General features: G+C 44.3%; 1 protein-coding gene across 1 annotated transcript; it reads left to right on the top strand.

Moving 5' to 3' along the window:
• Positions 1–13,717: 13,717 nt before the first annotated feature.
• PMP22 (peripheral myelin protein 22) lies at positions 13,718–48,485 on the top strand. Its single transcript, XM_006877271.1, has 4 exons — positions 13,718–13,795; positions 15,333–15,432; positions 38,182–38,322; positions 48,322–48,485. The coding sequence occupies exons 1-4, from the start codon at positions 13,718–13,720 to the stop codon at positions 48,483–48,485; spliced, it is 483 nt and encodes a 160-aa protein (XP_006877333.1).
• Positions 48,486–54,203: the final 5,718 nt, after the last annotated feature.

Here is a 54,203-nt window from a genome sequence, read left to right as displayed (position 1 = left end):
CCAATAACTGTCCATTTCTGTTCATCAATACCTAGGCTATGTGACTCATTTCATTTTTTGCTATTTCCAATTTTCCCAGATTCATACTTCAGACAGTCCACTTTCAAATTACTAATGCATGTTTGCAGTTGTTTCTTCTTAGTTTGCATTGCACCCCATCTATAAATGAAAGTCTCAAAATCTTTGCTCTATCCATGTCACTTCGGTCAACTCTATTTGAGGAGGTAATTCTTCTCCAGTCATATTTTGAGTGCCTTCAAACTTGAGGGGCTCATCTTCTGGCACTGAATCTGGCAATATTTCATTGCTATTCTAAAAGTTTTCAGTGGCTAACCAGTCAGATGTAGTCCACCTCTCCTTCTTTCTAGTCTGTCTTAGTCTGTGGGCTCTGCTGAAAACCTGTCCACCACAGCTGACTGCAGTGCAGTGAATTAATCTGTCTCTTCTAGCTATGTCTTTAGGGACTCCTCAGAGTATAATGGAAGGTGAGCGGGGCTGCTAACCGCACGGTGATCAGTTGTTTAAATCTATCAGTTAGTCTGTGCGGGAAAAATGATGCTTTCTGCTCCCATAAAAATGTACAGCCTCAGAAACCCTATACAGGGTCACTAAGTCAGAACTGACCCAGCGGTACTCAACCACGACCACCAGCCATGTCTTTATAATTTTCCCACCAAAACACTTTTACCTGATGGATCTGGGAAGATGCCATGGTTCTATGGTTCAGTTGTGAGTGATTGTTAACAAGTCTCATTGTGATTGTAAAAACTGGGCACTCTGATCTGTACAAAATGGGCTGTTGCAGAAGCAAAAGGGGACATCTCACTATCATCAAGCAGAAAGAGCCAGGAGTGGAATGTGTCTTTTGGACACAGAGATCACTGTGCACTGAATCTCTGTGACCCAGAGACAGAAAACTCTGACATAAGAGGAGTGTCCGAGGAGCAGCTGTATCAGAACCAAGAGCCAGAGCAGTGGACCCCCCCTCCCCCCAGTCCACAGAGCACGGATAGCTAAGTGACTTTAGGCAGGAGACTTGCTTGCATAGTGGGGTGCCTTCAGGCACCTAATTGCAGGCATGAGGTTTGCTCATCCATGGATTAGAGCTGAGTGCTTTCAGGCTGAGACTTTTGGTTGAGTGACGTGCCCTGTGGGCAGTTATCAGCAGTGCTAAAATAGCGTTGTTACATTGCTGGAGCAGGACAGAAGCCAGGACAAGGGGCCAAGGGCCAGAGAGAGGCCTGCATGTGGGCATGGCAGGGGAGAGGTGGTCCTGACTGGAGGAACAGTGCCCTGAACATTTCTGACCCTGTTAACTTCCCTAAGAAGCCCCATCGCTAGGAGAAAGGTGTTTGAATTCTGTGTGACCACTCTAACAAATTATTGAACCCAGCTGAGAAAAGCCGAGTGCTGTAGGAGGGATTGTTGTTGTTGTTAAGTGCCCTCGAGTTGGTTCCGACCCATAGCAACCCTGAACAGGGTTTCCGAGGCTATAAATCTTTACGGGAGCAGAAAACCTCATTTTCTCCTGTGGTACAGCTGACCTTGCGGTTCACAGCCCGATTTGTAACCACTACGCTACCAGAGCTCCTTGTAGGAGGGATGGCGGGTGCCATTTTTTGCAGTGACCCTGCTGGTGTTTAAAATACTGCTGTCATAACTTCCAGCATCAAAGCAAGATAGAAACTACCACACTACAACAAGCTGATGCCATGCAGTGGACAACCGGCATAGGAGTCAGGAATTTAACACATTTTGGGTCCCGATTCAACCCATCACACTTCACCCTTTGCTCCTGACAAAACTCATGTCCTTGCCACAGGCAAAACATATTCACCCCATCACATTATCCCCAAAGTCTTAAATCAACTCCAAGATTTTGTCTCATTTTCTGAATCATTGAAATCAAATATGGGAAAGACTCTAGGTGTATTCCATCCTGAGATAAAATGCCTCCTCATCTGTGAACCTGTGATATCTAGATTACAAATTATCTGCTTCCAAAGTATAATAGTGGAATAGACACAAAGGAGGTATTTCCATTACAAATGGGAGACACTGGAGGGAAAGAAGGAGTAACAAACACCAAGCAAGTCCCAATCCCAGCAGAACAATTTACATTAGTTCTTGATGCTTGCAATGAATTCCCTGTTTTCTGAGACCACTTAGGCAATGGCTCCAGCCTCCAGACTCTGGATGTTGGTCATGCTCTCTGGATTCTACGTGGAGGCTCCTCAGCCCCGAGCTGCAGCTCCACCTTTCAGATCCATTGGGACAGCAACTCTGATTGGTTCTTCTGAGGAGGACATTCACAGTGTCATTGTTCATACTACAGACCTGTCTACTCTTTGGCTGAAAGTCTATCTCTGGGGGGTGGCTTCAGTTTCATATTTGAAGGGTGTTTAAGAGCCATAATCTTGGGTGTTACATGTATTCCCACCAGACGAATAAGTCTGATCTGTTTTGTGGTTTTTAATCTTGTTCTATATTTTTCTCTCACTTTGTCCAGGACCTTGTACTGTGATCCTGATCAGAATGGTTGGTATTGGTAACTGGGCACCATCTACTTCCTCTCGTCTCAGGCTAATAGAAGCTGTGGCTAACATGGTCCATTAGTCCTTCGAAATGATTGTTTCCTTAAGTCTTTGGTTTACTTCATTTTTCACTGATCTGAACAGGAAGAGACCAACATTTGCAACCCAGATGGCTGCTTGCAAGCTTTTAAGTCCCCAATCACTTACACAGTTCTTTTTTAAGCCCATCTGTTTCCTCTCACATTTTGTAATAAGTGGCAAGGGGAAGCTATGTGGCTCCTTTAAGACCTTCCTTAGAAATCTCCTGATCCAGATTACCAAATTCGTCATTGCAAGTTCTGTCTTCCACCAAACATTTAGACTTAATTTGAACCGATTCCTTGCCACTGCATCAAAAGCATCGTCTGCCCTCCACTGTGCAATCACATGACCACAATTTTCTTTCACAACCTCACCAGAAACACATTTAATGTCCACATTTCTAGCAATATTCTGTTGCTGATGCCAAAGTTATTCTCTATGACCATAGAGAATTTCTCTATAATTTTCTTCACTTCCTTCTGAGTCTTCAACAGAGTCACCTTTGACCAAACATCTCTTCTAAGAGATCTAGGATCTTACTATTAGGCACGTTAAAACTCTTCTTCCCATTGTTGTTGTTGGGTGCCATCAAGTTGGTACCAACTCATAGCGACCTTACGCACAGCAGAATGAAACACTGCCCGATCCTGGGCCAACCTCACTACTGCTGCCACACTTGAGTCCACCGATGCTGCCACTTGGCCAATCCATCTTGTTGGAGGTCTTCCTCTTTTTCTCTGACCCTCCACCTTACCAAACGTTATACCCTTCTCCAGCGATGGGTCCCTCCTGACAATATGTCCGAAGTATGATAGACGAAGTTTGGCCATCTTGGCCTCCAAGGGGCCACTCTCATATTGTAGCTATTTGTCAGAGCAGCTTCCGTACCAAATTCTACCTAGGTTCTCTAGAGTTGGCATAACAGCAATACCACTAGTGGATGGCTTTAACAACTAGAACTTTCCTCTCTCCCCATTCGAGCTAGAAATCTGGATTCACAGCACTGGCTCTCGGGCATGGTTTTCTCTCTCTGTTGTCTCTGGAGGAAGCATTTGGTCTCTTCAGTTTCTGTTTCCTGGTTCCTTGGCGATTTCCATGGGGCTTGACATTTGTTTTCTCCCATCTTTTCTGTTTGTTTGTCTGTTGCTGTTAAATGCCTTGGAGTCCGGTCTTACTCATAGTGAGTGACTGTGTATAGGATGTCTGAGGACTCTGTATAGGTCTTACTCATAGTGAGTGACTGTGTATAGGATGTCTGAGGACTCTGTATAGGATGTCTGGGTTGAAACCTCTGACCTTGTGGTTAGCAGTCCAGTGCTTATCCCACACTAGGACTCCTCTGTCATACACTAATACACTAATCCTGTATCATCAACATAACAAAGACAATTCATTCCCAGGTGGGATTCTAACTACAAGCCTGTTGTTAAATGCCTTTGAGTAGGTTCCCATTCAAGGTGGTAGTGGTTATATGCCATGGAGTCGGTTCCAACTCACAGCGACCCTGTACAGGGTTTCCGAGGCTGTAAATCTTTACAGGAACAGAAAGCCTCATCTTTTTCCCATAGAGCAGCTGGTAGTTTCGAACCGCTGACGATGAGATTAGCAGTCTGACTCATAACCACTATGCTACCCGAGATCCTCTGTATAGGGCTTTTGAGGAGAAGCTTGTGGATTTGAACTGCTGATCTGGCTTATCCTACAGCACTACACCAGGACTCCAACTACAGGGATAGTGGCAGGTGATAGTTGTGTGCCAACGAGCCAGTTCCAACTCAAAGCAACCTGTAAAGGATTTCCAAGAGTGTAAATATTTATGGGAGCAGAGCGCCTCATCTTTCTCCTGAGGAGTAGATTTTAACTGCTGACCCAGCAGGGCATAATCTACTATCATAACCTACGACACTACCAGGGCTCCTTATCTACAAGCATTTTATTATTCATTATTTAGTGACATTGAGTCAGTTCTGACTCATAGCAACCCTGACTCATAATAACTCAGTTCTGACTCATAGCAACTCCAAGGAGTAGCTGGTGGGTTTGAACCTCCAACCCTGTGGTTAGCAGTCCAAAGCTGACCCTACAGTGCCACTCCAGGACTCCAAACTTTTTGAGGTCACTAGTCAACTAATATTAATGATACTGTTGTTAAGTGCCTTCAAGTCGGTTCCGACTCATAGCGACCCTGTATAGGGTTTCCAAGGAGCATCTGGTGGGTTTGAACTGTCAACCTTGTAGGTTTGTGATTGTTGTTAAGTGTCATTGAGTCGGTTTTGACTCATAATGACCCTGGATAGGGTTTCTGAAGCTCATAAATCTTTGTAGGAGTAGAAAACCTTGTCTTTCTCCCATAGGATGGCTTGTAGGCTTGAACCGCTGACCTTGTGGTTCACAGTCCAGGGCTTATCCTATAATGATTTCTTCAATCTTCTCCTTGGCAAGCAGTCCTTCCTTCCTTTGCAAGAGCATGTCAATGTGGAGCAATAGAGCATTTCCAAAATCTTCTGAAGACTTAAAATAGTCATAGACAATCTTCAGGAAGTAAAACCTCACAGATTCCTTCGTGGGCTACATGCCCACTGCTCTGTCTTGTGCTCCGGTTCTTGATTTTGCTGTTGTTGCTCCTCTGTCACTCCTCTGTGTCACAGCTTCCTGTCCCTGGGCCAGGAGGTTCAAGATGCAGGATCTCAGGGTCCAAAGGGCGTGGTCCACTACTGGCTCCTATTTGATGATAGTGAGATTCCCCCGGCTCCTATTTCTAAGATGGTTAGCAGTCCAATTTTGTCTCTCATACTTTGGACATATTGTCAGGAGGGACCAGTCGCTGGAGAAGGATATCATGTTTGATAAGGTGGCAGGTCAGAGAAAAAGAGGAAGTCCCCCAGAGAGATTGATTGGCAAAGTGGCAGCATCAATGGATTCAAGTGTGACAACAGTTGTGAGGTAGGCCCAACACCGGGTAGTGTTTCGTTCTGTTGTGCATAGGGTTGCTATGCGTTGCTACAGACTCCATGGCACCTAACAACAACTTATTCTATAGTGCCACTCCAGTAACTCATGTGTACCTATGTGCCAGGCATAGTCCTAAACCTTGTGCATGGCTTTATTTATGTGGGCGCTGTAGGTTAATGTGCTGAACTGCAACGTCTGTTTGAACTGTGATGTTGGAGGTTCAAGTTCACTAACCACTCCCAGGAAACTCTATACAGGGTTGCTATGAGTCGGAACCGACTCAACAGCACTTAATAACAACATGCACTCATACATACTCTTGTTCGGCTTGGTGAGACTGAGAACTGCACACACTCTTAGTACTACAGCACACAGCCTGGCTTCCACTAGAGACTGAAGGAAATGGGGATGATCTGACTCCCCACGTTGAGCCTGGCTGGCAGAACACTAGGGGAACTTCAAAATTCATGCTCTCCTGAGACCCCTCTCAGACCCACCGAGGCAGTCTTTATGGGCAGAGCTTTGACTTAGGAAAACTTATCAGGTTCTAAGGAGTAGTCAGAACTGACTCCATGGCACTTAATAACTCTGCTAGGGAGTCAAGAAGGGAGATGTCTTCTGACAACTTAAACAAAGGCAGAGAGGTTAAATTTCTTCTTTGGGCCTGAAAAGGTGCAAGCAGACAGGGAAAGGGAACAAACAGGAGCCATCCTGACCAGAGGGTATAACAATAGCAGGTTTCCAAGGCCTGAAGGGACTTCCTCCAAACACTATTAGTTGCTCCAGGCTGGGAACTCCTGGCATAGAAGATGGGAATGTGCCAGGACAGTAGAAAATGCTTTCAGTGAAACCAAGTCATTTTGCCTTGCAGTTTATACCCAGGAACACTTGTTAAAGACGGGGAGCTTCCCAAGAACTCAAAGGGCTACAACCTGCCCAGAACCTGAGGAATAATTCCATGCCCTTCATTCTCAGAAAAGCCCTGATAACACAGTGGCTAAGGGATCAGCTGCTAACACAAAGTTTGGCAGATCAAACCCACTGTGGTTCTGTGGGAGGAAGATGTGACAGTTTGCTTTTGTAAAAATCACAGCCTTGGAAACCCTCTGGGGCAATTCCACTCTGCTGTCATGTCAGAATGGACTTGAAGGCAGTGGTTGCATTTGTCTACCTCTTTAGAACCTTCCAAAGTTTCTTCCAGTGCATCCTGCCCAACAAGTTAGCAAGTCTTCAATAGAGGTATGTTTACCTGAACTGAATTATCTCATGAAAGTCAACATTTAATAATAGACTTAACTGTTGTTATTGCTAAGTGCCCTTGAGTTGGTTCTGACTCATTGCGACCCTGTATAAGGTTTCTGAGGAGCAGCTGGTGGATTTGAACTGCGGACCTTGTGGTTCCCAGACCAGCACTGATCCTAGGGAACCACATCAGGAGTCCATAGACTTAATTGGTAGCACATTAAAGGCAGTGCTGGAAGAACCCACTTCCTACCATTCCTTCTAATACACCACCAGTGTGGAAAGTTGGGGGGAAGGGGAGGGACACTCAACAGGCTTGGTAGGTACTGGTCGCTGTTGTTAAGTGCTGTTATGTCAGTTCCAACTCATAGTGGCCCTGTATAGGGTTTCTGAGGAGCAGCTGGTGAATTCGAACTGCTAACCTTGCAGTTCAAACCGACCTTGCAAGTCTAGTGTATTATCCCAGTGCCACAAAGGAGCTAGTAGAGACCCTTTCCAATCATGATGTAGAACACTACGAATTTGATCGTGCGACTATATGATAGATTTGACTTCCGGAGTGAGACTGTGATAAATGATCTGAGCTGGACTAGAGCTTTTTAAACTAATGTTGTTGGTAAAGAAACATGATCTATTTGCACATCTATAACACTAGATCCACAGACTTCTCCCACTGTCGATTTCATCTTTGCAGAATTCACTGGGAGCTGAGGGAGGGGCCTCTTTGATACTCACAGGCTGGCACTTCCAGAACAGCTTTGGCATCAAGTCTATGACATACTGAAAACTCCTCTGCCTGTGGATTCGAGGTTCTCCATGCCCAGCAGAGTCTTTGGGGATCTCTGTAGTCTGGAAAGCACACAAAGCTAGACACTGTCTCTTTAAATAATAGAGGCTGGGTGCTCTCAGGCCACCATGACATATCCCAGCATTGGACCAGCCCCTGAATAAACTGGAAAGTCGCCCAACCAGAACTCAGTAACGGGGAACACCATCAGGGGAAAATCTCGGGGAGTCTTGTTGGAAGCAGCAGGGCTCAGAGACCTGCCAGCTGCAGGTCACAGCTGTGGGGTACCTTCTACTAGACTGCAAAGAAATCACGGTGAAGAAAGGTTCATCGCTTGCTGTTTTGCCTGGTGAGTTTTATTGGCAATCTGGACCTCCGGGTAGGGTGGTGTGTGCTTTTGAGTTACAGAGCATTAACTGATCCCCGCCCCTGCAAACTGATTGGGCTGCAGTGGGAATGATTTGTTCAGCTGAAATTGACTGAAGAGTCTGAGGATTCCACATCCATTTTTGAGAAACCCTTGGTTAAGAACTGAGGATTCCTGGTGTGGCGCTGTAGGATCAGCCCTGGACTGCGAACCACAAGGTTGGCAGTTCAAACCCACCAGCTGCTCCTTGGAAATCCTATATAGGGTCGCTATGAGTCAGAACTGACTCCATGGCACTTAATAACTCTGCTGGGGAGTCAAGAAGGGAGATGTCTTCTGAGAACTTCTAGAAAACCGGACACCTCCAGATTTAAAGGGAGTAAGGAGACCCAGAAACTTCCTCAGGCACGTCACAGAGCTCTGTGCACAGTGGGTGCTCTCTCCCTGGGAGGTAGGTTGGGAGAAGCCCCACCTGTAGCGCATGCCCAGCAGAGCCCTGGGTGTGGCAGCACTGTTCTTAGCAGCATTCTGTCTTTGTCCACTAGGGTCAAGGATGTGATGCGGGAGACAGTGAGGGGATGGATGGTTCACATGTCCAACAGCTTAAAGTGCAGCTGTGCCCTGGGTGGTCACTAATCAAAGTTTGGAGTTTAAGGAAGAAACAAGCCGTGTTTTTTGATCTTTGCAATTTTTCTGTTTATATGTCAACTTCATTAAAAGAAGTTTACTTGGGGGAAAAAAACAAAGAAAGAGGAAGAAGGAAGAGAAGATTCTGAGTTAAATATGCTAATATTTGTAAAGCTCTTAGTATCTGGTACGCAGTCATCACATAAATGCTGCCTAAATAAATAAGTAAAGCTGAATGGCATAAAACAAGGCAATAATTCTTCGGGTAGATAAGACGTATAAAATGACGAGGGCAGAAGAGAAAACACTGCCTTTTCTTCATTTAGTCATTTTACATGTGTATAGACTTTTAACCTATTGGAAGGACATGCTGATATTTTATATTTTAGTACAAGGGTGGTGCAGCTCGTCTTGAAGGTTCAATGTGATGATGACAGTAATAAGGCAGCAAGGTCCCTAGATGCTTAGATCGTATGATGTCCCAGACACCGTCCTTTGTTGTTTTTGTTGTTAAATGACTTCCAATCAGTTCCAACACATAACAACCCAGTATAGCAGGGGTGGGAAATCTTTTCTGCCTAGGGCCATTTGGATATTATATAACATCATTTGCAGGCCATGCAAAAAATTATCAACTTAAAAATTAGTCTGCTATATGTGGTCAAACAATTAACTCACCCCTCTGGTAGCGTAGTGGTTACGGATCGGGCTGCGAACCTCAGGGTCAGCAGTTCGAAACTATCAGCTGTTCCGCAGGAGAAAGATGAGACTTTCTGCTCCCGTAAAGATTTCCAGCCTCGGAAACCCTGTACAGGGTTGCTATGAGTCGGAACTGACTCCACGGCACATAACAACAACAACAACAACAACAATGCTCTGGTAGTGTAGTGGTTACGAATCGGGCTGCAAACCACAAGATCAGCAGTTTGAAACTACCAGCTGCTCTGCGGGAGAAAGAGGAGGCTTTCTGCTCCCATAAAGATTTACAGTCTTGGAAACCCTGTTCAGGGTCGCCATGGGTCGGAACCGACTCGATGGCACTTAACAACAACAACAACAATGTGATGATTAGGAGTCCTGGTGTGGCGCTGTGGGCTAATGAGTCAGACTGCAAAGCCATTTGAACTGCAAAGTTGGTGGTTCAAACTCACCAGCTACTCCTCAGAAACCCTATACAGGGTCGCTATGGGTTGGAATCGACTCGACGGTACTCAACAACGTGATGGCTAAGGAGTCCTGGTGTGGTGCTTTGGGTTGATGCGCTGGACTGCGAAGTTGGTTTGAACCATGAGGTCGGTGGTTCAAGCTCACCAGCCACTCCTCAGAAACCCTATACAGGGTCACTATGAGTTGGAACTGACTTGACGGCACTTAACAACAACATAGTGATTATGAACCGGGATGCTAGCCTCAAGGTCAGCAGTTCAAAACTACCAGCCGTTCCGCAGGAGGAAGATAAGGCTTTCTGCTCCTGTAAAGATTTACAGCTTCAGAAAGCCTATGTAGGGTCACTATGAGTCGGAACCGGCTGCACAGCACACCACCACCACCACCACCACCAATGCGATGGCTAGAACTGTGGTTGTCTTGGCATGACAGACCAAATGATTTAGCTAGTCTCATACTGCCGGATGTTCCCCCACCCCTGCTGGTGTGTTTGAACCGCTGGCTTTGTGGTTAGCAGTCCAGTGTTTATCCTACAGCGCTACACCAGAACTCCAGACACTGTGTTAACAAATGCTAATTTCACATATTTTGTCTCCTGTCCCAGTTACCATGATCCTTAACATAGGCATTATCTGTCCCATTTATGAATGAGAAAACTGAGGCACGGTGAATTTTAAAAACGTATCCACCTTCAAGGGGATCATGGTGGTTTCAAAGTTAAGCACTGGACTGGGAGCCACAAGATCGGTTGTTCAAGTCCACCAGCTGCTTCGTGGTAGAAAGATGAGCCTTTCTGCTCCCACAAAAGGTTTAAAGCCTTGGAAACCCTATACAGGGTCGCTGTGAGTCGAATCTGACTCCAAAGCACTTAACAACAACACCCACATTCACAAAACTCCTAAACAGCACAATTACATTTGTCTTAGTCTAGACACAGTGCCTACCCACTGTAACGTACTGCCTCTCACAGACCTTCGTGTGCAAAGTACCACGTGCAGCCCCCCAGCATATAATGGAGATTTAATAAAAATTTGTGCAGTTTTCTTTTTAACCTGATCATTTAAGAGTAAGTATGACGATTGGTTAAAATAGCTGGTACTTCGAAACTGTAATTATTGGAATCATTTAGAAGGATCTGGTTTTATGATCCACAATATACAATATACCGGTGTAGAAGGGAAAGTGCGGGAGAGGTATTTTTATAAGCAGAGACAGCTAACACTCACACTGTTCAGCGTTACCAACACCTCACTAGGAAGGGCTAGCCTCTTTCCTCATAACCCTGGGTGGACCAACTGATTTTCCTGGCTGCTCTCCCTCTACCTCAAATGGCCAAACCTCCATCCCGTGGCCAAAGAGGCTAGCCACGCCTGGGAGTCAGGCCAGGCACCAGCAGGCAAACTCGCCCGAGAGAATAGCCGGCTGCAGTGTGGTTTCCTCCTGGCTGCGAGGCCCCAGACTCCAGGTTACCAGGTCTCTGAGTCGCCGGACTCCCCCTCCTAACCCAAACCCTCTTACCAATGAAGGTTGTGCTAGGTAGTCCCCATCCACACCCTGGTACACACAGTTCTAGGCAGACACTGATAGCACCGGCGGGCGTGACGCAGAGATGTGCGCCCTAGTAAGAACGCAAGGGCAGACCAGGGCCCCAAGGGAGAGGGATTGGAGACCTTGGGGTCTAGGTAGAGCAGGGTGGAGGGACACTGCCTCCAGAATTTAAGTGTCTGCTTCCCTGAAACGGGGGTAGCAGAAATCCTTTCTCAGTTCCCGGCGTGGGCGCCGTCTGAGCTCTAGTGCCCTAAAACACAGCTCCAGGCACCCGAGGGGGCGACAACTGGCAGGCTTTTCCCACGTGGGTTGAAGGGGGGGGGGGGGGGGTGCGCGAAGGGACCAGTTCATTGGTCAGCATTTGGCTTCAGCGACTTTGGCGGAGCAAGAAGAGGTGGGAAGTGAGAAAGTTCAGCTGCCTTCCTTTGGAGTAAGAGTCGCTGCGGTTTTGCTGTGATCGACTTTTTTTCCTGAGGCACATTTCAGACAGAGTTAACAGTCTCCAGCCCTTCCTCCCTCCTTCCTTCATTGCTCTAGGAGTCCCGCCCTCCAGCACACGCTGACCCAGGGACACACCCTACTGCAGCGACGCAAACAGGGCGTTGTTCCCGTTAAAGGGGAACGCCAGTAGCCTCCCCTCGCCCCTCGCTTCACGCGCGCGCATCCCACAGCGCAACTGTTTTTGGGGACGCTAGCAGTGAGAGAACGCACCCGAGTTTGAGAGGCCACTCTGCGGATCGGGGACAGCTATTTCTTTGGACTGTAAGTGTTTTGGTGGAGGGAGTGGAGAAGTTGGAGGAAAAACGTGGGCGCCTTCCGTCCATGGTACCAGACGGCACGGAGCGGGCGCCTAGTCCTGAGCATTCTGTGAGGACCCGGCGGGGCTCCCCATCTCTCTCTTACTTTTCAACAGCAAGCAGTGCCTTTGCGGTCTATAGACCGTTTAGGGTACGGGTGGCGTGGTGGCAGTGGCGGTGGTGTTGGAACAGAGGGTGGGAAAGGCGCATTTCTCAACTCGCTTGAGAGCCACAGGTTTAAAGATACATTGGCAAGAAACTGCTTACAGTGGACCACCTGGTTGGGGGGACTAGACCCCTATCGACTCCTCGTTTCTAGCCACCTGCCGCAGAGCCCTTCTCTTGCCCCTCCCCGGCACTAGGAGTCATCTGATATAAATTAAACTGAGAGAGAGACCAGAAAACCTTGCTTATTTCATCCTGTACATTCCAGGGTTTCTTGGAATGGGGTGCGTGTATGTGTGTGTGTAAAGGAATGATCTGGGATTGAGTACTTTTAAAAGTGATTCTTTGCAATGCTGTCTCTTTGGTTCTAAGATTCTGACCTAGTTGTTGTTAAGTGTCTTAAGTCGGTTCCGACTCACAGGGATCCTGTCAAGAGCGGTCCATAAAGACGCAATTGGCCAATCACTGTCGTATAAAGCCTCTTAGAGTCACCCTGACTTCAGTGTCTACCACCTCCCCCAGCCCCCACCCACCCAGAGAGCGTAAAATTAGGGGCTAGGGCCAGAAGGTTTCCGATAGAAGACTTCCTGCGGGTTCTGGCCAGCTGCAATTCTGATGGGTCTCAACTTTTCACCCTCCGCCTACCCGCGCGGCTGAAGAGTATTTGCTCCCCTCCGCCCAGCCCGGAGCCCAGGCAGGTCCGGGACCGGGCTCTCAGTGCCAGGGAGCAGCCGGGTCCGGGGAGGAACGCACGAGACTTGCGGGGGAAGCGGAATGGCCCTTCCCCAAGCGCTGCTGGTAGTCGCGGGAGCGGTGGGCGGGGAGCGCCAGGCCAGGCCGCCCTCCCGGGCAGTTCCTTCCTCTCCACACTCCCCCGACTCCTCACCATCTCCCTGAAGTCGGAGCCCACGAGGCTAGGGCAGTTCCCCTCCGCTGGCAGAACTGGGTGGAAATTTGGAGAGTAACGGAACGTGAAGCGCGCTGGGGATTGGGAAACCATCCTTGCAAACAGTGCTCTTTCAATAGTGCGCCACTGCTGTCCCCCATCCTGTTCCACTCCCCACCTCCCAGGCATCCCAGACAAGTGGGCCCCTGACCCCAGACTCGGAGAACGTGTGCCCTCTTCCTGCTATTCCCTTCCCAAATCGAGTTGCCCACCGAGGTGTCCAGGACCTTTTCTTGTCTTTCTGGAAAGCCCCCCTACTCCTGGAGTGACTTAGACATGCGCGTACAGCTTTTTTTGTCCCCAAAGCAAAGACTTTTAGTCGCTGGTCGGGCGGGTCTGGCCAGGCGGGTCCAGCCGGCGGCTGGGCGGGCTCCTGCAATCAGCTGCTGCCCCCTCTCGGCCGCTGGGATTGGGTAGGTGCGCAGGCGGCAGGCTCTGGGCCTCACAATCGTTTTCCCTCTCTCGTCGCAGCACATCCTCCGCTGAACAGAACTTTCCGCCAGAATGCTTCTCCTGTTGTTGGGCATCATCATCCTCCACGTTGCCGTATTGGTACTCTTGTTTGTCTCCACGATCGTCAGCGTGAGTGCTCAGTGGGTAATGGGGCTGGCAGTGGGGCGGGTGGGGCAGGCATCCCCACGTCCAGCCTGGGTGAGGCGTAGCCGGCCCCTGAAAGACCTTCCCTCCCCTCGGGGTCTTTGCCTGCGCTTCCCTTGGTTTGGAATTGTGTTGTTTTGAGCCCATAAATATGAATCTCCAGCGTCCCAGGATACTTTTGCAGTTTCTGGCAAGCTGCCCCTTTTAGTTGTTTTGAGAAAATCAGAGTAATTCATAGGCGGGGAGGAAGCAAGTGCTAGGCTAGGCGACATTTGAAGGCCTGTGTTCAAACTGGATTGCAGCGCATCTCCAGGGCGCTGGACTTCATTGGACAAGATTGTTGAGCATCTTCTCGATGCAAGTTTATCGAGGAAGGAAATGAAGTATTTATAAAGGCTTGTTTTTATTTTCCTCAAATGTCAAAGGCCAGCCAGTGGCTTGGTTATAAAACATCCGATAGAACCTGAACCCGGAAAATGAAAATTGGTTCTTCAAAAAAGAATACAGGGTACCCCTTCTGTTTTGTGGACACAGCGATTTGTTAATAAAGCCTCCACTGATATGAACCAGGTAGCCAGAAGAACTTTTAATACAAAACTATCAGATGTCAAACATTCCATTTTAAACTACTTCCTGGGTGATAGAACGAAGCATAGATACCTTTGGCAGTGGTGTTGCAGTGGCTTTAGCGTCTTAGCTCCAGGCCAGTTCCCAAGCCAGGAATTACATTCTTGTCCTTTTAAAAGGTTGAGAGATAATTTTGTCAGAGTGAGAAACAATTATGTTAGGGGTTTATGAATTGCTTTGCATTCACAAGCCTCTTCACAACATCTTAATTGTTCCTGGTGCTAATAGGTGTTTTGATTCATACACATTGTTGTTGTTGTGTGCCGTGGAGTCTGTTCTGACCCATAGCGACTCTGTACAGGGTTTCTGAGGCTGTACATTTTTATAGGAGCAGAAAGCCTCATCTTTCTCCCGCGGAACAGCTGGTAGTTTCGAACTGCTGACTTTGCAGTTCGCAGCCTGATTCGTAACCACTACGCTACCAGAGCTCCTTTCATACACATTATAAGTAAGGAAATGACCTCTGAGAAGTGGTGGTTTGGGGAATGAATCCTTGGGAATAATAAAAGGAAAGGTGACTTGGATTCAGGGGTCCTAAGTTCAGACCACTGTTTCTTCAGGTACCATAGTACCTACCTCTTGCACACAGTAGCTAGGTGTGTGTGTTGGGGAGGGCAGAGGGTGGAGTACTTGTCCATTTACAAACTGCTTGACACAAAGTGTCAGCTCTAGCATGTCTGAGTCAAGCTGCATCTTTCTTGATCTGACTGGGGCTTAACCAGGAAATGACCTCTGTCCTTCCAGCCCTGGGCAGGGGCAGACCAGGTTGATCTGTGGATTAAAGTGTCCTTTGCTTTCTTTTAGGATTCTCTCCTCTTCTCCCCAGCCCTATTCCCTGTGCATCCCTTTCCTGTTCAGTCCCTCCGCTGATTCTAGATGTCTGATTCTTTTTTAGCAATGGCTCGTGGGCCATGGATATGCGACTGATCTCTGGCAGAACTGTAGTGTTTCCACCACGAGCAACGTCCACCACTGTTTCTTTTCATCGGCAAATGGTGAGACTGGCTTTTTCCTCCATGACTTTGTCCTTATATGTCTGTAGCGTGTTCTTAGCACAGGACTGAAAGCACCTATTCTTGGAAGACACCAGCTAGAAAGTTGTTGCTGGGTTGGGGTGGACTGTGGCGGGGAGCCATGAACCCACGAACCCAAGTCTCACTGAGGAAACCAACAGCCTAGGTGCTATTTATTATGCTGTCTCCCACCTAGAGAAATGCTCTGTGCTCCTTCCTGATTTTTCAGTGTAATGTTGTTATTGAGTAAAGAAATCTGACCAAGGACAAACAGTAAAATGGTGGTGTGGGGCTAAACCTTAGGCAGGTCCCACTGGGATTTCTGATCTAACCATTCTCGTGGGTTGGTGCCTATCTCTGCTTTTCAAAAAGCCCTTCCTCTTCCTGCTACAGTGAACTGAGACTGTCCAGAACATGGCTGGGTTTGGAGTGCTATTTAGCAGAAACGGCTATGTGACTTCTTAATGCAAAATATAGAGCCTTGGAGCTAGTTGTAAACTTTCAATCTATGCCTGGGAGCTCCTGGGTGGTACAAGTTTGGAGGTTTTTTTGAGTCTACTGAGGAGCACCTCAGAAGAAAGACCTGGTGATCCACTTCTGAGAAATCAGCCAGTGGAAACCTCTATGGAGCCCAGTGCCGCTCTAGTATACACGATTGATGTTGAGAACACAGTGGACCTGTCTCAGCATGGTCTTGTGTTCCAAAGGATGTGTGGTCAGTTGGGAGAGGAAGGTAGCTGTAGATATGGTGGATCTTGGCATCTTGGGTTTAGAAGGTCATAAAGCACAGCTGTAGATGTTGCTGTCGCTTCTCAGGAGCAGCGTAGTGGATTACGAGCTGAGCTGCTAACAGCAAGGTCAGTAGTTTGGATCTGTCCGTCACTCCTAGGCAGAAAGATGAGGCTTTCTGCTCCCGTAAAGATTTACAGCCTTGGAAACCCAGTACAAGGTCACTGTAACCACCACTACCACTGTAGCTGCTCAGAGACCCAGCCGGTATCTCTATGGAAGACACTCTACCCCATGAAAGAAACCGGTTTAGCTCCAGCGCAATAAAGTGAAGTCACCCTTAGATTCAAGCTTTGCACAATTCAGTCTTTTTGCTGGATTTTTCTTCCTGCAAGCCCTAGACCCAAACATGTCTCTGAAGCATTGTAAACGAAACATCCGGAACCTCCTTAAAAAGAGAAACGGCTAAAATAGCCATTTGTCAGTGTATGTGGGGAGGATAGTCAAGAAATACTTTTTCCCTTTCCTCAGTGGAGTAGAAAGCCCTGCTTTATGCTTTCACTTTCCAGGGGGGGAAAAAGAGAGAGAGAGATTCCCCCCACCCTTCCCCTACCCTTACTGATGTGAACAGCCCTTATCTTTTCTCTGAGTATGTGGAGAGTGTTGAATTAAAACCACCCTTCGGTTGCTTTGGTGAGATGGCAACAAAGTTAATCAAATACTCATGAGTGCCTGAGATGTGACCATCACTTTGCTTCTCTCCCAAGGCACAGCATCCGGTTTCTCCCCCCACAAGGTCTGATTGAGGTTCCCTGGAGTCTGAATGGGCCGCTTCTTACTCACTACTGCCACCTGGTGGTCACAGGTGGGGATGCAGCCCGAAATAGGCCTGCTTTCCCTAAGTCAGGTGATGTCTTCAAGGGATGTTTCCAAGTGGCATTTGGCCCACTTGGGGATGGCCAAGAATCCTGGACTCACAGGCCCGGAAGGGAGCAACTTTGCCAGGCACATTGAAACTCGGCTGTGTTTCAGCAGAAGCAAGGTGGCAGAGGAACAGCTATCTTAAGTTGGGCTCAAATTCCTGTAGAAAACAAAGTGTTATTTGCCTCCTGGTCTGTTGTTGGCCAGCATTCTGCATCTTCTGGGGTGTGGATAGCTGCTATTCTGACCTAGAAGCAGGCCTAAAGGAGACATTAAAGGCCCCTACATTCAAAAATAAAAGGAAAAAAAGAAAAGCCAGCTGCTGTGGCGTAGACGCTGACTCACGATGATCTCATGTATGCCGGAGTAGAACGGTGTTTATAGTTTTCAGTGACTGATTTTTTCAGAAACAGATTTCTAAGCCTTTCTTCCAAGGTACTTCTGGGTAGATTTGAACTGCCTATCTTTGGATTAGCAACTGAACCCATTAATCATCGCACTTCCCAGGGACTCCAAGAGGCACTAAAATAAATTTAAAAACCCAAACAACAAACCAAAAAGCTCCACAGAAGAACGCATTGTAGTGGAGTTAGTTCCAACCCATGGTTACCTACGTGTTGTGACGTAGACTGTGCTCCATAGGATTTTATTGGCTGTAATCTTTGTGCGGTGCTTTGGGTTAATGCATTGGCTTACAAAGTTGGTTTGAACTGCAAGGTTAGTGGTTCAAGCTCACCAGCCGCTCCTTGGAAACCTTATACAGGGTTGGTATGGGCCGGAACTAATTCAACGGCACTTAAAAACAACAATGATCTTTATGAAAATACTTTTTCAGACCTTTTTTGTTTTTCCCAAGCAGAGCTGTTAGATGGCTTCAAAACGCCCTGCTTTCGATTAGTAGCCAATCACAAATGTTTGTGACACCCAGAAACCTTAAAGAGGGTATACTTCTTGTTGTGTGCCATCAAGTTGCTTTTAACTCTTAACAACCCAGTGGAACAGAGTGGAACTGCCCTATAATGCCTGGTGTGGCACCATAGGATAAGCATTGGACTGCAAACCATAAGGTGGCTGTTCAAACCCACCAGCTGCACCTTGGAACTCCTACATAGGGTCTCTATGAGTCATAATAGACTCGACAGCACTTAATCTTTATGAGAAAAGGAGTCCTGGTGGCGCTGTGGGTTAGGCATTGGCCTGCTAACCTCAAGATCAGCGGTTCAAACACACTAGCAACTATGTAGGAGAAAGATGAGACTGTCTGCTCCCATGAAGATTTACAGCCTCAGAAACCTTATGTGGGGTTGCTAGGAGTCCTGGTGTGGCGCTTGGGTCAATGCACTGGGCTGCAAAGTCCGTTTGAACCACAAGGTTGGCGGTTCAAGTTTACCAGCTCCTCCTCAGAAACCCTATACAGGGCCACTATGGGTTGAAACCGACTTGATGGCACTTAACAACAGCAACAACAATGAGTTGACTCGATGGAAGTAGGTTTGGTGTTACCGGGTTTTGAAACTTTCATGGAAGCAAATTGCTTGGTCTTTTCTCCATCAGAGCTGCTGGTGGACTCTATGTGTTGACCTTCGGTTAGCAGCTTAGTCAAGGGTCTTTATATTTGGTTTCAAATCTCACGGCGTTGTTTTCTGTGGGGATTTCAGTGTGTACCTTTGTCTCTAACACCTGTCTTCTCAATACCGACATTTTAAATCAATCTGGACATGCCTTTAAACACTTGGGCTTTGTTTCAACTCAGGCTTGTAAATTAGAAGTTTCCATTTAAGCCTTCCCAGTAGTAATTTCCATGTGTTACTGTAAAGTTCAGCTCTGAGGTACTGGCTCCTCCTAATGATTCCTTGGTTGGGTTTGGGGTTAGCAATTGCTGCGACAAACAATAAGGTGGTGAAAATATATGAAAAGAGATAATGCCTTTATAAATGGACTCTACCAGTTGTAAACCTTTACTTTGTTATTTGCTAGTGGAATATATGATGGTGATGGTGGTGGTGATGTGCTGTGGAGTTGGTTCTGACTCATAGCGACCCTGTACAGGGTTTCCAAGGCTGTAAATCTTTATGGGAGCAGAAAGCCTCATCTTTCTCCTGCGGACCAGCTGGTAGTTTCGAACTGCTGATATTGCAGTTCGCAGCCTGATTCGTAACCACTACGCTACCAGAGCACCTTAGAATTTATGATTATTGTTGCTATTGTTAATAGCCGTCGAGTCGGTTCTGACACATAGTGACCCTGTATAGGGTTTCTGAGGAGCAGCTGGTGGGCTTGAACCGCCGACCTTGCCGTTCAAATGGCTTTGCAGTCTGGCGCACTAACCCACAGCAGCACACTAGGACCATTAGTCAGTATCAGCAATGAATTACTTCTGATTTCTTAAATTAAAAGTATGTATCATATATTATATATTATGATACATACTTTTAATTTAAGAAATCAGAAGTAATTCATTGCTGATACTGACTAATGAAGAGCATGTTGCAAGTGTATTATGTGAAATATACATTGGTTTAGATCACTTTCTATTATTTCTGAAGGGACTAGTTTTTATGTGTGTGGGGATCATGGCACTGTCCCCTCCAGGGGGACTTCACATTATTCTCCATAAGAATGATGCCTCTTGGTGTTGCGCAGTATATTAGTCAGTCAAGGAACTTCAAGTGTCTATGTTATATAGTTTAAAGGAGGCATATCAGATCTTGATACTAGAAGTAGCTGTAGTTTTCTTACTCATTATCTTCAACTCTGCCTGCCTTCTCATTGTTTCATTTCTGGTCCCCTTCCTGTCTGTCTGTGAACTGAGGTGGGGCATAGTCATCATGAGCTTTTATTGAATGCCTCTGGGGCCCTGAGAATACAACAAGGACCTGCAAAGCATTAGACCTTGACCTTGCTGGTCCTAAGTTTTGTTGAGGAGTCAGGAGATGAGTGTGGTGGAGTGAATCAAGTGAAGGCAGCCTAAGCCGGGTGCCCAAGGAGTAGGGTAGGCAGACAGCCAGCGTGCCAGAGGCCAGGGGAGGAAGCGCAATGGGAGTTTTGTGTGGGAGGTGGAATTTGACCCATCCTCCAGAGGATAGGCAGGAATTACATATATACGTTCAGGGGACGGATGCTCTGTCAAGGCAATGATGTAATGCAAAGCAGAAGGGAAGCGCAGGGACATGTAGACCAGCCAACTGCTGTCCAGTCAGGATTAAGACAACACACTGACTTAAATAAAGAGGCCCGGGAGAAAGCAACCTAGGGTAGGCATCTGGTCCTATGAAACTGACAGAACCCCAGACCTTTTCAAATATTTTTTTTTACTTTTCTTCCCTCCATCACTTGGGGTTGACCCTCTTCCTCATGGAACAAAAGGCTCCTAGAGCTCCAGTCATCTCATCCACATTCCAATAAGACCTCCCTAGATGGACCAGGCACTTCTGCTTCGTTCTCTCAGCTAGACCTTAGTCACCTGGCCACACCTGGCTTCAACGAGGCTGAGAAATGTTGTTGTTTGGCCTCACTGAACGCATGTTTTCCTCACCTCCACTTTTACAGCAGTCCCTCTGTGTCCTGTGCACTGTCCTCCCAGTGACCCATACCAGAAACTGCAGAGTCATCCTAGACTTCTTTCTCTCTCTATTTCCCTCCCTTCCTGGTTAAAAGAAAAGGAATCAAAAACAAGTGTGTGCAGCATAGAACCATTGCCTTGGGTTTTCAAGAGTATATGATCGCTGGAAGCAGATGGCTGACCCTTTCTTCTGTGATAGCATTGGGTTTGTTCAAGCCACCAATGTTTAGAGTTAATTGAGTATAAACCATTTATGCCACACAAGGACCTCTCCCCTCCACCCCCTGCTATTAATGGCGTCTTGCTGATTATTAGTTCACAGTGCCCCTTGAATCTTTGATTTCTTCCATTCCTGACCTCTCGTCTGCATCTCTGACCCATCTATTCAGTTGCCTTATAGATAGTTCTGTTAGAACATCTCAGAGATGTTGTCCAAACTTGGTCTTCATCCTTCCCTACCACATCTCTCCTGCGTCAATAAATGGTTCATCACTGGCCAGCCAGCCAAGTGGTTGGGCTCGGACTTGATGTGTTTTCATCTCTCGTCCTTCTTGAACTCCCTGTCCACCCAGTGATGTGATTTCCTGTGTCCTTCCTTGCTGGCTCTCTTGTTACCCATTTTTATTTGGAATTTAGTATGATGTCAAAAACAAACAAACAAACAAACAAACAAACAAACAAACCTGACCATTTCACTCTCCAATTTAACCCCTTTCAGAGGTTTCTCATGGGTCTCAGTCTTTAGGTAGAAATCTAGAAGAAGGCCCATTGGGGTCTACCTGCATACTCCATTCCTGCACCCTTTTTAAATGTCATCTGCAAGATCACCACCAGGGAGTAAAGGAGGCTGGCCATTTCAGGGACAGAGGACAAGACTGGATCAAGCAGATAGAGTGAGCAGGGGGGAGTAGGAGAGCTGTTGGGCCTGTCACGAGCCTAGTAAGGAGTCTGGAACATGTTGATGCATTTCCAGTTTTTATGTTTCACTCTGATTTTCTCTGTCATCTATGTGTCTCAGCTGTCTATTTTGCTGAAGTTAAAGCAACAGCCAAGAGCACACACAAGGCAGAATAATTTAGAAATCTTACCAAGACATTTCCATTAATTAACCTACATGATGGGATTCTTGTCACATTTGTTGCTCTCGGTTTCTTTTGCTGCCTTACAGAGTCTCCTCATTGAGAGCTTTTATTCTCATAATTGTGGTGGTGGTTATGTGCTGCGGAGTTGGTTCTGACTCGTGGAGACCCTGTGTAGGGTTTCTGAGGCTGTAAATCTTTATGGGAGCAGAAAGCCTCATCTTTCTCCCATGGAATAAATAGATGGTAGTTTTGAACAGTTGACCTTGAGGTTAGCAGCCTGACTCATAACCACCTTGCTACCAGAGCTCCTTAATTAGAGAATAACCATCGATATTATGTCATGATAGAAAATCAGTGTTTCTGTACCGGTGTGACACTTCAGATTAATGCACTGGACTGCAATGTCGGTTTAAACAGCAAGCTTGGTGGTTCAAGCTCACTAGCCTCTCCTCGGAAACCTATACAGGTTGCTATGAGTCAGAATCAACTTAACAACAACCATGATAAATATAGTGGAATACCAAGACATGACTGATCGTGTCAAAGGACATGTTGTTGTCATTGTTAAGTGTCCTCAGAAGTACACTGGGTCTTATATGAGGTTCCTGGAGCTGCGGCGTTCGAGCCAACGCCATCTGAGCAGCTCTGGTTATGAACTGAAGTGAGGTGGGTCAGGGTGCCAAGGCTCCTCATCAAGTCCCATAGGTGCCCGCATTCTGGATCACTCCTTCTGCCCCCTCACCCCCATAAATGGAGTGAGTTAAGCATCTAGTAGTGACTCAGAGCATTCAAGCATAGCATGTGTCTTGAAATCGAGTGAATGAGTGGTTTTTGCTCGGAGTCCTCCCAATGACTGAAATAGTGATTCCAAGTTCATATGCCTAAGACCTCTTCCTTTCTGCCTTGGCTCTGTGTGGCCCTGGGCCCCTTCAGAATGGGTCAGATGACCAGAGTCCACACAGGTCCGGGGCACCCAGATGCTATAGACAGGCATGGTGTTGGTCTCCCCCCGCGCCTCCGCCTGATCTTTATACGCTTCAGAGAATCAAGCTGAGATTAGGCCCAGTCAGATGTCCCTTCCTCCTAGCGCCATGCCCCCTGTTACAGAACCCTCGCTTGTCTCAGAAGAAAGAGAGCTGATAAGCTTTTTCACACTGAGGTCCTGAGATGCTAGGCCTGTAATATGTGTCCATTCTGTAAGCATTTCCATTTTAAAAGAGACGAGAACATGGAAGAAACACATGCACTTCACATCCACACACGCATGCACTCACCAGTGTGTGCTTTACCAGTGTCTCCAGGCAAGCATGCTTTGGCCACAGAGTGTGGGGCTTGGGCAGGACCAGAACCAAGAACATGAGTGCCCCTTGCCTCTCTTTTTCATTCTAAACAAAAACAGACTCATGCCAGTTAGTAGATTTTAGGCAGCATTGGACCCTTCCTTTGGACTGAAAATTAAAAAAACAGCTTGCCAGTCTCAGAGGCCTAACACATGAGCCCACATGTTGTATCTGTCTTTAAAATGACTCCAGATAAAACCTGTTTCTCCATTGGGCGACATTGTCATTTCTGCAAGAGCGTTAAGGCCATTTCCTCATCTGCGGCTGACCTTTTGGACATATTATAGAGAATATAGGGAGCCCTCTGTATTTGTGGTTTTGTGTTTTGCAACTTCACAGCTTTTCGGCTCCCTAGAACAAACCCACAATAGCTACCCAAGGAAAGATTTTTGATTCTACAGGCCCTGTGGGAGGCTGGGATCCTGCAGGACCAGGGAGGTTCAAGCAATGGCTTGTGGTGTCTCCACACTGATGTTTCAAACCTTAAGAATGTTTCTCATCAAATGCCAGTATCCTGGAATTAATATAGAATGCTTGTTCTAACCTGGGTCTGAACCATATGTCCCTTGAAGCTCTCAGTCTTTGCTTCTTAGACAATTTAAATAGCATCTCCAGGATTTTACCAGAATGTGTTTCATGAATAGGGATTGGCCTGTGGTGAGGCCTGCGGTTATGGGTTTTGGTTTTCAATATCTGGGAGTAAACTTGCCTAGTGTGCAGTCCTCAGCCCGCTCGTAGACTCCTAGTGTTGTCAGGAAGGAGTCAAGAAGACCCTCAATCCACTTCCCCACCCGGTCTGAAGCTTCAGGCTTTTTACAATCTACCCTCCAGTGACCCAGAACTTACCACCTTTCAAGAGAGCCCCTCCGTTTTCCCTAAAGCCAATGTGATTCATTCTTGTATTCTCCAGTTATATTGAGCACATTCAATGCATTGGGCACTGCCCCAGAAACTGGGTACCTAAGAGGTGAACAAGAAAAACAAAGGTCCTCCCTCTAAGTTGATTAGTGCTCACCAATGTGTAGTAGCGTAGTGGTTATGAATTAGGCTGCTAACCTCAAGGTCAGCAGTTCGAAACTACCAGCCATTCCGCGGGAGAAAGATGAGGCTTTCTGCTCCCATAAAGATTTACAGTCTCGGAAACCCTGTGACGGGTTACTATGAGTCGGAACTGACTCCACAGTTCATAACAACAACAATGTGTAGTAGGTTACGTGTTGGGCTGCTAACCTCAAGGTCAGCAGTTCAAATCCACCAGCTACTCCGTGGAAAAAAGATGAGGCTTTCTGTTCCTATAAAGACTTTACAGCCTCAGAAACCCTTTACAGGGTCACTGTAAGCCGGAACAGACTCGGTGGCACAAAACCACTAACACCAAGAGCAGAAGAATGAAGAAAGGGCATTGTTTAGGAAGCAGTGAATTTCTGCTTATGGTGATAGGAAATTTGGCAAAGGTTTCTAGTGACGGATACACAATGCAATTAATGTCACTGACATCACTGAATTACACATGTGGAAAACGTTGAGTTGGCCAGTGTGCTATAGATATCTTTGTTGTTGTTAAGTGCCTTTGAATCGTTTCTGGCTCATAGTGATCCTATGTAGGTTTCTGAGTCTGTAAATAGTTATGGGAGCAGAAAGCCTCATCTTTCTCTTGTAGAGTGGCTGGTGGGTATGAACCATTGTCCTTGTGGTTCACAGTCCATTGCTTATCGTACAGTGTCATGGCTGTACAATATACAGTTTTATGATAATAAAAAGGGAAAAGAAAAAGAAAAAAACCAACAAGATTTCTGGAGGAAACACTGTAAATAATATACAGTTGTACATAGCGGAATAGTGCTTTATAGTCCAGGAAATAAATGGAGTGATGAAATAGGAAGTCATCCAGCAGAGGAAATGGTTGTCGTCACACAAGGCGTTTTTGAGAGCTGATGTGGATTGAGACTTAAAAAGCAGGGAGGAACTTGTTAGTCATGTGGAGACCCAGAGGAAGAGAAATCTAGGACTTGATTAAATATTAGCACACTTCACTAAGAACTGAAAAGTTGGAGGTTTGAGTTCACCCAGGAGATCTACTTCTAAAGAATCAGCCACTGGACATTCTGGAGCACAGTTCTACTCTGACATACATGGGGTTGGCAGGACTTAACGTAGATGCTGGCTTTTAGCTAATGGCAAAGACCAAGGTTTTGAGGCAGGGAAAATTGGTATGTATGGCCAGCATTGAGGAGGCTTGGTGGCTCAGTGTGTTAAGTATTGGGAAGTTCAAGGTTGGCAGTTCGAACCCACCAGCTGTTTCATGGGAGAACTATGAGGCAGTCTGTTTCCATAAAGATTAAATGTGGGAAACCCTCAAAAGTAGTTCTTCTCTGTCCCATAAAAGTCGCTGAAGTCAGAATTGGACTCAGAGGCAGTGGGTTTGGGGTGAGTCCAGAAATGGTGGGGATCATGTGGTGGGTGAGTATGCTGGCCACAGGAAGGACAACAAGATAAGGCAGGAAATGGGTAGGGCCTCACAGACCAAGGTACCGAGACTGGCATCTGGGAAACCCTTGAGGGGTTCAAGCAGACCAGGGGCAGGATTTAATTTGTGTTTTGAAGACCATTCTGGCTGTTATGTTGAGAACGTATTTTGGGGTATGGCAAGATTGTCACGTGGGAACAGTGAGCAGGCCGTGTTGACAGTCTAGGTGGGACGAAATGGTGACTGTAGCTCACGTGGTTGCAGATCTTCTCTTCAAAGCTGGGCATTTCACTCCTCACCAGACCCATAGGAGGAGGTTGGGGAACAGGACGAGTGCAGGATTCACTGCTGGGTTGGATATGGGTGGAGGCGGGGAGTTGCAGAAAGAATCATTAAAGATAACTGGGACATGAATGACTTACGGCTGGTTTTTTGTTTTTTTGTTTTTATCAAGATGGGGGGACTGGGGAGGAAGAGAGTTTTGAGGGTGAGGGTTGTTGTTGTTATGTGTCGTGGAGTCGGTTCCGACTCATAGCGACCCTGTACAGGGTTTCCAAGGCTGTAAATCTTTACAGGAGCAGAAAGCGTCCTCTTTCTCCTGTGGAACAGCTGGTAGTTTCCAACTGCTGACCTTCTGGTTCGCAGCCTGATTTGTAACCACTATGCTACCAGAGCTAGAAATGAGTAATTATGTGTGAACCATCAGAGGTGATAAAAGGTCAGCAAAGAAGTCCAGAGCTTGGGGCAGGGGTTTGGCCAGGATACTAGGGAGTCAGGAGTCTATAATGTACTTATGCACTGAATGCCATGGTTCTGAATAAAATTACTTGGACCCAGATGAGAGGAGGGGCAGAAGGGAGTGAATGAGGCCCAGAGCAGAATTGGGTGCTCATTGTGGATTCAGGAAGTACTTAGCAAAAGAAACTGGGAAGAAGTAGCCAGTGATGTTGGAGGAATTCCATGAGATATTGTCTAAATAAGTTACTGCCTTCAACCCAAATCTGCCCCCTCTTTTGTGTAGTCATTTCTGGCTTTTCTCATTAGTGCCTGGCTGGCAGCATTCTGTGTTCAGCTCGGGTTTTACCAAGTTGCAGAGCTTGCCTTCAAGGAGTTTAAGCCCTGAATGGCGCTACTAGAGCATACTGACTGCAGTTTCTTTTCTACATGTGGGCCCTTCAGAAGCTTGAAGGCCGCGTTCTAGCTCTCCTGGTTCTTCTCTTCCCCAGCAGATGCTTCCTTCTTTCAGCAGCTTCTCTAGAGGCCCAGCTGTGTGAATACTCCCTTCAGGGTCTCTGCTTGTCTCTCTGAGGTTGGGTGAGTTATTGGCCGGGTAGGAGTTAGTGAGTAGAGAATAAAGGGAATGTCTCTGTCTTTTTTGGAGTCTCTGAGTGGTACAAGTGATTAAGTGTGTTCAGCTGTGAACTGAAAGGTTGGAGGTTCAAATCTATGTACAGGTACCTCAAAAGGAAGGCCCGGTGATGTAATTCTGAAAAAGCAGCCATTGAAAAGTCTGTGGGTCATAGTTGTACTCTGACTCACATGGGGTCGCATGAGTAAGAGTCACCTCAACAAGGCTGGGTCTTTTTTTTTTTTTTTTTCCTTTTTTTGGTCCCTCTTCTTTCCCCTTGGGCATACCATTCTCTTATCACCCTCTTGGTCCTCTGTGGATGCTAAATCCCAGGAATGGCAGGAGGACGACTTACTAGATTTCAGACATATTAGTGAAATTCTCAGTACCTCCAGCGGGGTGTCATGGGAAGTGAAGTGGTAAAACACATAGAGCGGGCAGTGGGAATCCTTGTTTTTCTGTACTGGGTCCGCCTTAAGACAGGTGTGGCTGCGGGGAGGTCCCTGGCCTCCTGACGGCAGAGTGAGCACTGGGGTGGACCCTGAGGTCAGTGTGTACCACATGCAAGAATCTCAGGGCATCTGTTTACTTTCAGGATCTCTTTGTGAAAGGAAGTAGCCTTTGAGCTGAACCTTGGAAATTTACCAATTTCATTAGCTAAAGGGAGCAGGGGAGGGCTGAGTGCTTAGAAAGGGCAGGGAATTTACAATAGTTCATGGCTGTGGGGGTCTGAGAGGCAGTGTTTTCTAGCATTGTTTTTACCATTATGCCTTCCTGCAAATTTTAGGATAAAAAAATGAGGGGACTCTGATTTTTTTTTTTTTTTAATGGAAATTTCCTTTTAAATCCAGAGATCTTATGGGCATGTCAATCGTCTGCTACCCCTTAATTAGCATAGCTCATGAAGGAGCTTTGGTAGCCCAGTGCTTATGAATCGGGCTGCGAACCGCAACGTCAGCAGTTCACAACCACCAGCTGTTCCGTGGGAGAAAGATGAGGCTTTCTGCTCCTGTAAAGATTTACAGCCTCGAAAACCCTGTACAGGGTTGCTATGAGTTGGAACCGACTGCACGGCACATAACCAACCAACCAAAAACAATCAAGCTATTAAACCTGTCTCACCCCTCCATTGTCACTTGCTATGAACAAACCCTGTTTCTGAAGGTGTTATTTGGAACAATGGTTTTCAGCGTTGTTCTTAAGAAAACATTGTTCCCTGACGAAGTCAATTTGGAAAACATTCATTTAAAAGTTCAACAGGCATTGTTTTTTAAATTGCAGGATTTCTCATATTGTTTGGTTGTGACTCAGAGTTACCCTGTATTGGGTTTCCTGAGGAGCTCCTGGTGAGTTTGAACCTCTGACCTTGTGATTCAAACGACCCTGCAGTCCCGTGTTTATCCTACAGCGCCACACCAGGACTACATGAATTCTTATAGCCTTTAATATTTCACTGTACATTGTGAATGTCCAAGGAGGGAGGTTAATATACATCTCCGTGGAACCTTTTATTATTGTTACTATTTTTGTATCCATTGAGGGATTAAGTCTTACAATTCCAAGAACAGTTCTTTGGGAAACTCCCCATCAGACTGTGTTTTTGGTTTTTCAGCAAGTGAAGAAACAAAGCTGCAAATAACTTAATCTTGTCAGTGACGGTGATATAGTTCAAGTGTAAGGACTCACTGGTTAGTAAATGAAGACTGTAGTATCTGAACCACATTTATAAACTGGTGTTGTTGTTGGGTACTGTTGAGTCCGTTCTGGCTCATAGCAGCCCTGTATAGGGTTTTCAAGGAGTAACTGGTGGATTTGAATCACCAGCCTTGTAGTTAGCAGTCCAGTGCTTATCCTATAGTGCCTCACCAGGACTCTGTATATAAACTAGACTTTGAAAAACTGGTTTCTCTTCCTGGCGCCAAAATCAGTTGCTGTTGAGTCGAGTCTGACATGTGGCAACTCTGTGTGTGTCAAAGTAGAACTATGCTCCATGGGGTTCTCAGTGGCTGATTTTTCCTAAGAATATCACAAGATGTTTCTTCTAAGGTTCCCCTTGATGGGCTGGAACCTCTAACCTTTCTGTTAGGAGCCAAGTCCATTAATACTTTGTACCACTCTTGGAATGTGGTTAATTGAGTATCATTTCATCAGGCTTATCTTGGGACACCTTGATAGTCGTATTCACTGGTTGCCAACCCTAGATTTTGTTCTAATTAAAATGCCTGCTGTGATTATGTATTTTAAATGCTTCACATGTGATCTCTGTTGTCCTCGGGAGCTTCAGGCAATGCGTTGTAAACCCACGCTTGGCTTTCCCTCCTGGCTTGCTTTCTGCATGGGTCCTAGGCAGGGTCAGCCAGAGACTTGACAAGCCCCCTGTCACGGCCACCAGCTGGTCTGGATGAGGAAGAGGTCGAAGCCATGTGATTTCTGATGTGCTTGTTCCAGCTGGTGGGCGAGGCACAAGGGCAAAGGCCACATTGTTTGGGATGGGGGCCTGCTGGAAATTCAGTTATTTCTGGAATGACATTCATCAGGAGAAATAAGGAAAATGGCAAATTGTGTGGTGGCAGTGGGTTGGGAGTTTTGGGGATGGGGCTCTTGTCTTGGTGGTCATGTGGTTTTGAAAACAGCCCAGTGCTGCAAATACATGAAGTCATAACTATTTCTGCTGTGATCCACCCCTCAGATGGCTTCCTTTCTGTCTCATGCCCTCCTTAAATATGTTCTAAGTCTTGCAAGAGCTTCCATGCCCTTTAACAGAACCTGTTCTCTTTAGTCAGATGTTGCTGTTCTTGTTATATGCTGTTGAGTTGTTTCCAACTCAGAGTGACCCTGTATAGAGTTTCCAAGGAGCAGCTGGTAGGTTTGAACTACTGACCTTGTGGTTCAAACCGACTTTGTAGTCCAGTGCTTACACTACAGAGCCATATAACTTGTGTTAATTCCCCAGAGTGGGACTGGGTTGAGGCAGGGCTCCAGGCTGGCAGTGAAAGATCCAGAGGATATAGAAGAGCTCTGCGTGTCGCAGTGTGTCATCTTTTCTGAGCCCTAAACTCAAAGGCGTGTAAGCGCCAGGCTAAGAATACAGCTGAGGGGGTGGATGTATTTCCTTCATTGCTTAGCACCAAGACACGAGTCTGACCTTGAAGTGGGCTTTGATCGTCATGCAGTTCAAACTTCTAGTGACTTAGTGGGGAGCTGGAATGGTTGCTAGTCACTATCCTTGTCAGAAAGCTGTCAGCTGCTCATGTACCCACTCTCTTATTAGAACAATAGGTCTGCACAGAGTTTCAGAACTTTCAGTTCTAGTGTCCCCACCGACGTTGGAGACCGACTGAAACACTATGACTGGGAATTCCAGAAATACTTAGCAAGGAAATTCTTGGGGCCATGCTCTGAGCTAGGTTTGCTGAAGGACAGTGGTTGTAGACATAACATTCTGCTGGTGATTGTGAACTTGTGATTTATGAAAAAGAAACCAGGGACTGATAGTTGAGTTACAGAATTCAGATCTTCCATGTGGGAGATGGGTGTTTGATTGACAACCAATGTACCTCCTGCGTAGGCATCCTCTGTCTACCAGTGAAAGCTTGTGTTGTTATAATGCTAAACAGGTGTGGCACTGTGGGTTAATGCGCCAGACTGCAAAGCCGATTAAACTGCAAGGTTGGCAGTTCAAGCTCACCAGCTGCTCCTTGGAAACCCTATACAGTGTCGCTATGGGTCGGAACTGACTCGACGGCACTTCACAACAACAGCTCGATGAAGAAGAACTAAGAAGAAAGGTCTGGAAATGCCCCCTTTGAAAATCAGCCAATGAATACCCCATGAATCACAGTGGTCCAATCCATAATGCATCGTAGAAATGGCACAGGACGGGGCAGTGTTTCCTTCTATTGTGCACGGGGATGCCATGAGTCAGAGGCCAACTCAATGGCAGCTGACAACCGTAACCGATTTGCCAGTTGAAATATTGGCCTTATATTAGATGCTTGTCTTTATTAAACATAGTTCACTCAACCCTAAGTATTTCCTGAAAAACTGATTTGCGTTGCTATAGTAGATGTCGGAAGACAATAGCCTGCAGACTAAATCTGGTCCACTGCCTGATTTTATAAATAAAGTTTTATTGGAAGAGAGCCACGCTTATTCATTGACTTAACATTTTTACTATGGCTCTGGCTGCTTGAGTTGAGTAGTTTGGACCAAGACCATATGATCTTCAAAGTATAAATTATTTATGATCTGATCCTTAATGGATGAAACTTGCTGACCACTATGCTAAGGAATAGATACGTATTGATATCAAAATTGTATCAAAGTATGTTTGGATACAAAAAAACAAAAAAGAAAAAGTAGTATAGCTCTGGTATCATTGTTGTTGTTGCTAAGTGCTGCAGAAGTGGAGTTGATTCCAACTCATAGCGACCCTGTATAGGGTTTCCAAGGAGTGGCTGGTGGGTCTGAACCACTAACCTGGTGGTTCAAACCAACCTTGTGGTCCAGAGCATATCCTTCAGCACTACACCAGGACGCCATGTAGATCTACCTTGGCCATTCTCTGCATCCTGGTTCCAGTTCCCAGGGTAATGATTTGGTACATCTCCATTGGATCTCTTTACTTCTGAATACACACACTCATGCATGCATACTTGCAGTGCTGTGGCATGTGTATGTTTAACGATATCATGTGTACACTGCTATATACCTTATTCTCTTGAAGATCTTGTAAACATTTTATTTCCTAATTAAGGATTTTTTTTCTTTCACTGCTGCAGAATATCCCATTTTAGGGATGTGCTCTAATTTATTTTCACTCATAGGAATGATGTGGAAATGAACATCATTATTCATTTCTCTCTGAATATATGCTCAAGTATTTTTCTGGGATATAGGGCTCGGATTGTTTAGCCATTATGTATGGTCATTAAAAATTTAAATATTCTTTGCCAAATTGCCAGCCATGGAAGGATTTTTATAGTGTTAATTCCTGCCGACAGCACATACAGGTCAGTTACATGTTTACTCACCAGCTGCTCCTTGGAAACCCTGTACAGGGCCCCTAGGAGTCTCAACCGACTCAAAAGCACTTAACAGCAGCAATGACAACTATGCTGATATTACTGAGCTTCTTGATTTTTGCCAGTCTTATGGATTAAAAATGATACCACATTCCTTATTGATTTTACGTGTATTTCCATGGTGATGAATGAGGTTGGACACCTTTTAAAATTGGCTCTGCCCATTTCTCCTTTGTGGATCGCTTGTTCATCTGGCTTCCTATCTTACAGTTAGCTGTTTAGCCACCTGAGATTTAATTTTGTGAGTGATGTGAACTGGGAGTTGGTGGTTATGTGCTGTGGAATCGATTCTGGCTCATAGCGACCCTGTATAGGGCTTCCGAGGCTGTAAATCTTTACGGGAGCAGAAAGCCTCATCTTTCTCCTGCGGAACAGCTGGTAGTTTCGAACTGCTGACTTTGAGGGACACAGCCTGATTTGTAACAACTACGCTACCAGAGCTCCTTGTGAGCTAGAGATATCTCTCTCTTTTTTTTTCCTCCCAAATGGTTAACAATACCAGTTGTTAACATGTTTAATTCTCTCGGATTTAGGATGCCTTGTTTACTGTTACAAAATTTGCATGTGTACGTCCAGAATCTTAACCCTACCTCACTGTTTTAGTTGTCTTTCGTGGCTAATACCATGTTGTTTGAGTTACTATCACTTTGTAATATAATCATAGTGTTGTTGCTAAATGCCTTCGAGTCAATTCTGGCTCATAGCAATCTTCTGCAGGGTTTCCTAGGAGCAGCTGGTGGGTTTGAACTGCCGACCTTTTGGTTTGCAGTCTAATGCTGATCCTACAGCATGACACCAGGAGTCCAAAACACAGTGTTTTTGTTGTTGTTGTTGTTGAGTGCCATCGAGTCTGTAATGACCCCATAGTGACTCTGTATAGGGTTTCCCAGGAGAGGCTGGTGAGCTTGTGGTTCAAACCGACTTTGCAGTCCAGCTCATTAACCTAGAGTGCCACACCAGGACTCCAAAATACAGTGTAAGCATTGTATATTTACATAGATATGAGGGTTAGTCAAAAAGTATTACTATTAGAATTGCAGTTCATACGTTCATGGATTTGTTCCACGCAAAATACGTGTAAACATGTCTCTGTGATCAGTGGATGCCTACAGACAAGTTGTCTCAGTAACACACTTAGTCTCATTAGGGCGCCTTCAAAAAAAGCCAATCAAAACAGTAGCTTCCGCAGGGGATCTGCTGGTCAGTTAAATTCAAGGCACAGAGGTCAGCTCAGAAGGTTATGACAACTGTTTTTTGTGATTCCAAAAGGGTCATCTTGGAATAGATTTTCTCAAAGGATAATCATAGGAGCTTATTAGTAAGAAGGCTTAAGAAAATTGAAAAACTGCCTTTGTGAGAAAAAGGCCAGGAAAGTTTGTCGAGGAATTTTTTTTTTTTCCATCATGACAATGCACTTGTCCATTCTTCAAGGATAGCAGGGGCTGTTCTACTATAATTTTGTTGTGCAACTTTATTCCTTCCACTCTGCATCCTTGATCTTGCCCCTTTAGTCTTCTTTTTCTTCCCCAAACTTAAAGAACATTTAAAAGGAACAGAATTTATGTCCTTTAAGGATGCCAAAACTGCCATTGGATATGGTGTGAATCAAAGTGTAGAATTCTTCGGGGTAGAGTTAGAAAATGGGAACATCTTAAAAAGTGTACAAACCTAGATGGATGGAGCGTATGTCAGGAAACAATAGCTTCACATTTTGATGTTTGTGTTTAATAAAGGCTTTTGTGATTTTGTAGCAGTAATTTTTGACTTACCATCAGATTTTGACATCGGTCTTGTTTTCTTGTGTTATTTAGATGACTTTTAGAATTAGTTTGCTAAATTCTATAAACATGCCCTGTCGGGGTACTTTTTGGGGAGAATTGGCACCTTTATGATTATGAGTCTTACTATTCAGGAACATCCAAGGGGGTGGCCAAAGTTCATGGAAAATTTCCATTACCTTTCATTCCATTTTTCCATGAACTTTTTAAAGTACGCTGATAGTGCACGTCAGTTTCTTTAACCCTTCTTGTATGTTCTTCAATAAAGTGTATGTACTTTTTTTGTGTTTTCTTCTTTCTCTCAAGAATAACTTTATTTTTAGCATTTAAAAATATTTTACTAATTACTGTACTTATCTGTATTAATTCAATTAATTTTGAAATTTACTTCATTTCTCCCCTGGAGTCTTGAGTTGACAGCTTAGTTCATTGCTTTGCAATATTTTTCTAATTAATGTAGTTATGCTGTCCATTCTCCTCTGTGTATGGTTTTGACCACATCCTTGAGGTTTGAAATAGATTTTTCTCCATTTCATTCCTTGCTGAAAAGACTCTTACTTTTTATTTCAATGTCTTTATCCAAGGGTTTATGTGAAATACAATTTTTAACTTTCCAAATGTATTTCTCACTCCTATTTGCCTTTAGTTGTACCTATATAATTTCTGTATTCTTTGAGATTTGTTGAGATTTTGTTGTTTTTGTGTAATACATGGCCAGTTTGTAAAACTATCCTGTGTAAGTTTGAAAATAATTTATTGTCTCTCTTAAATTAGATACAAATATCCTATTGCATCTACTAGATCCAATTTGTTAAATTCCATTATGTAAAATAGCTTTATCTTTCCTCATCTACTTGATTGATCTAGTTGAGAGAGATATTCTAAAATACTTTAGTATAGTATGGTTTTATCAATTTCTTCTCATATTTCAAATTTTTTCCCTTTATACTTTCTTAAGCCTATGTCCATATATGAATAATAATGACTGGTTACATCTTCATGGTAAACTGGATCCTTCATCACTATTTCACTTTGATCTTTCTCAGTGTAAATTCAGTTTTGTTTGATGCTGTTATTACGATGTTTGCTTTCTTTTCATTGTTTCTAAAAAAAATCTTATTATTTTCAGCATGTTTATTGTATCTCATGTATCTTGATATAGCCAGAATGACTTAATTCCAAGATGAAATCCCATGGCTTGTAGTGAATAGCCTTAACTATTTCACATCTATGGGGATTGAGGACACAATTAGACTTATTATTCTAATGTCTGTGCTCTAGTTAATTGCACTTATGGTCGGAACCTTTCTTCATGTCTGTATCCATGGAACCAAGCAGAAGTCTTGGCTCCCAACAGTAGGCGTTTAACAAATCCTTACGGAATATAAACTTATTTGATCCCCTAATTCCGATCTGTCCAGCTCCCATATGATTTAGGATCCCCTAATTCTGATCTAATTTAAGAAACAACCTGTGGCAACAGAGCTCGGTTGTAATGGGATTAGAACAAAAGTTCAAATTTTTGGTGACAGAAATTACAAGAAGGATTTAATTACATTATCATTCATGTAGATTTCGCATGTCATATTTTGAGTTTTCTGTAAACAGGAGGTCTGGTTCCTGCTGATACTGAAGGTGCTGGAGCTATGGACAGAGTAAGGTGATACCAGACAGGGAGAGTCAAATCAATGCTGTCTTCTCTGCTAGCCACACCCTTTGTAGCTGTGCGCACTGAGACAGATTTTCTGGGGGAAAAAACAACAACAAAAAAAGTGGTATCAGCTGTTTTAGCTGCGTCTCATATTTCTTTGTATATTGGAGTGATGGATAATTGGTTGATTAAAAAAATAATATGATGACATTCGTTTTATTGAAGATGGCTCTTCTGAAAGAGCCGCTGTATTGGATAAAGACAAACAGATTTAATTAAGGCTATAGAAAATGAAATCAGGATGCCTCACAACTCACTAGACATCCTTTTCATAACTGAATGGTACTAGAGGACTAGGTTAGAAATCAAGGGCCTCGGAGACTTGGCTATGCCACTTGTTATTGTTGTTGTTGTTGTGAAGTGCCGTTGAGTCGATTCCGACCCATAGCGACCCTGTGTAGGATTTCCAAGGAGCAGCTGGTGAGCTTGAACCACTGACCTTGCATTTCAAACGACTTTGCAGTCTGGCACATTAGCCCACAGCGTCACACCAGGATCAAAATGTCTCTGGAAATCTTAGTACAAAGGAGCTAGATTAGTTGAGCTCACAGGTTTCTTATGACCCTAAAATGCTTCCAGCCTGTTTTCTGGGAAATCTCTCTGAAACTCCAATAATAGTTGGCCTAACCACTACCTATAAAATTCTGCCATGAGCTACTTTACAGCTCAGACTAGGTTCATCGTATCCAGTTACTGAGTACTATCAACTTTCTAGATTTCATAGATTTGCATACTGTTTGCAGCATGCTGAATTTTTTTAAGGCACAATACATTAGCCAGACATTGAGCTAAGAGGACAGAATCTTTTAAGTTCTCCAGTTATGTTTCCCATTTAGGGAAATGCTTAGCTTAGTGATTGCTTGGGTACTTGGAAGAAAGGAAGCAGGTGTCAGGGTTGTTGTTGTGAAGTGTTGTCGAGTCGGTTCTGACCCGCAGCAACTCTGTATAGGGTTTCCGAGGAGCAGCTGGTGAGCTTGAACTGCCGACCTTGCAGTTCAAACGGCTTTGCAGTCTGGCGCATTAACCCACAGCACCATACAGCCTTTCTAGGAAGATTAATTTCTGCACTGATTAATTTCTGCACTGCAGGATAGACCTAATTTTTTTCTTTTCTCATCTTTTCCTGGAATGATAGTAATTTGCAGTCGATGATGAATGGAAAGACAACACAGTTGCTGTCTTCCTGACTTATGGTTGGCCTGTGCAGATTTGATCTAAGATTCTAAAACAAAATCCAACTCCTTGCTGTGGAATGTTGAGTACAGAGTAGACTTGTGTGTCATAGAATACAAGTGTGTGTTATAGAACTGCTCCATAGGTATTTTTTTGTTTTTAACTATAATCTTTACAGAAGCAAATCACCAGGACTTTTCTTTCGAGGCACTGCTGTTGGGTGGTTTTAAACCACCAACCTTTAGGTTAGCTATTGGGTATAAATGATTTGTGTCACCATGGACTTGTAATGTAAAGTTAGGGGTTCAAAAACAATGAAAAAATCTAAGCCATGATTCTTTCTTGAGGTTTGACCAAAAACAACTTGTTCTGTGAAGGGTCAAGGTCAAGGCTGACCAAGAAAAGGCACAGCTTGGCTCAACAAGTAGATTTCCATAGCTTTGTAAACCACACCCATCAGCATTCTCTTCTGTGTCTCCAGATGGTTTTGGCTCTGACACCATTTTCTTCTTCCCAGCACTGAGAAGAAGGTATCTATATCGTGAGCCTTGGGAAATGCTGATGTTTTGAATGGTAGTTTTTTTTTTCAAGTCTTCTTCTTGGAATTTAGGAGTTCCAAAAAGTCCTTCAAAGGCCCCTGGGCAAGAAGGGGAAGGCCAGGGGTAGCTCTGACAGGAAGTTTGTCTTAACATGTAATTCTCTACTGAACTAATGGAGTCCGGGCATGGCACAGTGAGTTAATGCACCAGACTGCAAATGTGTTTGAATTGCAAGGTTGGTGGTTCAAGCTCACCAGCTGCTTCTTGTAAACCCTATGCAGGGTTGCTGTGGGTTGGAACCAACTCAACAGCACATCACAACAGCCTAACTACTATAATTGGCAAAAACACTGGAAGAAAACTTACTATAATTTTATAGTGTATATATAATACTTAATGTATTGAAGTCTTAACAGTAATATCTTCATACGGCCCTTTTCTAATATTTCTACAATTAAACATTGTTGGGTAAGCATTGGGCTGCTAACCAGAAGGTTCAAATCCACCAGCTGCTCCAAGGGAGAACAATGAAGCTGTCTGCAAGAGAAACACTTCCAGTCTCGGACCCTTAAGCAGCAGTTCTACTGTGTCCTGTTGTTGTTGTTGTTGTTGTTGTTAAGTGTTGTAGAGTCAGTTCCGACTCATAGCGACCCTATATAGGGTTTCTGAGGAGCACTGGTGAGTTTCTACTGCCAACCTTGTGCTCCGAACTGATCTTACGGTCCAGTGCTTTATCTTGTAGTGCCACACCAGGACTATAGAGGGATGCTATGAACCAGAATTGGTTGACGGCAGTGGATACATTATTATTATTAAGAAACCATGAAATTTATGAGTACAAAAGTGAATTGTTTGATTTCTGTTAGTAAAGAGGACTCTGGTATCTGGGAACAATGTGGCTTTCCATGGTCCTGGTGCATCTGGCCCCAACCTCCCCATGTAGGATCCCTCTCCTGGTCACGGCTGACTTTTCTAACTGTGTGTCTCTTCTTTCCAGAATGGCTGCAGTCTGTCCAGGCCACCATGATTCTGTCCGTCATCTTCAGTGTTCTATCTCTGTTCCTGTTCTTCTGCCAGCTCTTCACCCTCACCAAGGGGGGTCGATTTTACATCACTGGAGTCTTCCAAATCCTTGCTGGTAAGTAGTGGGAAGTAAAGTCTGTGTGGGAGCTGGACATCTCTGAGGCCCTGAGATGGTAAGTTAGGAGATGAGTGTGGCCCCAGAATGACTGGTCACAGTGTGTTTGGATACAGGGATAACTCAGACTTTTTGAAACTCTTCACTTCTCTGTGGAATGAGATGAATGAAAAATCGAATGTGCAATGGGACCTTTGGAAAGAATCACACCAGATCTATCTCTAGAAATGAAGGTACATTCTGGACAGATTATCTGAGGATATGAATAGAACAAACGACAGTCCTGAGGGCTGTTTATTGTAGGTTGCACTGTGTTCTAAGGAACCATCCCTGTTTCAGTGTACAGAATGGCCCCACTGTGCTGAGAGTTGGCTCAGTGTCCTGAGGTGTATGTTTCCTATGTGTAAGGAGTCACACCAATTCTTACTCTCTGATCCACTGGGCTTGGATTTACTATTGCCATCCTCTGATTCTTTATCTTGATGCCCATTTGTAACGTGCCCAAATTTCCAAACATGGGATCACGACAACACATGAGCAGTTTCCTTCTACTTTTCAAATGTCTTCAAGTTCTGATATAGGGCTGGTCATTCTGGAGGCATCTTCACAGTGTGAAAAGTGCTAGAAGATTCCATTGCAGTAGAGGGTGAACTCTTTCAACAGTTTCTTTTGATTGTGGATAGCATCTTGCTTCATCGACTCTTACCCTTCTGCCCATTGAATGCCAGTTAAGTGAGTCAGCAGGACATTGAAGAGAAAAGGCAGAACATGCTGGTGACCTCTACAGTCCAGTTTCATAAATCATTTGTACCAGAGTACCTCTCAGCCTGGGAGTCCTGGTAATAGCTGGACTGTGAGATGTTCCCAGCTCTGGTCCATTGAGTAGGCAAAGGACTTAGTTCCTCTTGTTTTAGTTGGTGTCAAAATTTACATCGTGCTGTTTCACCATTCTGTGATAATAATAGCCCATATGGTCTTGGTAGATGGATGGATTTATATAGATTGTTGTTGTTATTAAGTGATGTCGAGTTGGTATAGATGCTTTTGTTGTTGTTAAGTGCCATTGAGCTGGTTCTGACTCATAGCAACCCTGTATAGGGTTTCAGAGGTGCGGCTGGTGAGCTTGAACCGCCAACCTTGCAGTTCAAACGCATTAACCCACATGCCATAGGGTTTAATGGAAGACCCAGGTTGAGTGTTGATTACATTTTCTAGAAACCAGATAGTTACCCTTTCCTGTAAAAGGAGTGAAGATCCACATTTCATTAACACTTAAACATTTCAGTGTTCTTAGTTGTGTGATTTCAAAACTAAACTGATTTGCTGCATGCATAAATTTTATTTTATTAAAGCCAAACTCCTGGGTGATTGCCGCCTTTGTTAAATTATGAAGTATGCAGCGAGATCTCTTTGCTTGGTACTTTAGAAGCAGAGACTTATCATGATTCACTCCATTTCCTGAGGCAGTGCAGAAAACTAATGTCATTGGGTTTTCTTTTTTGGCTTACTCTTTAAAGCTTAATGTCAAATCCAATGATAGTGTTCATTTTATTCCCAAGATACATTAATATGGATTTAGGCATCAAAAGTTTCATAAACTATATTGATTTTATCTGTACACACTTGTTATTTCACCAATGAGTAAACAGAGTCTGGGAGAGGGGAGATAAATTTTCAGTCACCAGCACATGACAAAAGCCCACTGAGTACTAGAACCAGATACTTCCTTATATTTAGAGACGTTGAATCTGCCCACATTTGTAAGGAATACAGTACTAAAACTCAAGACAGAAACTCTGAATTCTATACTACTGTTCATTGAAACTGATCGATAGGCAAAGATAAGTGTACATTTGTACCATTACTGTCTCTAAGGTTGCAAACATCTGTGATAAGAGCCTGCATTGTCAGAACTCTTGTTGTTAAGTGTTAAGTTGGCGCTAACTCAAATGACCCAGGTTAGGATTTCCAAGACTGTAAATATTTGCAGGAGCAGAAAGCCTCATCTTTTTCCAGTAGAGCAACCTGTGACCTTCGTGGTTCGAAGTCCAGCGCTTATCCTACAGAGCCACCTGCTCCCCTGTCAGAATGAATCAAACTAAAAACCATCAGACTAAGAAAAGCTAAGTTTCCACTGAAGGGATTTTTCACAACAGGCAGCAGTTTCCTCCGCATTCTTACCACTGAAATACTTACTCTTAAATTCCCTAACAGTGTCTTTTTAGCGATGTGATTTTAGGTCAAAACCTAAAGTCTTGACTTAAGAGCCATTACCACACGTGTTTTAACAGCACTGTAGGCACTTCTCTGGGGTGTTTTAAGTATTTCAGTTCAGCCACACAACCTTACGTGTTGAGATTCTCTAATCATCCAAAGTGTATGGCCTAATCCGTATTTGTTTGAATCCTTTGATTCTCCTCCAAGTTCACTAAAAGTGTTTTTTAACTCTGGCATTTCAAAAACAAAACAAAAAAAACCTTCTGAATTTAAAACACAGGATTTGCTCTTCTGTTAATCCCTTCAGATCTGGCTTTTTATCTCCCTCGAGACCCAAGTTTTAGTTCGCTTGTCAGTTTCGTGGCCCATATGTGAAAGGAGGAGAGAGCGAAGGCTCCAACAATGATAAGCACTGGCCAGAAAACCACAAGATAGTCAGTTCGAACCCACCAGCTGCTCCACTAGAGAAAAAGATGAGGCTTTCTGCTCCCGCCAAGATTTAAAACCTTAGAAACTCCATATAGGACCTCTGAGTTGGAACTGACTGGACAGTACTTAACAAAAACAGCATACGAATAGGAAGTTATCCTGTATTGGAAATGTTGAGTCATATGAGCGTTATAACTTGCAAATCCTAAAGACAATGATGTTGGAGTCTTGGTGTGGTGCTGCGGGTTAATGCGCTGAACTGCAAAGTAATTTTGAACCGTCAGGTTGGCAGTTCAAGCTCACCAGCCGCTCCTCGGAAACCCTATACAGGGTCGCTATGGGTTGGAACTGACTCAACGGCACTTAACAACAACAACAACAGCAAGGATGACGTTGTTAGTCAACATTCTCAGGTAGTCTTCTAGGAACCTCTAACCACTAGAACGTTGCATTTGACATTGCTGTAGTCGTTCTGCCAAAACTGGAAAATAAAAGAACTACTTTCTTCACTTAGAGATTTCCTGACTCCTGTACTACTTAACATTTCCAAATCAGTGTTGCTGCATGCACACCCATGTGTGTGTGTGTCTGTCTGACAGCTCCACCTGGGAACAAGAGAGAATATTAGGCATGCTGGGGATGAAAGCTGATGACATTCTGAGAAGTAATAACTTAACGTCAAAGAACAGATCAGAAAAGCGAAAGCAAATAAGCAAACAAAAACCTGAAAGAAGAAAGGAAGGAAGAGATAGACAAAGGAAGATGAAAATATCTCCAAAACTTAGGAGTTGGAAACCTCAAGTGTATCTACCACAGTGTGCCACAAGGGGGACTTCAAAAAGTTCATGGAAAATTTTTATTTCTTCTAAATCCAATTTTCCATAAACATTTTGAAGCTCCCTCATTCTTACCAGGCCGTGCAGAAAACTGTAATGTGATGGGATCTTTTTTTTTTTTTTTTGGCTTACTGCTTAAAGCTTGCTATCAAATCAAATGACATTGGTTGTTTTATTATTTATTAAATATTAGCTATGTTAATAATTATATCAATATTATTAATATAGATTTAAGAATCAGAAGCTTCATAAACTTTTTAAGTCCTACCATAGGTCTCATTAACTGGGAGCCCTGGTGTGGTGCTGTGGGTTAATGAGTCAGACGGCAAAGTCATTTGAACTACAAGGTTGGTGGTTTAAGCTCACCAGCTGCTCCTCAGAAACCTCTACAGGGTTGCTATGGGTCAGAATTGACTTGACAACAATTAACAACAACAATTTTTAAGTAGAAGCCATCAACATCTTTGTTGAATCTCAAAAGCATCTGGTTCCAATTGAATTACCTCTACATAGCTTCCTTTGGAAGGGCCAAGCTGTGGTCTTTATAGATCATGCGCTACAGGTTTTTCAGGCCAAGTGTGGGTTGTCTCTGCCCCTCTCTGTATTGCAAGGCCTACGTGATACACTTAGCATCCCTTTTTCCATTTCATAATATAGCCCCACATCTCAAGCTAAAGAGCTGTCTTTCCTTGATTATGAACTTTGTAAGTTGGCAAATCTTGAAGATGTTGAGAGGTTTCTTCATCTAGTTCACTGGCTCTCAAGAGATTCTCATCAGAATCACCTGGGGTGCATTTAAAAAGTGCTAAGACCCAGGCCATATCCCTTTTTGTTGTTGTCAGGTGCCATCGAGTCAGCACCGACTTAATGACACATAATGCACAATAGAATGAAACACTGCCCAACTCTGTGCCAACCTCACAATCGTTGCTACATTTGAGCCCATCGCTGCTGCCACTATGCCAGTCCATCTCATTGGGGTCTTCCTCTTTTTCTCTGACCCTGCATTTTACCAAATATGACGTCCTTTTCCAGGGACTGGTCCCTCCTGATAATATGTTTAAAGTATGAGAGACGGTGTGGCCTTCCTGGCTTCCAGGGAGCATTCTGACTGTATTTCTTCCAACACAGATTCGATTGTTCTTTTGGCAATCCATGGTACTTTTAGTATTCTCCTCCAACACCATAACTCAAATACATCAATTCTTCTACAGTTTTCCTTATTCACTGTCCAACTTTCACATGCATATGAGGTTATTGAAAATACCATGACTTGGGTCAGGTGCACCTTAGTCCGCAAACTGACATTGCTTTTGAACACTTTAAAGATTTACCTAATGCAATATGCTGTTTGATTTCTTGATGGCTGAGATCCCTCCCCTCCACCCCCAATTTGTTTTGTTTCTTTAGTTTTAGGCAGATCAGTATGTTTCATATTTAGAATAAAATAATTGGGGGGGGTGTTAATAAATAAAAGCACAATGCCCTCTGTGTTCTTGGTGTTTCATACAATATATGTCAGGTTTCCCACCGAGGAACCCTTGTTAGGAGTGAAATCTACCATATGGCCACAGATCATTCCCAGATCAGGGTCTAGCAGTATTGTGGTACTCAACATGCTAAAATGGAACAGGACCAGTAGTACCCACAGGGAGGGATCTGTGTACATTAGACTTCCAGTCAAACTTTTTCAGGGTAGTGGGCCTTCCATCTGCTTCCTGCCCCACCTTATTGCCCTAAGGATGGGCTGGGATCGAGGCAAGGCACTAACTCATCAAACCCACCTATGATGCACTATCTTGTCCCCTGTCCCAGTTTACATTTACTTTGTAGCCAACTTCACTCTAGCTTCTTTGTTTTCAAATGAAACTGCTTTGCAGAAATCACCAGTGTGTACTTCCATACCTTTAATTTGCCGGATAACCTCATGCTTTCCAATCCTGTCCATTGCTCCCTCCTTGAAGCTGTTTACGCCATTGACTTCCAAGATAGCACCCTTTTCCCAGTTATTGTTGTGAGCTACTGTTGAGTTGCCTCCAACTCATGCCTACCTCATGTACAACAAAACAAAACACTGTCTACTTGTAAATCAGATAATGTTCTATTGTGATCCATAGCATTTTTACTGGCTCGTTTTCAGAAGTAGATGTCCTGGTCTATTCTTCTAGTCTGTCTGAGTCTGGAAGCTCTGCTGAAACCTTCCCACCAGAGGTGATCCGACTGGGATTTGAAATCATGTTGGCATAGCTTCCAGCATAACAGCAACACATATGTCAGCACAGTACAAGAAATGGATGAATGGGTGGTGGATTTTTCCAGCTACTTGAGTTCAAAACCAGGTCTCTTTCTCCCTCAGCCCATTCCCAGTCTTTTCCTGAGTTCTGCCATTGAGGACCATCATATGTAGGTTTTACTCAGTCCATTTCTTTTCTTTCTACCCGCTACACCATTGCAGCCTTTACAAAGCCTCTTCATTCATCTTCCTGCCACTTGTCTTATCTCTTCCTGTTGGTCCACATGACTTCCCTTCTCCACAGTTGGTGGTGAGTGATCTTTTTAAAACACCCATCAGATCATTCCTTCCCTCTACATAGAGGCTTCTCATCACAACTTCCTTAACACACCATGAAGACTCTCTCTTTCCTGACCCTTAAGTGAACTTTTCAGCCCCCTCTTGTGAGACCATTATTAGGACCTGCTGGTGGTTTCTACCCAGCTCTTTCAGTTGTCCTGTCTCACTCTTGCTGTTTCTTCTGCTTGGCGTTTCCCTCCCACCTTTCCTCACCTTGCTAACTCTCACATACTCTTAATACCCAAGTGTCAAAAAGATGCCACCCCTGCCCGGTAAGTTTTCTCTGATCCCCCCCACCTTGGACTTGGTGCCCATCCATGTCCTTAGGACATCTGATATGGGGCTTTTTTTTTGGTGGTGTTCCCTCTCTGTTTAATTACATCAGACCATATTGGACATCTCTATCTACTGACAGGTCTGAGTTCTCGATGATGCTCCCTGAGGTTAGGGACCATATGTCATTTGTCTTCATTCTCTTCACATCTAGAAGCATTCCTGCACATTGTTTCAGTTATTGTTGGCTGCTGCCAACTCTGACGGAAGAAACCATTACCTGGCTCTGCATTATCCTTACAATTCCTGGCATCTTTGAGTCCATTGCTATTGTTCCAAAGCATCTCACCAAGGTTCTCCTTTACCCTCATTGGCCCTCAGCATCACCAGTGATTGGTCCCTACTGATGATGCTTCCAAAGTGAATTGGACAGTGTTTTGTTGTAATCCACAAAGCTTTCCATTTGTTGTTAGTGTTTACTGTGCCAAATTGAATGCCTTTGGCCTCTTGGTGGTTTCTTTCTAAATGATTTGAGTTCTAATCACTCACTGGAGATTGCTGTAACTATCACAGGGCTCCTGAGACCTTTTCTTCAAGAGGGCTTTGAGGAAAAGTTTTTAGCAAGTTGTTACAGACCCAGCCATGTGAGACCAGGTAGGAATTGTGATTTCACTCCCAGCACTTCTAGGTTATGTGGAAGGGCCAATATCCTTCCACCTGAAGCTGACCCACATTCCTGAACTTGTGCCCTCGCCAAAGCACAGATCACTCATCTGTTGTGTTGGGAACTAGGCTTGCCCTCACCCTGATAACCTCAGGAATACATTTCTACCTTCTGGTTCTCAAGAAAGGAAACAGCAGTCCACTTACTGGGAGGAACTGTGGAGCCTGCTGTTTGTATGCCATTAACTGAGTGGTTCTTAGGATTGATTCATCTATTGCTTTACATCCAGCCTTACAACATCTTCCCCTAAAATTCCAGCCTCCTGACAGCATTATATAGGTAAAGTGTTTTCCTTCCTCTCTTTGACTTGGCAAGCCTCTAAGCTTATGGCGGATTGCTGGTAAGTTTCAATGTATTCATTTCTGAGCTTCTGCCATGGTGACTATCAGACAGAAGAAGCCATCTAGTTCACCACTGCACTTGTTTATCCTGCTGTCCTCTGTGTCTCTTGGTCAAAGCCGGAACCTGGTGTTTTTTATTTGCCAGTGAAATCAGGCATACTTGGTAGGCACAGTCACTAGGGACATTGTCCCAGAGCATATTACGACACAGCACCAAATGGAAGCTATGCCATCAAGATAAACCTTGTCTTACCTTTTTTGTCACTAAGTGATATAAATGGTTTACACACTCAGCTGCTAACCACAATTTTAGAAGTTTGGGACCAACCAGAGTCAGAAAGCCCTAGCAATCTAATTCCAAACACTTGGGGCCACCATGAGTGGGAGTCTCATTGACCAGATGACAACTGGTTAAACTGGTTTTAACCCTTTAGCACATTGCCCAGCTTCTCACTTTCTGCCTTTTCTACAGCCCTACACTGTGGGTTAATGCGCTGGACTGCAAAGTCGCTTTGAACCACAAGGTCAGCAGTTCAAGCCCACCAGCTGCTCCTCAGAATCCCTATGCAAGGTCTCCATGGGTTGGAACCAACTCGATGGCACTTAACAACAACATCTCCTATTTAGAGCCCTGGTGTAGCAATGTAGGATAAGCACTGGACTTCTAACCCACTAACTGTAAGGTTGGCAGTTCAAATCCACTAGTCGCTCTCAGAAACCCTATACATGGTTGCAGTGAGTCAGAACTGACTCAGCGTCACAACAACCCCATTTAGGTACATCAGACATACATGGCTGAAGACGCATCATCAGTGTTTCTTTTAGACAAGGTTGAGCACTTCAGAGAGATGAGATGTGGGACAATGAAGGAAGACAGTAAGGTTCACCAGATTCAAGATAAATAAAGTACATACCCAGGACATCTCTGGTAGTGTAGTGGTTACAAATCAGCGTGCGAACCTCAAGGTCAGAAGTTTGAAACTACCAGTGGTGTTTGAAACTACCAGCGGTGTTTGAAACTACCAGCAGTTTGAAACTACCAGAAAGATGAAGCTTTCTGCTCCCATAAAGATTTACAGCCTCGGAAACCCTGTACAGGGTCGCTATGAGTCGGAACCGACTCCACGGCACATCACAACAACAACAACAACAACAATCAGCACATCAAAACTGCTGTGTCCTCCAACGACAATTCACCAGGAGGGTTTCCCGTCAGTCACAAACATTGCTTGCTGCAATCCCCTGAATTTTCTGTAGGAAGAGCTCCTGGCTCTGACCCCACCGTAAACCCAAGACTATTGTATGGTTTTCTCAGTGGGAGCCAATCGAGTGGGAGCTTTCTTCTTTGATTTGCAAAGGAAAAATCTTATCAGGCTGGTTCATGCAGCATATTCCCACTTCTGCACTTTGTTCAGACAAAGTTTCAGTGTCTGGTCAAATAGCAGTTCAAATAACACTGAGGTTAGATGTAGGTGGTCTGGGCCATGGGGAGCTTCGGAGCCTCGCTGATCCCACACAACATGCTGCATTTATAACAGAGTCTCTCAGAGGCTTTCAAAGGCCCTGTTTTCAGGAGGGAACAGACCAGTCTTTGTCCAGCTTCAGGCTGGGGTGCTGACATCATTGCTCCCGCCCCACTCCCGTCAGAGAGCCTGCCTTCATAACCTGGAACGTGGTTGTTCCAGGAGGTATGAGGTGGAGGCTTTTCTTCTCGCCCCCCACCAAAGGACTGCACTGGTGGGCAAGGGGGCTTGGCTTTCCCTACCTGTGTATCTGATGCCCTTCCACCCCAGGCGTGATGCTGGAGTCAAGCCCCTGGGTGCCAAGAAGTGCTGAAAGGAACAAGGTGTTCTAGAACTTGCCACTGATAGTGTCTCCCTCAGCCTTTCTGTTTCCTCCCCAAAGCCTCACCTTCCTCATCAATTCCTCACGTTCTTTCCCCTGCCCACACGTTCCTTTGCTTGTTGGTATCCTTAAGCATTGTCTGCCCTGTTCCTATGCGGCAGCCTGGCCAAGGGGCTCACAGACTCACACGCTTTTGCACAGTTCACATGCTGAGACCATCTCTTTTCACTTTCCTTGGCTTCTGATGATGCTTCTATGTGTTCTGCTTCAAGACACCCAAAGGGCACTCACACCCAATCACCCTTGGAGAGACAGAGAGACAGCTGTGTCTTATAATCTGAGGTTTTTCTATCTACTTCTGTGGCTTGGAGATGGGTTGAGAGTTAAAAGGAAGAAAATGAAGTGGAAAACAGGGCTGGACCCTCAGAGACGATGACCTGGGTGGAACACTTCCCTTGGTCCGTTGTTTTAAAGCTTCTTCCTTTTAGCTCTGACCCTGGAAGCAGATTCCTTCCACAGCTGGAACTATTCTTTCATAGAGCCATCTGTCCTTCCCTCAGCCGACTTCTTTCTCCTTAAGAAACCAAGATTGGGAGTTTCTTTGTGGTGTGTGCATGTGTGTGTGTGTCGGGGCATAGTGTGGGCAGTTGGCCATGTTCCATGACACTGGTGGACTCTGCAATGGGGGGGTGGGTGGAGGGGGTTCCCTGAGGTGCCCCTGCTGTGACTACCTCTCATATGCTTATCTCTCCGCTCTCCCAGGTCTGTGTGTGATGAGCGCAGCATCCATCTTCACGGTCAGGCACCCAGAGTGGCATCTCAACTCCGACTACTCCTATGGCTTTGCCTACATTCTGGCCTGGGTGGCCTTCCCCTTGGCCCTGCTCAGCGGCGTGATCTACGTGATCTTGCGGAAACGTGAATGAGGTGTCTGGACAGGTCCTTGGAGGCTCTGAGCAAACACAGGGAAGGGAGGAAGAAAACCAGAAACAAGGGGGGAGAAAAAAGAGCTACCCCAAACACCCAAACTCAAACCAAACCAAACCACACCAAAAGTAGTTGCGAGGGGGGTTACTGTTGATTAAAGATGTATATAATATCTATGGTTTATAAAACCTATTTATAACACTTTTTACATATATGTACATAGTATTGTTTGCTTTTTATGTTGACCATCAGCCATGTGTTGAACTTAAAGAAGTATCTAAAGAACTTTAAATCCTAACAGTATAATCAAACTCAGTATTTCTGTTTTGTTTTTCGTTTGTTTGTTTTGCCTGGAAATAAAACAATAACTCCATCTCACCCTTTCCCTTTCATTAGAACAAAAAGCCTCCCTCCCACTCACCTCATTTAGAAAACCAAAGTGTGGGTCCAAATCCCAGTGGCCAATTGCCCCTTTTTTTGTGGGTGACCTAGTGTATTAAGCATGAACATCTACTGCCTGGACCTCCGTGTGTAGACTTCTGCACACATGGACAGAATTCCCCCAAACCAGAGCTCTTGGTACAAACACAGCTGTGGCTTTGGGATGCTCCCTGTTCTGGGTGCTCCCACCACAATCCAAAGGAGAAATCAGCTGACAACCAACCTGTGAAATGGTGCTATGTATTTACCATTCCTTATTATCAGTAATCATCTAAACAACTCACTGGAAACTCAATTAACAACTTTACACCATACAGTAGAATGGAGTCGTGCATAATTCTGTGTCTATAACCCTCTTTGTACCTAGCTAGGCTGCTATTATAATGAATGAATAATAAGCGAAGCCTTAATGGCGTCCACATTTTCCTTAGGTCGGAGCATCAGGACAAGCTCTAGACCCCCTGGGCTGTGCGTGCGTTTCCCAGGCTTGTCTGGGTCTAGATTGTTCTCTGTCTCCACGGACTGTCTGGCAATGACTTGTCTTGGCCACCAACTGTAGATGTATATACGGTGCCTTCCAGATGCTAAGACTCCAGACCTTTGTTTTTTTGTTTTTTTATTTTGGCATTGCTTTTTCTGATTTTATACCAACTGTGTGGACTAAGATGCATTAAAATAAACATCAGAGTAACTCACTCGTATCTACTGGATTTTTGTGGGATCTGGGGTATGTCTACAAATCGCAGACCTGGCTGGTGTGTAGGAGCACCTGAGGACAGCATGGTAGTTCAGCTTTGGGTTGGAGTAGGGTGTGAGGGACAAAAATCACAGGGTCTAGGGAGCGCACTGTTAGTGAGAGAGACTTCACGGTTGGAGCTGAAACTGAAGCTGTAAATGGATTGCAAGGGACTTAAGTGTTAGTTCAGCTTAACCGTCTGACATACTTTCTTCTGAGGTAACCCATGTGTGAAGACTGATGCATGTCAGCCACAGCTCCCAGAGCCTTTACAGAAGGAGGTGGGGTGGGGTGGAAACTCTGAATGATGGTGACGTGATAGAGCATTACTTGGCCCTTAAAGCCATCCTTAGGGAGGAAATGGGTTTGTCTTCTGGATGATGTTTCACTGATGCATTTTGCCCATAGGCTCTTTATCGCGCATCAGCAATCTCTTAAGCTACCGATGCACTCAAAGTTCTTTAGTATTTACTAAGCACCTACTACGTGGTGATACCAGAGATCAAAAAGGAATGATGTAATTCTTAACTTCCAAAGATCCCATTTTAGTGAGAGGCAGAATGGAAACAACCATATCGTGATGGGGTGTGTTTCGTTTGCATCAGGGAATAACCTGTTCAGGCCCTCTGTTACTCTAGGAGGTTTGATGAGTTCAACTCTGTAAGATGCCGTTTCCTCATCTAGAAGAGGGGGATGCAAATGCTAAAGTTACAAGGTTTTGAGGATTAGGAGATTTTATTTATATATACATATGTATGTATGTGGTTGTTAAGTACTGTTGAGTTGATTCCGATTCATAGAGAACCTGTATAGGGTTTCTGAGGAGCGGTTCTGGGTTTCAATCACCCACTTTGTGGTTAGCAGTCTAGTGCTTATCCTACAGCACCGCACCAGGGACTCATAGATGATTCAGAAAACAGGCAATCAGTCTTCACAAACTCGTCCATTGAAAACATGCTTTCATTTCTTAGAATTTCTTTTATGCATTTCATGTAAAGTCTAGTATAAATAAAGTCAAAGACAAAAATTAAACATGGCTTCAAATTTCCCTACCTCAAGTAATTCTGTGGCCAGTGATAACCACAAAAGTCTTATGGCAAGACATAGTTTCTTATGATTTATTTTGTAGAAATAGCAATACCCATATATATGAATCTACTGATGCATCTTAAAATGTACGCATGAGGGGCCACGCTATTCACATTGCTCTACACCTTGGTTTTCTCGTCACATAATGATAAAAATTGGATATACGGTGCTGCAGCTAACTGCAAGGTTGGTAGTTCAAACCCACCAGCCACCCCTTGAGAGAAAGATGATTCTATCCGCTCTCATTAAGATTTACAGCCTCAAAAACCCTATAGAGAGTTACTGTTGGTTGAAATCAACTCAGGGACAGTAGTTTTAGGTGTTTTTTTCTTTTACAATTTCTACACCAGCACCTGAAGTCCTAGTGTGGAGCTGTAGGGTAAGCACTGGACTGCTGCTAACTATAAGATCAGTGGTTCAAATCTACCAACTGCTCCTTGGAAACCCTATACAGGGTCACTATGAATCAGAACTTAACAACATATCAGCACCTACCTCATTTTTTTTTAATGAACTATTTTGTTCTTTTAACAATCTGCATTAGTGTGTCATTGTATAGCTGCTTAGATGATAAAGCCAAGCCGAAGGGCATGAATATATTATTCTAAATTGGCAAGTATTGCTGACTTAGTCTCAAAAAAGTGTCTCAACTTTCACCAACGCTGAGCCTGCCTTTGTACATCTAACTCATGAGGTTCACCAAAACTAGAGAAATGTTCAAACCAAAGCACCTGAGTAGATTCACTTTGGAGTTCCTGGAGTGTGTAAATGATGAATGCACTTGGCTGTTAGTCAAAAAGTTGGGGATTCAGGTTCACCCAAAGTTCAAAAGAAAGGTCTAGTGATGTGCTTCAGAAATATCAGCCCTTAAAAACCCGATGGAGCATAGTTCTACTGCTACACACACAGAGTGGCCTTGAATAGGGCATCTCAATGGCAGTTAATTCTTGTTGTTAGGTGCCATTGAGACATTTCCAACCCATAGTGATCCTATGTACAACAGAACAAAACACCACCCGGTCCTACACCATCCTCACAATGGCTGCCGTGCTTGAGCCCACTGCTGCTGCCACTGTGCCAATTCATAACGTTGGGTGTCTCCTCTTTTTTACTGATACTCCACTTTACCAAGCGTGATGTCCTTCTCTAGGGACTTGTCCCTCCTGATAATATGCTTCTAAGGAATATTCTGGCTGTACTTCTTCCAACACAGATTTGTTCTTCTGAAAGTCCACAGTACCTTTAAAATTCTTCAACACCATAAGTCAAATGTATCGATTCTTCTACGGACTTCTTTATTCATTGTCTAACTTTCACATGCGTATGAGGCTACTGAAAATACCATGGCGTGGTTCAGATGCACTTTAGTCCTCAAGCTGACATCTTTGCTTTAAAAAGATCTTTTTGCAGAAGATACACACAGTGCAATATGCCATTTAATTTTTTGACTGCTGCTTCCATGAGTGTTGATGGTGGATCCAAGCAAAATGAAGCCTTTGACAACTTCAATCTTTTCTCCATTTATCACGATATTATTTATGGTCCATTGGTGAGGATTTTGTTTTCTTTACAGTGAGGTGCGTATGATCTGATACACAGTATGCCCCTGGTCTTGTTTTAGCTAATGATATGGAGCTTTTTCAACATCTTTTTCCACAGATGTCAGTTTGATTTCTATGTGTTTCATCTGGTGAGGTCTACATGTATAAGTGTCTTTTATGTCGTTTTAAAAAGGCATTTGCAATGAAGAAGTCACTGGTCTTGCAAAATTCTATCATGCAATCTTTAGCATCATTTTTGCCACCAAAGCCATATTTTCCAACTACTGATGCTTCTTTTTTCCCCATCCTTCCATTCAATCACCAATAATTATCAATACATCTTGATTGCATTTGTGATCAATTTCAGGCTGAAGAAGTTGGTATAATTCTTTAATTTTATCATCTCTGGCTTTGGTGATTGGTGTGTAAATTTCAGCTCACTAATGCCTAGGATATCGATGTTTATGCATTCCATTTAATTTTTGACAACTTCCAATTTTCCCAGATTCATACTTCATATAGTCCATATTGCATTTATTAATGGATGTTTATAGCTATTTCTCCTCATTTTAAGTTGTGCCCCATAAACAAATGAAGGTCCCGAAGGCTTTACTCCATTTGCGTCATCACAGTCAACTCTATTGTGAGGAGGCAGCTCTTCCTCAGTCATATTTTGAGTGCCTTGCAACCTGATGGGATTGTCTTCCAGCACTATATCTGACAATATTCTGGTGCTATTCCTCATGTTTCCATAGTCAATATTATGATATTATCTGACAATGTTTCACTGCTATAAGGTTTTCTGCAGCTAATCATTTGGACCACTGGACCAATAAACAACATCCATATAAATGGAGAAAAGATTGAAGTTGTCAGAGATTTCATTTTTCTCAGATCAACCATCAATATTTATGGAAGTAGCAGTCAAGAAATTAAATCATGAATTGCATTAGACATCTGCTGCACAAGACCTCTTTAAAGTGCTCAAGAGCAAAGATGTCAGTTTGAGAGCTAAGGTGTGCCCGATCTAAGCCATGGTATTTTCAATAACCTCATATGCATGGTAAAGTTGGACAGTGAATAAGGAAGACTATAGAAGAATTGATGCATTTGAGTTATGGCGCTGGAGGAGAATATTAAAAGTACCATGGGCTGCCAAAAGAACAAACAAATCTGTGTTGGAAGAAGTACAGACAGAATTCTCCTTGGAAACCAGGATGGCTAGACTTTGTCTCTCATACTTCAGTCATATTATCAGGAGGGAACAGTCTCTGAAGGATAGATAGCATGTTTGGAAAAGTAGAGGGTCAGAGAAAGAGAAAAAGAGCCCCAATGAGATGGGTTGGCATAGTGGCAGCAGCAATGAGCTCAAACATAGCAATGATTGTGAGGTTGGCAGAGGACCAGGCAATGTTTCGTTCTGTTATATAATGTAGTCAGTTATGAGTCAGTACCGACTCAATGACACCTAATAACAACAACAACAATTCAGAAATCATCAGTCTCTCCTTCTTCTAAGTCTGATTTAGTCTGGAAACTCAGCTGAAACTTGGCCACCGTGGGTAATCCTACTGACATTCAAAAACCAGTGGCAAAGTTTCCAGCATCACAGCAACACACAAGCCACCACAGTGAGACAAACTGAAAACTGGGTTAGAAATTGTTTTTCTGCTATGAGTGTCTTTGAATGTGATTGTTCTCTATGTACCATCATGGGTCAGTTTCAATGCCTAAAGAACCTGTCTGCCATAGTTTATTCTAAGTGTAACGTAGTATCTGATATGTGGCAGGTACTTTTACTAACTATTGGGGTGAATAAAACATCTGGACACTGAGGTTCTTAACATTCATATGCTGAGTCCTACATGCATTAGGTATATCTGCTGCACAAGACCTTTTTAAAGTGTTGA

Source organism: Chrysochloris asiatica, unplaced genomic scaffold, assembly GCF_000296735.1.
Source record: "Chrysochloris asiatica unplaced genomic scaffold, ChrAsi1.0 scaffold00452, whole genome shotgun sequence".
Taxonomy (NCBI): Eukaryota; Metazoa; Chordata; class Mammalia; order Afrosoricida; family Chrysochloridae; genus Chrysochloris; species Chrysochloris asiatica.
Note: the sequence above shows the minus strand (reverse complement) of the source record. Positions and strands in the feature narration are given on the sequence as shown.

Bases quoted from the DNA above. Each gene is read 5' to 3' on its own strand.
- PMP22 (XM_006877271.1), top strand. From the start codon at position 13,718: ATGCTTCTCCTGTTGTTGGGCATCATCATCCTCCACGTTGCCGTATTG. The intron at 13,796-15,332 runs GTGAGTGCTCAG...ATTCTTTTTTAG, and splicing joins TTGTCTCCACGATCGTCAGC to CAATGGCTCGTGGGCCATGG. The intron at 38,323-48,321 runs GTAAGTAGTGGG...CCGCTCTCCCAG, and splicing joins AGTCTTCCAAATCCTTGCTG to GTCTGTGTGTGATGAGCGCA.